Source organism: Arvicola amphibius, chromosome 15 (assembly GCF_903992535.2).
Source record: "Arvicola amphibius chromosome 15, mArvAmp1.2, whole genome shotgun sequence".
Lineage (NCBI taxonomy): Eukaryota > Metazoa > Chordata > Mammalia > Rodentia > Cricetidae > Arvicola > Arvicola amphibius.
In genome coordinates this window covers 33,675,018-33,745,210 of record NC_052061.1, presented here as the reverse complement: position 1 = coordinate 33,745,210, position 70,193 = coordinate 33,675,018, and the positions used below count along the sequence as shown (strand labels likewise).

General features: G+C 45.9%; 4 protein-coding genes across 10 annotated transcripts in view; all 4 read left to right on the top strand.

Moving 5' to 3' along the window:
* The window catches only part of LOC119801816 (acylcarnitine hydrolase-like), a 9,226-nt gene extending 4,678 nt beyond the window's left edge, over positions 1-4,548 (top strand). For both annotated transcript variants that reach the window (XM_038312494.2, XM_038312493.2), the window contains exons 7-12: positions 1-64; positions 173-253; positions 2,109-2,253; positions 2,614-2,751; positions 3,114-3,186; positions 3,607-4,548. The exon at positions 1-64 is cut by the window's left edge and continues 77 nt beyond it. In XM_038312494.2, coding sequence (XP_038168422.1) covers positions 1-64; positions 173-253; positions 2,109-2,253; positions 2,614-2,751; positions 3,114-3,186; positions 3,607-3,793 — 688 coding nt within the window. In that variant the 3' untranslated portion in view covers positions 3,794-4,548. The remainder of the gene's footprint in view (positions 65-172; positions 254-2,108; positions 2,254-2,613; positions 2,752-3,113; positions 3,187-3,606) is intronic.
* Positions 4,549-16,681: 12,133 nt separating this feature from the next.
* Positions 16,682-28,298, top strand: LOC119801821 (pyrethroid hydrolase Ces2e-like). Its single transcript, XM_038312500.1, has 12 exons — positions 16,682-16,801; positions 19,048-19,252; positions 19,897-20,038; positions 23,618-23,751; positions 23,837-24,095; positions 24,830-24,928; positions 25,198-25,338; positions 25,448-25,528; positions 25,764-25,908; positions 26,441-26,578; positions 27,342-27,420; positions 27,844-28,298. The coding sequence occupies exons 1-12, from the start codon at positions 16,729-16,731 to the stop codon at positions 28,022-28,024; spliced, it is 1,677 nt and encodes a 558-aa protein (XP_038168428.1). The 5' UTR covers positions 16,682-16,728; the 3' UTR covers positions 28,025-28,298.
* A 3,514-nt stretch (positions 28,299-31,812) lies between these two features.
* LOC119801820 (pyrethroid hydrolase Ces2e-like) lies at positions 31,813-45,497 on the top strand. Of its 2 annotated transcripts, XM_038312499.1 has the most exons (13): positions 31,837-31,969; positions 36,510-36,763; positions 39,120-39,324; positions 40,589-40,730; positions 41,448-41,581; positions 41,663-41,921; positions 42,360-42,458; positions 42,731-42,871; positions 42,968-43,048; positions 43,270-43,414; positions 43,811-43,948; positions 44,574-44,646; positions 45,094-45,497. In XM_038312499.1, exons 3-13 carry the CDS (start codon positions 39,185-39,187, stop codon positions 45,278-45,280), a joined length of 1,539 nt encoding a protein of 512 aa, XP_038168427.1. In that variant the 5' UTR covers positions 31,837-31,969; positions 36,510-36,763; positions 39,120-39,184; the 3' UTR covers positions 45,281-45,497. The 2 variants fall into 2 exon arrangements, with proteins under 2 accessions (XP_038168426.1, XP_038168427.1); XM_038312498.1 differs by lacking the exon at positions 36,510-36,763 and having other exon boundaries at positions 31,813-31,969.
* A 10,878-nt stretch (positions 45,498-56,375) lies between these two features.
* Ces3 (carboxylesterase 3) lies at positions 56,376-67,078 on the top strand. Of its 5 annotated transcripts, none has more exons than XM_038312489.1 (13): positions 56,376-56,490; positions 57,485-57,689; positions 57,795-57,933; positions 58,093-58,226; positions 58,923-59,076; positions 59,186-59,290; positions 60,405-60,497; positions 60,592-60,732; positions 63,049-63,129; positions 64,264-64,411; positions 65,241-65,390; positions 65,532-65,610; positions 65,706-67,078. In XM_038312489.1, the coding sequence occupies exons 1-13, from the start codon at positions 56,421-56,423 to the stop codon at positions 65,899-65,901; spliced, it is 1,695 nt and encodes a 564-aa protein (XP_038168417.1). In that variant the 5' UTR covers positions 56,376-56,420; the 3' UTR covers positions 65,902-67,078. The 5 variants fall into 5 exon arrangements, with proteins under 5 accessions (XP_038168417.1, XP_038168416.1, XP_038168419.1 ...); XM_038312488.1 differs by having other exon boundaries at positions 60,589-60,732; XM_038312491.1 differs by lacking the exon at positions 65,241-65,390.
* Positions 67,079-70,193: the final 3,115 nt, after the last annotated feature.

The window sequence follows — 70,193 nt, the reverse complement described above, 5'->3', positions numbered from 1 at the left end:
TTTTCACCCTGTCCCCAGCATCATTGGTGTCAACAATGATGAGTATGGTTGGATCATCCCTGTGGTGAGGCTCACTTCCAATATTCTGGGAGCCTAGAGACTCATATGTTAAGCAGTGGGAACTCCATGCATCTTTAATCCAAGTCTTCCAGACTTGTCTTTTGCCTCCCAGGCTATAGAAAATGTCTGGAAAATAAAGGAAATAACCAAAGAGAACCTGGAGACTGTTATGAAGAAAACAACAGCACAATTGGTGAGATACTTCTGACGTTGTCTATATAGAGAAGTCCCTCATATCTCCTTCTCAAACAGTATCCCTATTAATAAAGGTCAGTATATATGTGTGATTCTGTGTGGGGTCACCTTGGAGTGGTTTTTTCTTTTTTGGAAGCCACTGACCAGATCCCAAATCATGACATGAAGACCTCTTATTAGTTATGACTTCTCATGCTTATCTTATGCTTATCCCTGAACATCTAGGAAACCTAACTATCATGACTACAGTTTAACTATTACAGATAACCATCTACTAATCTATAATATTTAATTATACATTACATTTTTAAATGAGATGCACAAATATATAATACCCTAAACAAGAGCAAAACTCACATATACAGTGTAAGAAAGTCAGCCTTAAATTTTTATCAATAGAACAAGATCCATACCAAAACAAAGTATTCCCCTTTAAATATCCCCCCTTAAATGAAAACAAACATTTATAAACAATCATTTTGGGAATTTGGGCATTGTTTTCTCCAAACTGCTTCCTGTGGTTTGTTGGGTGAAGTATTTTTAGGATTCATGGAGACCATTCAGGGGCTCTTGCTCCATCAAACCACTTTAGCCTGGAAGGAATCCACAGGAATCTGTGGAAACAAAAGCAGAACCTCTTTTTCAAAACAACATATCCTTAGACCCAAATTTTGAAGTCAAGATATCTTTATGTTGGTTTAACTTAGCAGCCCCCAGAATTAAATGTCTCTATGCAGTCAAAAGATTCAAAGAAAACACAATAATATACATATTCCAGACTCTGTGTATATTCCATCTTTACATGGCTTGTTTTCATTACTCCTTTCATCTATGACTGTCTATACTCTTTTATGTTACTTTTACTGTTGCTTTAAAGATATTGTTTTATTTTTTAACCATTTACTTTTTATAAGTGTCTACATTCTTTTTTCTCTCCCCCTTAAGCCCATGTATGTTTACCCAACACTTTGACCCATTTAGAGGTCTATTTTGTTTGTGGCCCTGCCTGTTCACTCTGCCCAGTTCAACATGGCAGAGGCATGTTCACTACCTCTGTGAGCAATGCACACCACCCCAGCACCAGGGACACAGTGGGTCTATGTTGCCATTGAGCAACTAGTAACACAATGCTCACAAACTCCATTTAAGTTCAGGACCTCCCGAAAGAGCCAGAGTTCATGCTACCAGCATGAACCAAGAAGCTGCCATTTCTCAAAGGAGCCATGCCTCTGCATGCAATCAGCAAACCAAACCTATTTGAAAAAGAATGTGGCTATCAAGAAACTGCACTTGGCTCTGTTCTTTTGTGTCTAGAATTCCTTCCCAAGCTTTCTCATTTTTTTATGTGGGTATAGTTGTCCCACATTTGTGTGCCATTTTGTAGATGGTGACTGTGCTTTTATTTCCTGGCCACCCTGGCCCAAATAATCACACAGAAACTGTATTAATTACAACACTGCTCAGCCAATAATTCAGGCATATTTCTAACTAGCTCTTAAATCTTGAATCAACCAATTTCTATTATTCTGTGTATAACCATGAGACTGTAGCCTACCCACTAAAGTTCTGGCATCTGTCTCTTTTGGCAGCTACACAGTGTCTCCCTGACTCCACCTACTCTCTTTCTATATCTCTTCCAGCCTGGCTATACTCTGTCCTGCTATAGGCCAAAAGAGCTTCTTTCTTAACCAATGATAATAAAAAATATATTAATAATATACAGAAGAGAGCCCAACATCAAAAAGTTGAGCTTGAACCTTTTTGCCCACACCCTATCTCATCTCAGGGCCCATTTTTCCCAGTCAAAGGATGTTGCCTGCCTAACCTCATTCTTCTGGCTCCCCTTGGTGTAGGTGCTGCCTCCTGAGTGTAGCGACCTGCTAATGAAAGAGTACATGGGGGATACTGAGGATCCCCAAGCTCTCCAAATACAGTTCAGAGAGATGATGGGAGACTTCATATTTGTGATCCCTGCACTCCAAGTAGCACATTTTCAACGTGAGTACATCTGTAACAAGGCTTAGGGGAGCAGTTCAGAGATGTGGCTCATGGGTGAGTACTGTGGAGCAGCGTGGTTCCAGGTCACCCCATGTCTAGTTTAATAGAGTGGCATGTAGGTACAGAAGAGAAAATGGGTCACGTACTTTATTGACTTGACAAAACCACTCAACTGGGAAGGCCACGGACACAGTTTAACCAAGGGTTTTTCCACAGCTAGAACTCCAACCTAAAGCTCCCTCTGCCACTTAACTTTTATGATTCCAGGTAACATTTCATCAAGGTTTCTTGTCACCAATCATGCATCAGAAAAGTTCCAGGTAAGGGACCGACTAAGTCACCATCTGTCTTTACCTCCAGGTTTCCATGCTCCTGTATACTTCTATGAGTTCCAACATCAGCCCACCTTTGTCAAGCAAGTAAGGCCACCCCACGTGAAGGCTGACCATGGAGATGAGGTTCCTTTTGTTTTTGGGACCTTCTTCTGGGGTGTGAAACGTGAGTCTTTCCTTATTTTTCTTGAGCTGAATAAGGTACCAGATGACTCTCTGAGGGACTCTTAAGCTCTCATTCCATGAATAAACCTGTATAGATATAGCTACAGATACAGATTATATAAATGATATAGATATAAAAATATCTGATTTAGAATCTGGACCCATCCCAGTCTAACCTGTAATGGGGTCAAGAATTCAATTAGAGGCTTTCATGGATCTTGGATACTGTATATAGTGAAGAAGGGAGGTAGCAAAACCAATAGTTTGGAGTCAGATGACAATTAGGATTGTAAATCTGAAGCATGAGTTGGCACTTGCATGAGGTAGCAAATACTTGGACCTTTGTCTTTCTAATGACTCCAGTTGACCTCACTGAGGAGGAAGAGCTACTGAACAGGAGGATGATGAAGTACTGGGCCAACTTTGCAAGACATGGGTGAGAACATGCCCCGCCCTCAACCTTCCAGGTGTGGGTCCCTCTCTAGGGCTCCCTTTTGGATGGAGGCCTTAGCATGCATGGACATTTCATCACATGATAGGGTCTGCTTTACTTCATAGCACCTTTATACAGATACTTTGTAGGTGTCAGATACTGGTCATCTCAGTGACATCTCATGAGCCATAGTGCTATGGGACTCTTCTTTAGGTATTACCTCTCAGAGGGAGACATAAAACAGGTCAGGTAGTCTTCCCCCACATGGAGCAGAAACCAGTGGGTGACACTTGTGTCCCTATATCAGGACACCTGTCCCAACAGCCACATTAACCACTGGCCTAATTGTTTTACTGCCTGACCCAAATCAGGGGGTCAGTTATTGGATCACTCACCCTTCCCCCCTGGCTGGCATATCCACAGGAACCCCAACAGCGAGGATCTACCCTACTGGCCCATGATGGACAATGATGAGCAGTACCTGCAGCTGGACCTCCAGCCTGCTGTGGGCCGAGCCCTGAAGGCCAGAAGGCTGCAGTTCTGGACACAGACTCTGCCCCAGAAGATCCAGGAGCTAAAGAAATCTCAGAACATGCACAAAGAGTTATAGTGCCCTGTGTGAGGAATGGTGTGTAGCACTGGCTGCTGATGGGGTCACCTTGAGTTTCCCAAAACATACTGAGTGACCTGGATTGATCCTAACATTCACAAAACATTCACAACCTCTACACTTGTCTGTTCTTCTACATTTATCATGACTCCTCTGTATGTGACTCTCTCCTTCTGGGTCATCTTTTGTTAGACCCACTCAATAAATGTTCCCATAACAGTATGGATTTGTGAGTCCCAAAGTACCCATCTCTTTTCACACCCCACTGGGACTAGGTCTCTTGTTTCTTTCCTTGCCTCCTCTCTCATCCTCACTATCCTCTTCTCTAAGACCAAAACCCTCTTTAAGTGAAGAAGCTTTGGAGAATGTTGTTATGGGTTTTTTAAGGAACCCATATCATACTGTGGGCTGTATCAAAAGCACGTGCCCTCTCTCATCAAGTTCATACTTTTAGAGACCTTGAAGTCCAAGAATAAGATACCAACAGGTGTGCTGTATTTTGTTGACTAGCTCTCTGACCCAAAGACAATACCTTGTGTGTGATGGGATAATTAGTAGTTCTTATGACCCAGGCCTCCAATAGACCTAACTCTTCACATCATCATATTGGAGCCTAAGTTTCAATATAGAAATATGACTCATAGACACTTTCAAAACACAGCACATAAAGGTCTCCAATTCAGTCTTTGAATCTGAAAACATCTAAAAGTGACTCTACAAATTGTGTTTGTAAATAAAATATCACCTACAAATTATTTTAAGATAATTTGTTCATTTGTCAATATCAATTTCTTTTTTTTCTTCCCCTTCCCATCATCCAACCTCATTCACTTATTTCCTTACCAAAGTAGTTAATGGCACAATTTTGTATTAGATGTAGGATTTGGTATCTTTTATCTCCTCAAGCCTGGGAGTGTGTGTATGTATGTATGTGTGTGGCACATGTGTGTGTGTGGGGGGGGAGATATGTCCAGGAGAACTAGGTTGGTTACTGTGTGCCTGCTGATTTCCAGGAGTTCTGTAGACATGGAAACTCCCACACTGGCACAGATCAATCATCTATGAAGATGTTTGTCTATGGGGTGAGTCCTAATAGCAGGGCGGGGGTGCCAGAAGGTCCATACATATTGAATAGAGGTTCTGTCCCCTGTCTCTCTGAGCACATGCCCACATATGGGGTTGTCCTTCTGACTTCCACAGCTCCACTGAAACCTCCTGTTCCCTGTGATAACGCTCTCCCCTTGACTGTCCATAGACATACCTTCCATTCTTACCTCTTTGCTTTACTAAACATTTTGGCCTTTCTAATAAATGCCCTCCCTTTTACTTTATGTCATTATACAAGGGTGCCGAATTCTGCTCAGTCTTCCTAAATTGTCCCAAAACGTTTTCTCTCTGTTGTTAAGAGCCCAGATCCTTTGTGCTAGAGATCCTGACGTATCATATCCCCTTATTTCTGATCAGCTCGCCCAACAAGCCAAGTTTTCTCAGGTTGGCAAACTCCCCCTTTTTAAAAATCCAGTGCAAGGAAGAGCAACCCCAGGACAGCATGACCTTTGGGGGTCACATTGTCCATTCTGGACACCATGGGCAGAGAAGGATACCCTCCCGGAGGGCTGGTGCCAGATTCTCCCACTCTTGCCTGAGCTCAGTACTGGGCTCCTGCTACCAATGATTAAGAACATCAGACTACTGTTCAGATAATACAAAGAATCTAGCTCCATGCCTTTGGTCTTAGAAGAGCTGGGACAGTCATCTGCCATAGGCCAGCTGTTCCTTCAGTCGGGAAATTGAGGAAAGAGAGAGCATCTGCCCGGGGACAGGACTGGGAGCACAGACAATTTGAAGGGAGACACTGCCTTGCTGATGGGAGGAGTCAGGCACAGCCAGGGTTGTACCATTTCAGTGGAAACATTCAGAAAAGCCCTGAGAAGGAAGGCCTTTTTTGCCAGGCTCTGAATACTCCATATTTTTGAAGACTAGAGAGATGGAACCAGATTCTTGGGTAGCATTGCTGGCTGTCTAAAGTAGACATCCATCCAGTTCCATCCATGAAGTCTTTCCTAGCCAAGCGGGATCTCCTGACTCATTGGTCAATCCTGACAGGGTTCTCTGGGATTCTGAAACTCCTGTTCATGGCTCAGTATCTCAGCTTTATCCTAAGCTCTGAAAGTCCAGAGAGTTCTGGTGTTGAAACCAACCAGGCCTAAAAATGTTTGTCAGGTGGATAAATGACTGCAAAATTGTTCTCAGTAGGAGCTGCCACCACACGAGCCACGGTATAAAGTAAAAAATGGACAGGGGAAAAGCACTTTTAAAAGTTCCCCATGAAAACAGAGTAACATCTGCATTAAAGATCTAGTGGAGTTCATAGACACCCACAAAATGCCCCATTAAACACTACAAAGTGTGCATTCTTGGAAGCCTGTGAGAATTTTCTACAAAATAGGTTATGTATTGGGACGCACAAGAAGTTTTAAGAAATACAGGATAATTGAAATACTTACATCCATTTGATCACAATAGAATAAGATCCTAAAATCCACAGTAAGAGAAACTATAGAAGACATACAGTTTAGTAGGGATAAACAACATGCTACTGACTGATGATTACACTTTCCTGAGTGAAATCAAGAGAAAAATATAAAAATTTGTAGAATCAAATGATAAAGAAAAGTCAACAATACCAAACCCCAGAGGACACACTCAAGGCATCCCCAGGTTCTAATGCCTAAATCAAATACTCAAACGCCTGCCCCTTCTCCATCCGAACACTCGACACACACCTCCTTAGAAAATCCAGAATCTCAGTTCCAGCTTTCTGCTCCCTGCTCTCCATTACAAAAGATCTGTACACATTTGATCTGTGACTCTGAGGATCATAAATATGGTGACTCTAGATTGGGTACGGGTTTCTGGTATCTGGAATGGCTCCAGAGGCCATGCTGTGCCTTCCCGGGGAACCAAAGAGTGAGCAAACCCAACAGATATGGCTTCCACCACCTGCTAAATACTGGTTCTCCTCTGTCTAAACAGCCCAGCTCCCCTGCAGCTACCACTTTGTCCTTCTCCCAACCAGCTTCTTCCCTACACCTCTGTGGGTACAAATTCCTGAGTGGACAAGGCCTGAAATAGCTTCCTGATGGGAAACATGGTGTATCCATTGCAACACAGACTCAGACCTAGGGAGTAAAAATGCCACTCTAACCGTTTCCTGAACGTTGTGGCCTGTGGACTCCTCTTCTCCCATTCTGTGCCTGTGCCAAGACTCCATAACAGGGAGGTGAGGTCTGGGGTCTGAGAGTCAGAGACTGAGAACGTTGGTGGTAAGGGACAATGGAGGAGTAAACTAGTAGAGGGGACAGGTGACAGGGAGGGAAAGTGCCTGTCTTAGCTGGGGTTTACACCATGACCACAGCAGCTCTTTAATTGGGGTGGCTTGCTTGCAGTTTCAGAGGTTCAGTCCATTATCATCTGAGTGGCTTCCATTTCTCAGCTTTTTTTTCCAAGATGGATTTCACTATGTAGTCCAAGCTGACCTCAAACTCCATCCTATGCCTCTACCTTCTAACTACTGGAATTAGAGAAAAGCAACACCAAGCCTAGATATTTTTTTTGTAATCTTTGATAAAGCTGTTATGAACATTTTCAGACACGAATCTGTAATCAGGAAGCGCATAGAACACCAGTGCCCTCTGTCAGAGATGCAGACTTGAGTGCAGCTGGGGTAAGTCTGAGTCATCCACACGCCCCACTAGGGCTAAGGCAGCTCCAACACTTACATCGTCTTTCATCTCTCTTCATTCCTCCTTTAGCCAACACTCAATGCACATCCTGCACGGAATTTACTACCAAGTCTTCCAGGAACCTGCTCTTGCCGTACACACCGTAAGTTTCCCTAGGAAGTTGTGAACAGATATGCTCCCAAAGGATGCTTGCCTTACTCCATACTCTCCCTGGTCCAGGTCCCTTCCTCGCCTCTATTTTTCCCACTTTCTCACTCCTTTTTCTGGCTCTTTTGGCCCTCTTTTCCTAGGGCTGTCCTTTTGAGAGCATTCCCCATTTCAGAATGACAGGACCCCTTGCCCATCTCTCACTGTCATCCACGCTTTTATAGCTTCTAGTTGTCCGATAGCAAAACCAGACACAAGACGTCCAGTGTCCTTGCTCATTCCAGCTGCTGCCACACGTGAACCATTCACTGTCTGACTTACACAGAGTTTACTGCTACCTGGTCTGGAGGATAGGAGCCCTGGTCATGGTATAGCAAGCCTCACTTCCAGTGAGGTTGTGGTCTCTGGTTCTGAGGGGTCACCCCTCTCTGTGTCCTCACATAACAGATGAGGAAACAAGATCCCATGGCCTAATCATTAAGGGCTAGAGAGAAGGCTCAGCAGGCAGATGCAAGTACTTGCTGCTGCTCTAGAGGCAGCAGGTTCCAATCTGAGCACCTTAATTAGTGGGCTCACACAACTGCCCGTGATTCCAGCTCCAGGAGATCCATTGCGTGATTCTGCCCTCATGGGCACTCGCGCGCACACACAGAGATATACACACACACAACTAAAAATGAATCTTTTTGTGACACTCTGCTCACTCATTTCTGTTGCTATAAAAATGTGAAGCTGCAACTTTGAAAGAGTTTCTTCTAGCTCACAATTTGGAAGACCAAATTCCAAGGTGGCTTCTACCATTCACATGAATGAATTCAGCATTACTAGGCTGCCTCACAGCATGGTAGAGAAGCAGGAAGAGAAACCAAGTGTTGAAGAGACAAATACATGAAGGGGAACTGTTTATTACAATCCACACCCCTGAGGCCCATGAGAGCTGGGTTATTCCCTGCCAGGAGCAGTGCCCCAACACCTAACTACTGCCCAATAGAACATAAAAGAACTTGAACAGATCAGGCTCTATCACTGAGCCCCAATGTTCCCCAGATATGCAGTAATCTACAGTCAATTAAATTAATCTCTTAGTTAGGTGTAGGGGGACACACCTATAACTGTTGTATTAGTGGGGACAAAGTAGGTGGATGATACATTCAAGGGCAGTCAGAGCTGCATAGCAAGTTCAAGGTCAACCTCAGCTCCAGAGAGACTGTGCTGGTTAATTTTTCTATCACTGTACCAGAACACCAAAAAGAAAAAAAGGGGGGTCATGGTTTGGGGCACATGGTCCATCATGGCACAAAAAGCAGGGCAGCAGCCCCTGTCCCAGTCCCCGTCTGAGGTGGTGGGAGCCTGAGGCCCCTGTGTGCATCATAGCAGCACCCAGGACGCAGTCTTTCTTCTAGAAACCTTCTCAACACAGCACCACCTGCTGGTAATCGAGCGCTCGTACATGCAACTGTGAGGGATGTTTCAGACTCCAGCCCCACGAGACTCTGTCTCAAAAACAAACAAAACAGTTTTTTTTTTCAGGTGGACCACTTAATTAGTCTGAGCAACTTACGGTGTGCAACCACCACATCAAGCTCACAATGTTTCTTTCTCTTCCAAGGCTTTCCGGGTGCCTCTTGCAGTCTCATGGCCCTGAACCCTGCTTCAAAGCAACTGTCTTAGTTAGGGTTTCTATTGCTGTGAAGAGACACCATGACCACAGCAACTCTCATAAAGGAAAACGTTTTATTAGAACTGGTTTACAGTTCAGGGGGTTAGTCCATTATTGTCACTGCGGGAAGCATGAAAGTGAATATAGTGAATACAGTGAATATAGTGAATACAGTGAATGTAGCGAATATAGTGAATACAGCAAATACAGTGAATACAGTGAATACAGTGAATACAGTGAATAGAGTGAATACAGTGAATACAGCGAATACAGCAAATACAGTGAATACAGTGAATATGGCGAATACAGTAAATATAGTGAATATGCTGAATATAGGCAGACATGGTGCTGGAGAGGTAGCTGAGAGTTCTACACCTGGATCCACAGGCAGCAGGAAGACACAGTGAACCTCTAGGCCTGGCCTGAGCTTCTGAAACCTCAAAGCCCGCCCCCAGCTGCACATTTCCTCCAACAAGGCCACACCTACTCCAATAAGGCCACACTTCCTAATAGTGTTACTGCCTATGGGCCTATGGGGACCATTTTTATTCAAACCAACACAGCAACCATGCAGTTACTTTTGCTGCTCTAGGAGACCTGGCCTTGAATCCCGTATGAGAGCGTGCCTGTCACTTCACACAATGTGTTTCGTTTCCTTAAGAAATTCTTGTACTTATGTGGCGCGCGTGCGCGCGCGCGCGTGTGTGTGTGTGTGTGTGTGTGTGTGTGTGTGTGTGTGTGTGGTATGTATGTACAATCGTGTGCAGGCATCTTTTCCTTTATTTATAGGTACATGTGAAGACAAGAGATTGATGCCAGGATGTGATCTCTAATCACTTCCCACCTTATTTTTTTAGATGAACTTTCTGACTGAACCTGGATCTTGCTGTTAAGCCTTTTGGTAGCCAACTAGAGAGCCCCTGGTCCACCTGTGCCTACTCCTCACCACTGGGGTTAGAGATGTAGGCCACGGTGTCTATGGATGTAGGGGATCTACACTCAGGTAGTCATGTGCGTTTTACCCTAGCCATCCAGATTTGGCTGTTTTTAATAAACACTTAACGGATATTTACAAACATGGCTTCACATGATCACATTAGATTTTTGGAGTTCAGATCTAGTGCCAAGTCACTGAGTCGTAAGTCAAATGTGTTTAACCTTTAAAGAAGTTGTAGGGCCGAGGGATGCTCAGGGGTAGAAAACAATACTTTAGAGTAGTGTTTCTCAACATGTGGGTGGCCCCTTTTGGGTCACATAACAGATATTCTGCATATATCCATATTTGCACATATTTACACTGTTGTGGGATATTCACTAAAGAAGATTGCTTGGATATGGATTTAATTCAATAGAAAGTCTTTATTAGTCAGCTGGCAACTACACCAAGTACTCGAAATCCCAGAGTAGCCCCAGGCCTTTCTCAAGTTTTTTTTAAGCACAAAACCATGTCCTGGGCTGACACACTTCAGTTAACAGAAATAGTCAGAAGCAGAAGTACAGAAGCTGAAAAAGCAAGGTAGTACATGTAGAGACTTTCTCGTAACTATGGACTTTGATGGATTAGGCCTTTGATTTAGTTTTGGCAGGTGGTGCTGTTTATGTGCTGAGTTTTATGGTCTGAATAGTATTTTCACCATGGAGTCAGTTGTGCTAAGATTGCGGGGCCTACTAAGGTCTGGCCCTGTTGCAACATTACTATTCATAGCAGTAACAAAATTACAGTTATAAAATAGCACTGAAAATTATTTTATGGTTAGAGGTCACCACAACATGAGGAACTGTATTAAAGGGATACAGATTAGGAATATTGAGAACCATTGGCTTACAGGGATGGGGCAGAGTTTTCTAGAAGGCTGGATATGTTCTGAATCTGCATCCAATGTCTGGTATGTTTTCTCCCATACTCAGGATTCATGGATCTAGGAGTCAAGGACAGAAAAGGGACTGGTACCACTCACAGGCACCTGTAAATGACACACTAGCAAAGGTTTTACTTCCTGTTTCCATGACCTGGAAGTTTTAGTTCCCGAGTTGAGCGTGTTTCTGCCAGGACACACAACAAACATTCTACTAAACTAGACCCTATGACTTTTCCCTTGGTCTATTTGAGTGCCTGATGCCTTCAGTCAACAGTCTATGAATACAATGTTAGTGAGAATGGTTGGCCAGACTATCAAAGGGAAATTAGATGGCTTCTCCATAACCGAGGTAAGAAAGAGCATGACTGGAGTTTGAGAGATACTTTTAGGCATTCCTTGGTGATACCATGTCCTGTTATTAAGGTCATGGGAAACTACAAAGCCCAGTCCAGGCAGAATTGTAAATGGTCCAGCTACTTCATGAGTGAAGGTATGAGTTGCCCTCCATGCAAAGTACCAAGACCTGTTTAGGTGCAAAGTGGAGGAGCTACAAAATGTGGTAGAAAAGAAGAATAAATACAAGATGTGGTGGTTTGAGTAAAAATGCCCTCCCATGGGCACATATGGAGTAGCACTATTAGAAGGTGTGTGACTTTGTTTGAATGGGTGTGGCTTTGTTAGAGGAAGTGTGTCACAGGGGTGGGCTTTGAGTTCTCAAATACTCAAGCCTGGCCAGAGTGTCTTGGTCTCTTTCTGCTGCCTTCAGATCCAGATGCAGGACTCTCAGCTCCTTCTCCAGCACCATATCTGCCTGCACACTGTCATGCTTGCCACCATGCTCCCCACTGTGACAATAATGGACTAGACCTCTGAAACTGTAACCCAGTCCCCATAAATGTTTTCCTTTGTAAGAGTTGCAGTGCCCATGGTGTCTGCCCACAGCATTAGGAACCCTAACTAAGATGGTTGCTTTGAAGTCATTTTCCACCCATCGCCAAGCTCTCGAAGCCACTCTACCTCAAACCCCTGTCATGGCTTTGTTCAGTTAAGCTGCATCACTCTCTCCTTGCTCCCTCAAACCCAGAAAATCCTCCTCTCCCCACTGTCCTGAACAGTAAATCACTCTCTTACTCCTTCCCTAGCAGCTCTGATTATCCCTTGCCCCTTCAGATTTTTATGTGATGTATAGACAGGAGTATAGCTTAAACTCAGGAAGTCACACAAATGGGACAATAGCCACCTCTGACTAAGCTACTGGGTAGGGCCCCTCCTCCCAGGGATCATGTCATAACAAGCTGAACTTACTGTTTTAGCTAGAGCACACTAACCTTGACTAAGGATCTGTTAGCAAATATCTATTCAGGTTCCAAACACATCTTCCATATCATGTATTCCCACATGGAAGGAGCAGAGTCCTAACTGCCAAGGACTCATCTAGAATTAATCACACCTTGATTTCGTTGTTGTTGTTAAGTAAGATCTCATTTTATATCCCTGGCTGTCCTGGAACTTGCTCTGTAGACTAGGCTGGCCTCAAACTCTCAAAGAGCCATCTGCCTCTGCTTCCCAAGTGCCAGGACTAAAGGTGTGTGCTACTACCACCTGGCTTTTGAAGTTGTTGCAGGCTACCTTTTGTTCCCAGTGGGCAGATATCCTCCATTGCTGGGGCACCAAGAATTTAATTCTGTCATTATTAGTCTAGTAAATCCTGAGGTTGACAGGGGAACTAAATTCCCAGTTATAAACCTCTCTTTGGTCCTTTTCGCCTTGCCCATTTACCTCCTCCTTTCTCTTCTGAGAAAAAAAATTATCCAAAGAGGGAGCAACCTCATATCCAGGTTTGTTTGTTAAGAGTGGAAAATAATTTGACCCGGAAAATATTTACCATTTTAACAACCCTCCATAACCAATTCCATAGGGGCTACTGCCCCTAATCTCTTCTCACAATTAATTGAAGATTTGTCCCTCCTCAGAAATCTCCATGAGGTTACCCAGTCCTGCCTGACATGCCCCAGGGACATCAGAACACTGATTTCAACCACAAGCCACCAATAAAAAAGACCAAATATTTACTGGTTATGGTAGAGACATTATTGAGATGGGTAAAGACTTTTTGTTGAATAATGATTTGCTGATGAATTGAAGCTGGGTGCCTATGTCTTCACCAAGCCAACTGTATGTGTCACCGGTCTGTAAGCCTGTCTGCCTGCCTCTTGAGCCCCATATGTGCCACCATTTGCCTGGGTACCTACTAGCATCTGCCTGTGGTTCACGTGCTGATGAACAAAGTATGTCACATCTGCCTAAATAAACGAACTGGGGACAGGGGTAAGAAGGGAAGAAAAGAGAGAGAGAGAGAGAGAGAGAGAGAGAGAGAGAGAGAGCGAGAGAGAGAGAACATGGAGATGAAATCGGGGCTGGAGAGGTGGCTCAGTGATTAACAGCACTGTGGCTCTCACAGAGAACTTGAGTTCCATTCGACCTCATGGCAGCTCATAACCATAACTCTAGGTCCAGGGATCCAACACTTTTTTGGCCTCTGTGGGCACCAGGAACACACAAAGTGCATTAAACATACATGTAGGCAAAACCTTACATATAAAATTTAAAAATTAAAATGAAAACATTTAAAAATGGAAAGCAGACTATTGGGCGGGAAAGGATCATTGATAAGAGTAGGAAGAAGGCAAGAGAAGATATCGAGGGAGAATGTGATTATAAACACTACATGCATGTATAAAATGTCATAATAAAATATTAGTGTGTTATGTGTGTTATATTTCTTTTTAAGAAGAAGGGCACATGTGGCTTTTAATACACAGTGTAATCATGTGTTATTAGATAATATGGCCATGATTTTATAGTACTATTAAAAGTTAATCATTTGATTGACTACTTATCAATATAAGCAACAAGATGCTTAGTGTTATATACTTTTATGATATCTGTTTATGAACAGAAAAGGAATTTGTGAGATCATTAACTTTATAGCATATAAAATCTCATCGATAACCATAAAAAACGGTGTGGGTGTGTAATAAAAAAGAAGTAAGTTGTCAAAGTTGCAATGAATCTCACTGAAACAGCCATGGCTTCACCGAGAGGGGTATGTATAGACTTAAGGTCACCACTGTAACAGATGATAAGTGGGACAAAAAAGAAATCAGAGAAACAACACCCTTCACAACAGCCACAAATAACATAAAATACCTTGGGGTAACACTAACCACACAAGTGAAAGATCTATTGACAAGAACTTTAAAACTTTGAAGAAAGAAATTGAAAAAGACACCAGAAAATGGAAAGATCTCCCATGCACTTATGTAGGTAGAATTAACATAGTAAAAATGGCATTCTTACCAAAAGCAATCTACAGATTCAGTGCAATGCCCAGCAAAAATTCTCCACAGACCTTAAAAGAATAATACTCAACTTCATATGGAAAACAAAAAAATCCAGGAGAGCCAAAACAGTCCTAGACAACAAAAGAACTTCTGGAGGCATCACAATCCTAAACTTCAAACTCTACTATAGAGCTACAGTAATGAAAACGGCCTGGTATTGGAATAAAAACAGACAGGAGGACCAATGGAATCTAATTGAAGACCTGGATATCAATCCACACACCTCTGAACACCTGATTTTTGACAAAGAAACTAAAAATATAAAGTGGAAAAAAAGCATTCAACAAATGGTGCTTGCATAACTGGATATCAACATGCAGAAGAATGCAAATAGATCCATATTTATCATCATGCAAAACTCAAGTCCAAATGGATTAGACCTCAATATAAAAACAACCACACTGAACCTCATAGAAGAGAAAGAAAGTACACTTAAATGCATTGACACAGGAGACCACTTCCTAAATATAATTCCAGTAGCACAGACACTGAGAGCAACAATTAATAAATGGGACCTCCTGAAACTGAGAAGCTTCTATAAAGCTAAGGACACAACCAACAAGACAAAATGACAGCCTACAGTATGGGAAAAGATCTTCACCAACCCCACATCGGACAGATGTCTGATCTCTAAAATATACAAAGAACTCACTCAAGAAACTTGACATCAAAAGAATAAATAATCCTATAGAAAAATGGGGTACAGACCTAAACAGAGAACTCTTTACAGACAAATCTCAAAGGGCTAAAGACACTTAAGAAAATGCTCAACATTCTTAGCCATCAGAGAAATGCAAATCATAACAACTCTGAGATTCCATCTTACACCTGTCAGAATGACCAAGATCAAAAACTCTGATGACAGCTTGTGCTGGAGAGGATGTGAAATATGGTGAACGCTCCTCCATTGTTGTTGGGAGTGCACAATTGTACAGCTGCTTTGAAAATCAGTATGGCAATTTCTCAGAAAATTAGGAAACAACTTTCCTTAAGACCCAGCAATACCACTTTTGGGTATATATCCAAAGGATGCTCAATCATGCCACAAGGACATGTGCTCAACTATGTTCATAGCAGCATCAGTTATAATAACCAGAACCTGGAAACAACCTAAACGTCCCTCAACTGAAGAATGGATAAAGAAAATGTGTTACATTTACACAATGGAGTACTACACAGAGGTTAAAAAGTGATGACATCTTGAAATTTGTAGGCAAATGAATGGATCTGGAAAAAAAACATATTGAGTCATGTAAACCAGACCCAGAAAGGCAAATATAATATGTATTCACTCAAAAGTGGTTTTTAGATATAAAGAAAAGAAAAACAAGCCTACAGGCCACAACCCCAAGAGAAACTAGACAACATAGAGGACCCTCCCTAAGAGAACATACATGGATCTACATAAGAAGGTAAACAAGACAAGATCTCCTGAGTAAATTGGGAGGTGGGGATCTCAGGAGAGGATAGAAGGGTAGAGGGAGTAAGAGAGGAGAGTGGAGAATAATATATAGATCAATAAAAACAATTTTAAAAAGATCACCACTGTAAGGGAGGAGAGACCTGAATGCACACTCTGTGAATTATGACTCAAGAAAGCAAGAAGTTTGGAAGAAAAGGGTGTGCCAAGGGCACCCTGGGCTTGCTCCTGCTCTTCCTTTATCAAGAGGACAATTCCCAAGTATTCATTCCACCCATTTGTGGGAATATCACAGTGCACACCTCCTTAGAAAAGCAGCCATGACTTTCGTAGCTTTCCGTTCTTTGCTCTCTGTCCCACACCTACACTGGGCCTGTGACTCCAAGGACAGTAAACATGTGACCCCAGGATTGAGGTGATAGTTGCTGGTATCAGGATAATTAGGTTCTGAAGCTATGTTGTGCCTTGCAATGAGACCAAAAAAGGAACGCACATCACAGAAGAGCGTTTGCCCCACCTTCTGAACCCTGGTTCCTATCAGTTCTGCTTATCACAGCTCTCCTGCAACTTTGCCCTGCCCACCAAGCTCCCGCCTATAAATATTGGGGTTCAAATAACTGTCTAGACAGAGACCACAAATTCTGCTTCCTGCACACAGTGTATCCCATAGCAGCACAGACTCAGGCCTCAGAGCTGATCATGCCGTTGGACACACTTCCTGGTTGGCTGAACGCTGTAGCCTGTGGGCTTCTGTTTCTTCTCCATGTGCAGGGTGAGACTCCTTATATGGGTGGTGGGGGCCAGAGTTGCCAATTTTGGCAGAGGCAGAGGCTGAGGCTGTGGTAGGGAAGGTAGCAAGGGAGGAGGAGCAGGCAGAGATGACAGAGTGGAAAAGTGGCCCTTGTAGCCCAGAGAGTCAGTGATGTCTGAGGACAGTCAATAGTACAGAGGGCTACTCTGCCAAGCCCTGGGCCTGAAAGTCAGAGGGAAGTGTGTTGGGGACAGAGAGGCAGATGGGCCATGTCCCCTTTCTGTATAGGGTTGTACCTGTGACTGTAGCTCTTACTGACCCACGGGCAATAATAAAATTAATTACACCTTCCTACTATCATTGAACTCTTAATGGGTCACCCTCTTGAACAGAAAAGCATCACGGTATACTCCAAACAATCCTGGGAAATTTTCCTGGTCCTCAGTCATATAGTTCTCCAGCCCTACTCAGTTGCCCAACTGAGAGGCTCATGTTCCCTTTCCCATTTTCTGACCTTTGGAAAAGGTACAACTTGGAGTCCGAGGCAAAGGGCATATGTGCTCTGTGTCTGCCAGAAAGTCTTCAGGCTTATGAAAAGATGAGCCAGGAGGGTACTGTGCCCGGGGTCAGTATGCAGCCCTGAGGCCTCCTACCCAAAAGTGTCCAAGCCTGAGTCATGCTGACCTCCTGCTAGGCCTCTTCAATCAGATTTACCCTAAGGAGGCCATAAGGACTTCACACTGTGACTCTTCCCTGCTGTTGTCCAGGTTCTGAGATATCACCGGGGACTCCTGGATGGGAAGATCTGCCCAACTCACTCTTGGTTTATTTGAACATTCTCTTTGGATCCTGGGTTCAGAATCACTGATAACCATAAGAGGGCACAGAGTTGTGAACCACCCAGGCCAGGCTCATCCATGGGAGAGCAAGATAGGTGTGATCTGGTGTAATGGCACACACCTGTAAATGGTGTTTTAGATGAGGCAGAGAAGGTAGAAGACTTTTCAGATGCAAGCCAGCCTGGGCTACACGACAAGAACCTGTCTGGTGGGGTGGTAAATGTAGAAATGTTAAAACAGAATACCACAGCAATTTCGGCATCGGTAATAATCAGGATGAGGTGGACATCTGGAAGTAAACTTGGTCAGCAATGCTTACCATAGCAAAGTCAGGAATTTAAAGCATCACATAATCGGTCGGATGGCAACCCAATCAATGGTGACTTTTGGTTTTAAATATGACATAGGTGACATTAGCTGATTTAATTACAGGGAATTTTCTACTATTATATTTTTTTACTTTTCATGGGTCCCCTTTTTGCACATACAGCCGTTATAAAGACACAGTAACTCTTGAGAAGGCTACACGTATAATGAGAGATGTATTATCCTTTCCCCACATGCCACTCAAAATCAGACTCTCTACTTAGCTGGGTGGTGGTGGCGCATGCCTATAAGCCCAGCATTTGGGAGGCAGAGGCAGGTGAATCTCTGTGAGCTCAAGGCCAACCTGGTCTACAAAGCAAGTTCCAGGACAGTCAGAGCTTTTACACCAAGAAACCTTGTCTAGAAAAACCAGAAAAAAAAAGAGAGAAAAAGGAATCTCTGCTTAATAAACTTCAATTGTTTCATTTTAAAATGAAAAAGGAAAATGTATGCGTAGTTTTTTATCTTTAACATATTTGTCACATCCCTTTCTGGGATGTTTTCCTGCCTCCTGACTGAAAGTACACTCACTCCAATATGTGGGACTCCATGGAGAGCTTCTCTTGGGGGTGAAGCATCCTAGCTGTAACCTGACTCTTAGCAAACCCATTTCAGCAGGTTTTGCCTGTTGCTGTAGCAGTGACAGATTCTAGTGGCCCAAGGCCTGAGTGATCTATATGGACATATATGGCATGTGGCATAGTATCCTGTAGAGAGCATGTTGCTGGAGATAGGAATGAGTTTTCAGCACTGGAAAGATGGTGGCAAATTGCCCTCTGGTCCCTGAGAGTGGCTGCTGCCCTTGGCTACTTGTTACCCACACCAAGTAGCATTGAACATGCAATCCACATTTATCACGTGTGGAAGATTTTTACTTTTTATGGAAATAGGGCAGGTCTGCCAAGTTCTGCCACACTGGAATATGGTGCTGTGGAGACAAGTTGCCAGGGAGGTGGGTACCTGGAAAAGGCTGAATTGAGGATAGCAAGAAAGAAGTAACATCCATAGTGTGAAGGTAGATGGTTGGGCAAACCCAAACTTGATACCGTATGTCACTTACAGGTGAAGACTCAGCCAGCCCCATCAGGACTACCCACACAGGACAGGTGCGGGGGAGTCTTGTCCACTTGAATGGCACCAAAGAGGGAGTCTACATCTTCCTGGGAATTCCCTTTGCCAAGCCACCTCTAGGAGAGCTGAGATTTGCACCTCCTGAGCCTCCCGAACCATGGACTGGTGTGAGGGATGGCACCACCTACCCAGCCAGGTAAGTCCTCCTGAGACCCAGAAAATGCCAGGTCCTGAAATGGGCAGCAGCTCAGAACTCTGGGCCAGACTGCAGTGCTTTCTCCATCTCCTCCCCCATTGCGTTCTCTCTGTGATGGGATATGCTGCAGATGCCAGAGAAAGGCCAAAGTGATGACGGCTCCTTAGCAAATCACACTGCACAATCACTGGACCAACCTATAGGTGTCCAGGAAGCATTGGCCAAGAGGCAATTCCCTGAGAGTCTGGATATGAGGTGAAGGATGTCCCAGCACCCTGTTTATTAATGCAGCACCTATATGGGTACAGGACCCAATACCCAGGCCTTGGAGAGTACAAAAAGAAATGGTGTTATTACACACACCAATGGTTTTCACAGAAGTTCATGGAGATATCAGTATCCCATCATCAGGAAGAGTAGGATCCAAAGACCCATCTGGCAGCCTCACTAGAATTTTGAGCTCCTTATCAGTTTCCCAAAGTCTGTGACCTTTACCTTAGTTGGAAGAGATTTCGGAGTTGGATCTCATGTTATCAGGACATCATGGGGCCAGAAAGAGGGGTTTTGGTGGCTGAGAGCAAATATGAACTAAGAGTCTGTTTTTAATACTGCACATCTCTTAGAATAACTGTCCTTGTCTCCAGGTGTCTACAAAATTCTGATACAGTGAATGCAGAAAGTCTGGCAATGATGAAACTGAGCGTGCCTTCCATCTCTATGTCTGAGGACTGCCTGTATCTCAATATCTACACACCAGCTCATGCCCGTGAGGGCTCCAAACTGCCTGTGAGTGGCAAGCCATACTTAGTTCTGGGATGGGCATTTCTTTGGGATGATTGGAAGGGGCAAATTCAGTGTGAGACCCTGATGAAAAGCCTTCCCTGTCAGGTGTCCAGGAATCCTTCTCTGCCATGGCATGCAGCTGAACCCTAGGTATAGGACACAGAGACCTAAACACTCTGGGAAGTCAGTGGCTATGGCTCCATGATCAACTCAGGTTTCACACCACCTACCAGAGGCCTGAGAGCTACATCCTGAGCTCTTGCAAATTTACTGGAATGGGCTCTCCATTGTGTCAATGATGTTTTTCTTGTTTTGAGAAACGGTCTCTCTATATAACCCTGGCTGGCCTAGAACTCACCATGTAGACAAGGCTGGCCTCAAACTCATAGAGATCTTTGATCTCTGCCTCCAGAGGTATGGTAATTTTTTAATTGAAAATAGATTCTCTCATATATTAACTCTTCTTTGAAAGTCTGGTAAAATTCTATGATAAAAACCATCTGGCCCTGGGCTTTTTTTTTTAGTTGGGAAACTTTTAATGACTACTTCTATTTCACTGGGGGGTTATAGGAATACTTAAGTTGTTTATCTGATCATGATTTAACTTTGGTAAGTGATAACTATTGAGAAAATTATCCATTTCTTTTAGATTTTCTAATTTAGTGGAGTACAGGTTTTGAAAGTATATCCTTATGAGTCTCAGGATTTCCTTGGTGTCTGTTGTTATGGCCCCCTTTTCACTTTTATTCATTTGGTTATTCTGATTTTATTAATTTGGATATTCTTGCTCTGTCTTTTAGTTAGTTTGGATAAAGTTTGTCCATTTTGTTGATTTTCTCAAAAAAAAACCCAACTATTTATTTCATTGGTTCTTTGTACTGTTCTCTATGTATTTTATTGATTTCTGCAGTTTGATTATCTCCTGCTCTCTCTTCCTCTTAGGTGCGCTTACTTCTTTTTGTTCTAGAACTTTCAGGTGTGCTGTTAAGTTGCTAGTGTGAGCGCTCTCCAATTTCTTTTAATGCTGTGAACTTTAAGCACCATCTTCATTGTGCCCATAAGTTTGAGTGCGCTGTGTATTCATTTTCATGAATTCTAGAAAGCCTTTAATTTCTTTCTTTATTTCTGTCTCAACCCATTTTTCATTCAGTAAGGAGTGGCTCAGTTTCTGTGAGTTTGTAAGCTTTCTGTTGTTTCTGTTCTTGTTGATATCCTGCTTTGGTTTGCAGTTGTCTGATAGGATGCAGGGAATTGCCTCAATTTTCTTGTTTCTGTTGAGATTTGCTTTGTGACCAAATATATGGTTAATTTTGAAAAATTTTCTGTGAGGTGCTGAGAAGAAGGTAGATTCTTTTGCATTTGGGTGGAATGTTCTGTAAACATCTGTTAGATTAATTTGGCTGACAAAGTCAGATAGCTCTAGTACTTCTCTGTTTAGTTTCTGTCTGAATGACCTGTCATTGGTGAGAGTGGGGTATTGAAGTCTCCCACTATCGGTGTGTAAGGGTCAAGATGTGATTTAAGGTCTAATAGTGTTTCTTTTACAAAAATAGGTGCTCTTGTGTTTGGGATAGATGTTAAGAATTGAAATGTCATCTTGGTGTATTTTTTCTTGTGATGAATATGTAGTATCCTTCCACACCTCTTTTCATTAATTTTATTAGATATTAAAATGCCTACACCAGTTTGCATGTTAGGTTTGTTTGATTAGAATATCTTTTTCCGACCCTTTACCCTGAGCTAATGTCTACCCCTGATATTGAGGTGTATTTCTTGTATGCAGCAGGATTAATCCTATGTTTGTAACCATCTGTTAATCTGTGTCTTTTTATTGGGAAATTGAGTCGATTGATATTGAGAGATACCAATGATCAATGGTTGTTAATTCCTGTTATTTTGTTGTTATTGTTGTTGTTGTTGGTGGTGGTGGTGGTGGTGGTGTGTATGTGCTTCCATTATTTGGGTTTTGCTGGTGTGAGATTATTTATTTCCTATGTTTCCATGTGTATAATTAACCTTAGTTTAGAGTTTTCCTTCTAGTACCTTCTTTAGGGCTAATTTGTATACAGATATTGTTCATATTTGATTTTATCATGGAATGTCTTAAGGTGATTGAAAGTTTTGCTGGGTATAGTAATCTTGGCTGGCACCTGTGGTCTCTTAGAGTCTGTAGCACTTCTATCCAAGACCTTCTGTCTTTTAGAGTCTCCAATGAGAAGTCAGGTGTAAGTCTAATAGGTCTACCTTATATGTTACTTGGTGTTTCTCCCTTGAAGCTTTTAATATTCTTCATTTGCTCTGTATATTTAGTGTTTTGATTATTATGTACTGAGGGGACTTTTCTGGTCCAATCTACTTGGTATTCTGTATGCTTCTTGTAACTATATAGGCATTTCCTTCTTTAAGTTAGGAAGATTTTCTTCTATGGTTTAGTTGAAGATATTTTCTAGACCTTTGAACTATTTGGTATTCTCCTTCCTTTATTCCTATTATTCATAGATTTGTTCTTTTCACAGTGTCCCAGATTTCTTGGATGCTTTGTGTCAAAATTTTTCAGATTTACATTTTCTATGGCCAATGTATTCATTTCTTTTATTGTATCTTCAAAGTTGGAGATTCTCTCTTCCATCTCTTGTATTCTGTTGGTGAAGTTTACCTCTGTAGTTCTTGCTCACATTCCTAAACTTTTCACTTCCAGGATTCCCTCAGTTTGTGTTTTCTTTATTGTTTCTATAACCATTTTCAGGTCTTGAACAATTTTATTTGTTTCCTTCAATTGTCTTTATTTTCTTTGCTTTCTTTAAGGGATTTATTCATTTGCTCTTTCAGGACCTCTTTCATCTTCATATTAAGGTCTTTTCTTCAGCTCTGTTGGAATATTTAGAACCTGCTGTGGTAGGATAGCTGGGTTCTGCTGGAGACACATTGCCCTGGCTGTTATTTATTGTGTTCTTATGCTGGCATCTAGGTATCTGGGTTTGGGTTGGTTATAGGTCTAGGTGTTGACTTCTGGGTTTCTCTTTGTTTGGTGGGTGTTTTGATACTTAATTTCTGTTTCCTCTCTGGATTTTTAGAAAGTGTGCTGCCTTCTCAGTAGGTGTGTTCCCTGGAAATGCTGGGGGTAGAGGGTCTGTTGCAGTGCAAGGGATGACCCTGAGAATTGGGTCTGGGGGAACAGAGAGTGGGGAAGGTCCACAGGCAGCCTACCTGGTTCCAGAGCTCTGGTATTAAAGGTATACATCACCATGACCAGCTCTGTGCCAATGATTTTTTGTTAATAATCAGGAGAGTCACTGATGAATATACCCCTTTTCATTTTATTTCACAGGCATCTGAGAGTAGGGGATGTTATTACTCCAGATTTAGAGCCATTGATTCAGGCTTGGGTCCTTAGAGAAGCAGAGAGATTAGCAAGTATCCTGATGGTACTAGAGCCCTGTCTGTGGTCCAGGTGAGGATGTCCTGAGGAGTTTTGTCTGTGTGTCTAAGTACACTGAGACAAAGCATTAGGTAAACTAGAAGACACCCCAGGTGGAGCTTGAGCTGGGTGGGAACCTCTGGCATCTGACTTGATTTCCACAGGTAATGGTGTGGATCCATGGTGGTGCACTGGTTTCGGGTATGGCTTCTGCATACGATGGATCCATGCTGGCAGCCAGGGAGGATGTGGTGGTGGTCACTATCCAGTACCGCCTGGGTGTCCTGGGCTTCTTCAGGTGAGTCTGGAGACAGCCTGCACTGTGCAGTAGGGGATGAAGAGAAATAAGACAGCCCTGTGATTCCTTCTCTGCGTCTTCACAGCACTGGAGACCAGCATGCCAGAGGCAACTGGGGCTACCTGGACCAAGTGGCCGCCCTGCGCTGGGTCAGGAAGAACATCGCCCACTTTGGAGGCAACCCTTACCTTGTCACCATCTTTGGAGAGTCTGCAGGTGGCACAAGTGTGTCTTCACAGGTTGTGTCCCCCATGTCTAAAGGACTCTTCCACAGAGCCATCATGGAGAGTGGGGTGACCCTGCTGCCTGACCTTATCTCTAACACCTCTGAAGTGATCTACACAGTGAGTCACTTCAGCCATTGATGATCCTGCAGCCTCAGACTCCACCCTCTGATACTCTGGGAGTTTTCTTAATTGGGGAAACAAGGAGCATGGGAACTAGCTTCTTTCAGTACTTTCTGAGAGATTTGAGATTTAGAATCCACTTCTCTCTATACAGGCAGGGTGTAAGAACCATGCATAAGTACCTTGTAGTGTCCATCATGTTCAGAAACATATGGGATATAGATATGGCTCAGTAGGTAAAAACATAAGGACCGAGTTCAAATTCCCCCAGAAACCACAAAAAGCTGCATGCGGCAACAGTGTGTGATCCTGGTATTCATAGGATGAGATAGGAGGCAGAGACCAGAAAATCCCTGAAATGTCACAAATAAGATAGACTCTTGTTAGAAGGAATAAATAATAAAAGATCATCTCTCAAACAAGATGGGAAGTGAGGACTAGCAACCAAATGTTGTCTTCGAATCTTTGCACGGAAACCATGGTACAGGCATTCCTGAAGTCACACACGCTCATGGACAAACACAAGTAGCTTATTTTTTAAAGTGTTTAGGCAAAATGACCCCTCTGGCTGTCACATCTGAGCGACAAGAAAATGGGAATTTCATAATGACTCCATTTCACCAGCAAAAAGTGCGATGTGATATTTGGGCACAATGCCAATCAATTGGGATTGGGAAAACTCCTCTACTTGCCTGAAAGGATGGATCAACTCCTGCCTGATCCCTTTACAGAAAGTGGCCAGCTTATCTGGTTGTGAGACTGCGAACTCAGAGACCCTGGTGCACTGTCTGAGAAACAAGAGTGAAGAGGAGATTCTGGCTATTAACAAGGTTGGGAGAGTCGTGTGACTTGGAGGACCTCGTCAGTGAGATGTGGGAGAGTCAGTCCTTACTACTCCAAACAAATTACCTTTGCTCCATGGTTTGGCATCTTCTTAATCACGTGTGTAAAATAAATACCAAATATCCTAATATATATAGAATCTCTGTCAGCGGTGGAAAATCATCCTGAGACAATTAAATGGGGGCAGGGGTAATGGTTAGGGTTTCTCAGTGGACATCAGAATTGACCTTCATCACTGACCTTGCATGTCCCTCAGGTCGTCGCTACTGTCTCTGCTGTGGTAGATGGGAAGTTCCTACCCAGGCATCCCCAAGAGTTGTTGACTGCTGTGGATTTTCACCCTGTCCCCAGCATCATTGGAGTCAACAATGACGAGTATGGCTGGCTTCTCCCTTTGGTGAGGCACAGTTCCAATTCTCTGAAAATCTGGGGACTCATAAGGTGAGCAGAGGAAACTTGATCCATATCATCCCACCTTATACTGAAAACTGTCCTCTCTCTCCCAGGTCATGGGCACTGATCAAACAATAAAGGGCATAACCAGAGAGACCCTGCCGGCTATCCTGAAGAACACAACAACACAGATGGTAAGCCACCTTGAGTACTGCCTCCAATAGACAGAGCCACTATGTATCCTTCTCAGACAACATCTTCTACAAACAAAGATCTCTGTGTGTGTGTGGTTCGTGGATGGCTCACCTCAGAACCTATGCCTTTCCCTCTACACCATGTCTTATCCCTGGCCACATTCTCCACACTGAGGCTGCTGTCTATAAAAACAAGAACCTGCCTAAACTCATTCTTCCTGATTCTCTGCTGTAGATGATACCTCCTGAGTGTAGTGACCTGCTAATGGAAGAGTATATGGGGGACACTGAAGATGCCCAGACCCTCCAAATACAGTACAAGGAAATGATGGCAGACTTCATGTTTGTAATCCCTGCACTCCAAGTAGCAAAGTTTCAACGTGAGTACATCTGTGATGAGGCCTAGTTGGGAGGATCTCAGAGCCATGGGTCCCAGATAAGCTTAATAGTGTCCAGGTCCCCGCTCATATCTGGATCACATCTCTGGTACCAAACTCCCGAGGACCATTACATCGGTATTTCTTCATTCTAGTGTAAGAGAGTGGAGTGACATCCAGATACAGACAAGGAAACAGGTTGCTGATACTCCATTGATTTGCCAAACCTACTCAGCTGGGAAGGCCAGGGTCACTGCTTAGCCAAAGGCTTTCCAGTAACTAGTGCTCCAGCCTGGGGCCACCTACTTGACAATTATTATTTTTTATTGATTTTTATTGAGCTCTACATTTTTCTCTGTTCCCCTCCTCTTTAATCCTCTCCCAAGGTCCCCATGCTCCCAATTTACTCAGAAGATCTTGCAACTTGACAATTATTACACCATAAATCTTTATAGGGACATATCTTATCACTAAGGGTTAGGCAGGAAAGTTACAGGTGTGAGAATACTATGTAACCATGTGTCCATACCTCTAGGCTTCCGTGCCCCTGTCTATTTTTATGAATTCTGTCATGTGCCCAGCTACGTCAAAGATACAAGGCCACCCCATGTGAAAGTTGATCATGGCGATGAGCTTGCCTTTGTTTTTGGGTCCTCGCCCTTGGACATAAAACGTGAGTCTTTCTTGTGTTTCATGAGCTTGATGGGGTCATAGGTGGGTACCTGATGGGTAACTGAGCTCTCTGTCCAGCTGAGAAAATCAAGGCTCTTGGAGAGGACATAATCAAGTAAGCACCTTTTCCATCCTCAAAAAGTTATACTCAGATTAGAATCTGGTCCCTACCAAATATAATATATTGCCTTAGTTACTTTTCAATTGCTGCGATGAGATACTATGATAAAGTCAGCTTATAAAAGAAAGAGTTTATTGGGACTTACAGGTTCAAAGGGTTAGTTAGAGTCTATGACCATCAAGGATGGGAGATTAGCAACATGCAGGCAGGCAAGGCACTGGAAGAGTAGCTAACTAAAGCTTACATTCTGATCTACAAACACAAGGCAGAGAGAGAGCTAACCGGACCTGACTGGACTTTTAAACCTCAAAGCTAACTTCCAGTGATACACCTCCTCCAACAAGGCCATACCTCCTAATTCTTCCCAAACAATTCCACTAACTGGGGACCAAGAATTCAAATATATGAGTTTACAGGATTTGAGCCACCACATCTATGTTAGATGGAATGAGGACACACTAAACTGAACCTGGAGGCATTCAATAAGAGGTGTTCGTGGCTCTTGGATCCTTGGTGGTGAAATGGGGAGGGAAAGAGGCCTAGAGTTCAAGAAAGGTCAGGCTACAGGAAGGATGGTGATTGCAGAGCATAAATAGGCAGCTGCATGGGGTGGCTGGGACCTGAACCTCTGTCTTCCCCATAGCTACAGCTGTCTTCACTGAGGAGGAGAAGCTGCTGAGCAGGAAAATGATGAAGTACTGGACCAACTTTGCACGACATGGGTGAGAGCACACCCCTCCCTCAACCTCCTCAATGGTCAGTCCCTACTTAGGGTTCCATTGGTGGTTGATGACCTCATTAGCATGCATGAATAACTCATCACATGATAGAGTCCTCCTCACCCCAGGGCACACTTAGGTACATCGTACATATTGGTTACTGGTCACACTGCAGTGAACTGACAGGAGCTATGATATTGTTCTTTAGATTTTGCCTCTGAGAGGGAGACCCAAAATTGTCCAGGTAGTCTTGCCCCACATGGAGCAGACACTAGTAGGTGACTCTTGTATCCCTGTATTAGGACACGTGCCCCATCAGCCCTCTCACCTATTGGCCTAACTAATCTACTACCCTGACACAAATTGGGGGGTCACAAATTGTTTGAGCATGACCTTACCATTCCCTGCTGGGTGGCATATCCACAGGAACCCCAACAGCAAGGGTCTACCCTACTGGCCCAAGATGGACAATGAGCAGTACCTGAAGCTGGACATCCACCCTTCTGTGGGCCGAGCCCTGAAGGCCAGAAGGCTAAAGTTCTGGACCCAGACTCTGCCTAAGAAGATCCAGGAGCTAAAGGGGTCTCAGAATAATCACAAGGAGTAGTACCCTGTGAGAGGAATGGTGCGAAAGGCTGAATACACATGGGGTCAGCCTAACCTTCTTAGAGAATCCCGGTTAGAGTCTAACAGTCACATCACCATCCCTTACCTCTCCAATTGTCCATTCGGTCTGCATGTACGACAAACCCTTGGTGTGTCACTCGTTCCTCAACATGCTGGGACACCTTGTATGAGACTCAGTGAATGCTCCCATGACTGTAGATGTGTGACCCCTAGGTGCCCCAATCTTCTTTCACTGTCCCCTGGGACAAGGCCCTTTCCTTCCCTTCCTTTCTTCGTCTGCTCACATCCCCTCTCCTCTTCTCCAAGCCCCAGACAGTCTTCAAATAAAAGAGGAGCTTGGGAAATATTTATTATATGGGAGTGGACTGTGTCAAAATCCTATGTTCTCTCAGCAAGTCTCATGCTTCTTATTTGTAAGTGGCCAATAAAGAAACCTAATAGTCAAAGTCCTACCTATTGTTTTTATGTATTCAGTCAGGTTATTGTTCCAATATTTCACAAATTGCAAGCTGAGCTCTTTAATAGGTATCTGTGGGCCCTGCTATTCAGAGACCTAAACAGAAAGATTACATGATTCCCTCAGAATCAGGTCATCCTGAGCAACATAGTAAGCCCAACATCTCTAAACAAATTATAATCTGCATAACATACAAATACCAAAAAAAAATTTATACATGTTTATAAGCCAAGAAATCCAAGGTCAAATGTCATCAGATTTGCTCTGTGGTGAAAGTTAGGCCTCTGGCTCAAAAGATTTCACATTGCATCCTCGTTGGATAGAACCAGCAAACAATGACACTCTTGGACCTTCCCAGAGTCGTAACTCTTAATAGCATTGGATCAGAAATTAGATTTCAGCAAATAAACTTGGTTTTCAGACCATAGCTCATAAAGGTCTCTGACATCAGCCACAAAGGATGCCAACTGATGAGAAAAAAATCCCTACATATTTTCCCTGTATATGAAATTTTACAAATGCCTGCAGAAGCAGAACTAGGCATGATCATGGGATTTTCCATCTGGGTCGGGAGTAAGGGAGTTGATCAGAACTACATGGGTTTCTCAGTGCCCCATTTTCTGAAGTTTGCTCTTTGGATCAGGAGTTCTGCAGGCAGTGTGAAGCCCACCCTTGCTTGAGTCTGTCACCTCTGTGAAAATGTTTGTCCAATGAGTGTGTCCTGAAAATGTGATGGCATCAGAAGAGACTCTTGCCCCTGGTACCCTGAGCAAGCTTCTCCTTGTATGGAGGTGTCTTCCTGCCCTTTATGGATGCTCTAGAAACCTCTTGACTTCCTGGTCATCTCTAATTTTCTTGATAGTCCATGTTACTGATTTCCTTAAATGTTTCAACCCCAGCAGTACAATGTCTCTTGCAGTTTGACCCTTACAAAGGTGCCAAATTCTGCTCTGTCTGTACTTTTGCTTCCCCAAAACACTTTCTCTGTCATTAAGGAGTGGTGAGTGCCTCATGTCCTGCAGGCCCTAGGACCTCCCCATTCCTCTACCTCTCACCATCTCGCCCTACTTGGGCCATTTCTCCAGAGCTCAGTCCCTCCTTTCCCAGCCACTGCACTGAATACAAATCATAACGCACCATGACCTTTGGGTTGAAAACAAAGATTTCTAGTTGCCTACTCAGGAAATAGATGAGGCTGATGTTGAGCCTTGATTAAGAAACTGAGCAGAGGGATGCTCTCATTGGGGGCTTAATACATTGTTGGGCTCCTGGTGAGACCAGTAATTGGCTGCACCTCACCAGGCAGTCAGGTTGGGGTTTCATTACTGTAAGCTTGGTATATGCTGAAAACCACTTGCCCAGCGCAGCTGAAAAGACTTTCCTGATTCCTGGAAGGAAAATCAGAGGCAGACAACCAACAGTGTGCTGACTGGCAGCCCATGCTGCTGCCCCCGCATTCCCCTCCTCTTTGCAGAGCCCTTTTATCCCCCTAAGCAAAAGCAGGACAATGTAAACAATCTTTGGGTCCCTCTGTCGGGTGGGATCCTGGTGACTGTTGATCTTGTTTGGAATCATCGTGCCTTGCACCCCCCTCGCTCTCAGACGCTCCCCTTTCCCTGAAGATAAACTCTGTAACTTTCATCCTCACTCGGTGTCTGTGGGGCTTCATTTGCCACATTTGTGAGACGTGAACCAGCACTGGCTTCTGGTATCGGGAGCTCGTGTGACTGATTGTTCAGCACCTTTCCCCCAATACCAAGCCTTCAAGTGTTCTGACGAGACTCTGTTGCAGGGAAGGTCAGCACTGAGTCTCACTACTCTGCCATGTGGCTCTCATTTCTCTGAATACACAGGACAGTTCACCAACAGCAATCTCGGGGTACTTTTTAGACTTTCAGTAATTACTATGGGCTAGTGACCCACAAGCTCATGTTTGCCCATAGCTAGAGGACTATTTTGAAGGCTGTGGGTCCTTTAGGAGATAGGGCCTAACTGGAAGAATTACTAGGGGCAGGTGTGCTCCTATATTGTATCACAGATATTTTGAACCTTTATTTTATTCATATTATTGTTGTCATTATTACTACTGCTATGATTCATGCGTTTGTTTCATTTTTCTTTTGTTCTTTTTTTTCTTTTTTTTTAATTTTTTTTTTTTGATTTGTGCATTTGGATGTTGTTGGTTGACACACAGTCTTCCTGTATAATCTATGTTGTAATCAAACTCAGGATCCACCTGCCCCAACCTCCTAAGCTGTGAGATTACTTATGTTAATCAACGAACCTGCTCTCACTAGACTTCTATTTTTTTCCATTTTTATTCTGTGTGTGTGTCTTGTGTCTGTGTGTGTGAGCACACACGCATGCACAAACACACATGCACACTTGTGCTCACATGCCATGGCACACAGGTGGAAGGCAGAGGAAAACTTTTGAGAGTCAGTTCTCCCCGCCTACTGTGTGGATTCCAGGGATCAAGCTCAGCTCATCAGTCCCCGTGGCAGCATCCTTACCCACTGAGCCATCTCTCTGGCCCTTCCCGCAGACTCTTAACGTCTGCTTCCATCTTCCTCTGCATCTCCATCTCAGTCTTTCCATACTCTGACTCTGCGTGCGTGCTTCTGTTTCTCTCTCTATTCCTCCAGGTTCTGTGGATCTAAGTTTGCCATCACCTACCGAATATACTCAAAAATGCTCGAGTTTTTTCTTCATTAATAATGTATTTATATATATATATGTGTGTGCATGCACGTGCATGTGCATGTGTGTAGACACACATACATAAATGTCCCTGAGACCAAGGAAGAATCCATAGGGATTTTCAGACCATGACTATGAGGATTAAGGGACATGGGCAGGGACAAGTCCAGAAACTACAGAGGAGTTTTCAGGATTAAGGGAAGAGTTGCAGTTTCATGTATTTGCTCTCCCAGGTCCCTTCATCCCATAATAGGTGTGTTCACTCTCTAATGAGGGTCATTGAAGGTATGTCACTTCAGAGAAGCCCGTCTGTCATCTCCAGTTACAGCTTCCAGCTCTGCCCTTTCATCCCCAATGTCGTGTTTGGACAAGTGACTGTCATGGCAATGAACTCTGTGACGGCAGATTTCAGGTTCAAGTCACTGTATCGAAGGAGCTACAGATGACACATAGCACCTTCAGAGGAGGCCACAGGAACGCAGAATGTGAGAAAGGGATTGCGTTTCCTATCTCCTGATTATGGCTTTCACAAGCTCAGCTGCTCAGTGCTGGTCTCCTTCAGCACCCACCTCCCAGGCCCCGCCCAGGGCCCCGCCCACACTCTGCTGGGTCCAAACTCCAGCTCTGGTCCTCGGGTGCCTTCTGGTAAAGCCTGACCTGCCTACAGGATTCAGACACACTCCTGGGCACAAACCATGGGACTGGAACAAACTCCTGCTTGGCTGACCACCGTGGCCTGTGGGCTCCTGCTTCTCCTCCAGGTTCAGGGTGAGGCTTTCGTGGGAGTGACGGGGAACTGTGTCAGAGCTGCCAAATTGTGCAGAGGCAGAGTGGAGACTAAGGGAGGAAATGGGCAAGGAAGGGCTGAAATGGTGAAGTTCATTGCTCCCGAACCCTGCGCTTGTGCGATGCTCCCCCTGGGAGTCACAGTGGGCCCCCTAAGTCATAGAGCAGAAAGGCTAACTAAGGATGTCCACCTTCAAGGAAGGAGCTGAGAGTGAAGGGGTTTGGAGGAATTGCAGATGAACAAGGCCAGACAGCAAGCAGCCTCTAAATGGGGAGTCAGGACTTGCCCTCCTGGGCTCGGGGCTGGAGCTGCAGCTGTAAGCAAGTACTAAGCAAGAAGATGGTACCCCCCCATGGCCGTTTGACTTTAATGTGTCATTTCCTTGGCCAGAGGGGAAGCATGGCTTTCTCAGAGGTATTCAAGAAAAGCTGCCCACTCTTGAGGACAGAGGAGCTCAGTCCTGCACCTGAAATTGGCTCTGAAGGGTCCCAGGGTGCTTTTGACATCATACATTTGGCCTGACCTGAGGCAGTGGTGGGACTTGGCTTCCAGGGGAAAGGTGACAGCACTCTGTGTCTGCCAAACAATTTCCACATTATTTGGAGTTAAGTGGGCAGAATTCCTGAACGTGTCCCTCCGTCTTTATCCTCTCCCCTCCAGGGCCCCACCTGAAGGCCCCAATTCTTGCCATCCTTTTGTAGTTTTCCAATTTCCACATGCCTGTTCTTCATGCCTTGCCTCCATTGGCCTTTCTCCCTCACCTGATTTGCATTGCTCTCAAAATTCACCTGGACCTTCCAGGCAAGGGATCTCCCTAGCCTCTCTAATGGCTCCCATTTTAAATAGTGCTTGGCTTGAGCCCATATCAGGAAGTATCTTTAACAAGTCATAGGAGAGCACAAATGTGGATCCCACCCCCTTCTGTCTCATCCACTCCTGTTCCTTCTACAGGAAACATCAGGGTCCCTGGGCCTTACACACAGGGCTCAGGAGTTGTCTAAGAATAGATGGAGGCTTTGGCCCTTGATTTCAACCAAAATATTTACAAATTCACTCCATTCCTGGCACCACAATTTAACTCTTCCTAGCAAGGAGATTGATCGCCTCACATTACGACGTATTAGAGCTCCCTAAGGCCACTCAATGGCTTCACTTCAAGGAGAATCAGTTAATGGGACAAATCTAAAACCATGGACATTCTAGCATATTTTTGTTCATTGCTGTAACAAACAGCACCCTGGAGCTGGTAACTGACGAGAAATTGCATGGACAGTATTCTCGTTCCGCATGAAACCCTGTGTGAGCAGCATGTGACAGAGGAGAGTGAGCCTTTTCACTTGCACATCTTAGTGGATCGGATAGCCGCACCAAAATGTCTGAAGCCACATAATGGTCAAAGGAAGTGCGCTTGTTCAGCTCCCAATTTAGAGTTTGAAAATTCATGTTCAGGTGGCTCACTCTAGCAAGACTGTTTAGGGCCTTCCAGCTTCGTCACAACCTGTCACAGTAGGTGCCCATGCAGAGAGATCACATGGTTCAAGAAGAAGAAATATGCCCTAGGAATGGCCGTAGTCATTCTGAGAGCTCACATTCACTCTCACTGCAAGACCTAACCTGTTTCAAACTCCCTGTATGAAATCATTAATCCCTGTATGAGGACTCCCATGGCTCAGCCACCTCCCCCAGGCCCTACTCCTTAAAGGTTCCACCACCTCAGTAGCCCCCACCTTATGGTATGCATCCAGTATATGAATCTTTGGGGTACAAAACGTATACAAATCCGTGCATTCTATCCCAGTCCCCAGGTTCACGTCCTTCTCACAGCGCAGAATATGATCATGTTGTGCTTTCAGTCCCCAAAACTTAACTCCTTTGGGCATGATTCTAAAGTCCCATATTACAGCTGAAATTCAAGGAAAATGCCTTCTAGCTGGGAGTTTCTAAAGTCAAAAACAAGTGTGGTGGTTTTAAGAATTAAAGTTGAAACAGGCACAGAGTAAACATTCCTTGTGCTAGTTGATTTCTGTCAACCTGACAGAATCCTAGACGCATTTGGGAAAAAAGAATCTCAACCAAGAAATCAGTTCTAGGAGACTGGCCCATAGGCAAGTCTGTGGGAGCATTTTCTTGATTAATTATTAATGTGGGAGGACCCACATTAATGCCTCCCCTGGGCAGGTGATCCTTTGTTATATATAAGAAAGCAGACTAAGCAAGTCATGGAGAGCAAAACCAGTAAACAACATTCTTCCTTGACCTCTGCTCCAATTCCTGCCGTGAGCTCCTGTCTTGCCTTCCCTTCGGGACTGTAATCTGTGAGATGAAATAAATCTTTTCTCCTCCAAGTTCCCTTCACAGCAATAGAAACCTGACGAGGACATTCCCATTGCAAAAAGAATGAACAGACAAATAGAAAAGTGTGCAAGGGCCTCTCAAACCTCTGAAACCTCTCAAACTTCTCAAAGTCCAGCACGCTGTGCCCATGAGAGCAGGCAGCAGACCTCAGGAACTCAGTGTTCCCACCCCTGTCTCGTGACACTGCTTCCCGTCTTAGTTACTTTTTTATTTCTGTGATGAAATACCTTGACCAAGGCAACTTATAAAAGAAAGGGTTTATTTTGGCATATGGTTCCAGAAGGATACAAGTCCAGAACGGTGAGGACAGCAACACAGCACTCAGCAGCAGATACAGCTGAGAGCTCACATCTCAAACTGCAGGAGAGTGAAATGGGAATGGGGTATAGCTTTTGAAAACTCAAACCCCTGTCCCCAGGGACCTCCCTCAGCAAGGCCAAGTCTTCCACAAATATCCAAACAGAACCACCAACTGGGGACCAAATATTCAAATATCTGTGCCTGTGGAGACATTCTCCTTCAAAACAGCACTCTGGCTGCAGCCTACCTAGTTGCTCTCTCATGGTGTAGCTGTGGCCTCTTGGCTTTCATAGCCTGCTGCTGCCAACTGCCTATATTAGTTCAGTTATGAAATCTCAAGAGTCATGGTCCCACTCACAGATCTCAAGGCTTTCTCACTAAAAATCTTAGCACCGTTGCTGGAGTGGAGTCTCCCAAGTTTTTCTTAGAAATTTCAGTGGAACCTGCTATGGCCTAAAGTCCTTGAATTCTGTGTCCAACAAATTAGTGCCAGGTAAATACCCTCAAGATATTCTGCTTGACCCCTTTGGATCAGTGTCAAGAGCCATCTCTAGACTGGTTCAACCATGGGTAGAGCAGATGTACAACATTGTACCAGAATGCTAGAAGCAGAAGCCTAATGCTAGCCTGAACAGTGAGCATGTGGAGCATGCCTGTTCCCTGAACCCTCCAAGCCTCTCAGTTGCGATAGGAGGTTAGAGGAGGAAGATGGTGGCAAAGTGGAAGATTCTATGATGTCTCCAGAGCGCCTTTCCCATGGTTCTGGGGGCATCCTGAGCCCAGGGTTCCTCTATCCAGTGTTTCTTTCTGTCCCACTCTTACCAGAGCGCTTTGCTCTTTACATGGGCATGATGTGAATTTTCAGATTTCTGACTTCCCTCACCAGGGATTATTGTGAATTTCGCTAGATATGGCCCAGAAGACTCACACAGTTCCCTCTATAGTTTACTTAAAAATGTCTTTCTCCAAACCCTTTTGGGCATCACTCCTAAAATTGGCTTTCTGTGAGCTTTAGAGTGTGGGTACAATGCAGCCAGCTTCTTTGTAAATATTGTCACCTTCACATTGTGCCCTTCACCCTAGTTTATAACAGGATGGCTCTCACTCTCTCCTGCTACTTCCTCGGTGTGTCTTTACTGTCAGCGTTGCTACTGGCATTCTGCACATGACCATGTAAACCATCTATGAAGAGCCCTCACCATAACAATTTATAATGTTTAAAATAGGACTCTAGTTATAGATTGTCCCTCCAAACCCTTCCAATATTCGCACACCGTTGTGTTCCAGTCCCATTTCCCTCTCTTCAGGTATTGTTATGAAACAGCCTCATGTTTGTTTTGTATTGTTATGACAAAATAGCCAACACTTGATAATGCATAAAGAAAAATGGCTCCTTTAATTCATAGCACCGAAGTCAGAAAATCCATTATGAGTGATGCTCTCTGGGGAGACTCTGATAGGGGTCTTGGAGCTCTGTCACAACACGTGGCAATGATATTCCGTGGATAGACAATATGGACAGGGATTGACCAATAGACAGGAGATGGGCCAAGTTGACTGTGATTACAACCTGCTGTCTCTCAAAGAAAGCAGTCCACTCTGTGAGATTCAGTTAACTCCAAAAGGCCAGCATAAAGCCTTTTCGAGGGCAGCCATGATCCCGTCACCCTCCACTATCCTGCCTCTCCACAGATCTATGCCTCAGCGCTGCCACTTTTGGCAAACAAACCACAGGGGAGAAACAGAACAAACCCATGAGCGGCTGCCAGTTCTGGCCTTTCCTGTACAGGTGACTTGAAACTGGTTGGTCCATGTGAAGCTATAATGAGTGATGTAGCAATAGCCCCTGAATTCTTTGTTTCCCAGCAAATCCTGGCTTAGAGCAGTCAGCTCTACACTAGTGAAAGAGGAAACTAGACAGAAGGTACAAGAAAAGTGAATGGTCTCGGAGAAACAATAGCAAGGGAAGGAGCCCTGACTGGATACACCCTCCCTCCCGAAGCACATCGTGGGCTGGGGTTGCCTGAGGCCTGCACAGCATGGAGGAAGGAGAGGTCCTGGGATGAGAAGACATGTTTAATGAAGCAACAGGGCTCCAAATCCACCTTCAACATTTCCGGGTCTGGCACAACCTAGAGGTACTAGGATTGCGTCCTGCTCTTTTGCCATTATTTGATGCAAACTCCAGTTATCTCATGTGGTTATATTCCCTGTGACGATAGAGAAGGAGAAGGAAAAACTGACATGTGATAGATAGATAGATAGATAGATAGATAGATAGATAGATAGATAGATAGATAGATAGATATAGACAGATACTTAGATGCATAGACATACATAAATACATGGATGCACAGATAAATACATCAATACTTGAATACATGCATACATACATGCATGCATACATACATACATAGAAATAGGTAGATAGATTCACAGAGTTAGATGCTTCAACAGTTAATTCTCACTATAATCAACTTTCTTTTCAATTTTTCTGTCTTGTGTGCATGCTTATGGTTTATTTAAATTTGTTGTTGTTGATTTGTTTTATGTTTTGAGACAATGTCTATTGTGTAACACAAGCTAATCTTGAACCCATCTATAGCCAGGTATGACCTCAAACTTTTGAATCCTCCTGGTTCAGCTCTCAGAGTGATGAAATTATAAGCAGAGCCATCTCGCCCAGTCAAAGCATGTCTGTTTGGGTTTCTTTGTTTTATTTGTTCTTTCCATGGTCTTAGAGATAAAAACCAAGGCCTCTTGTATTCCTGGCCAGCACTGTAACACTCAAATACATTTCCAGTACTTTGAGGGACTTCAGCGTTGGGGAAGATTGATGCAGTCTTGGGATGTAGTCCAAGTAGCTTCGAACTCTCCTTCCTCTTCCCTCATCTTAGTCAACTGTTGTTAATACAAAGTCTCTTAATTAAGTCTTAAGTAGATCAAGATTTATAAATTAGTATGTAGTTTATAGGGTTTTTTATTCTAATTTGCCCTTTTCAATTTTTTGTTGAAAATAGATTTTTTATGTAATATATTCTGATTATAGCTTCCCTTCCCCCAACTCCTCCCAGATCCTCCCTACCCACCTAAATTCTATCTATCTATCTATCTATCTATCTATCTATCTATCTATCTATCTATCCATCTATCATTTCTATCTCATGCAAAAACAAACAGGCATCTAATAATAATTATTATTTTATTGTTGTTGTTATTAAAACAAGCATGAATAGGACAAAACAAACAGGTAAAATGAGGGCCCAAAAGAAACCCACTCAGCATGTATAGAAACAGAGATACACATATTCAAACAAACTGAAATCCCATAAAAAAACGCAAAACTGGAAACTATAATACATAAGCAAAAGCCCTGTAAGGGGGGGGGGAGAGAGAGAGAGAGAGAGAGAGAGAGAGAGAGAGAGAGAGAGAGAGAGAGAGGGAGAGAGAGAGAGGAAACTACTGAACAATACCATTGCATTCATTTCGTGTTGGGCATCTACAGCTGGGCATGCGGGCTGCACTTAAGTGTGGTTTGTATGAGAAAACCATGTTTTCCTTTGTGAGTGGTTACCAATTGGAGATAGTTTCTGGGTTAGGGATGGGGGCTGGTGTCCACTTCCCCTCTCAGTGCTGGGACCCCATCTGGCTTAGACCTGTGAAGGCCCTCTGCTTGCTGCCACAATCCGTATGAGTCCATATGTGGTCCGTCCTGTTGGCTCTAGAAGGCTTGCTTGTTTCCGTGGTATCCTCCATCCCCACAGGCTCTTGCAGTCCTTTTGCTTCTTCCCTTGCAGTTTCCTGAGTCCTGAGAGGAGACATTTGATGGAGGCGCTATTTAGGGCTGAATGTTCCAAGGTCTCTCAGTCTCTGCACATTGTACAGTTAGGGGTCTCTTTCTTTGTTCCCATACTGCAGAAGGAAGCTTCTCTAATGGTGACTGAGCAAGACACTGATCTATGAGTACAATAGAAGGTCATTAGGAATCATGTTTCCCCCAGGCTATCGGGTTCTAGGCCACCCACCCAGTTTCCGGCATGGGTTCCATCACACATGGAGTGGGCCTTAAATCCAATAAGATAGTGGTTGATGACTCTCATGACTGTTGTGCCTTATTGCACCAGCGTATCTTGCAAGCAGGTCACCATTGTATCACAACCTTTGAGACACAGTTAAAATACCATAACTACCCATTTCAGTGGTTTTTCATTATGTAAAGTTCTCCCAATATATCCCTAAATCTTAGCATTCAGTACTCAAGCACCCCTATTGTGTGTCAGTCAAATCAACGGAGTCCTGGACAGTGGTGATGTTGAGGTCATGTGACAAACAAGAAATGCATTAAAGTAGTGTTTGCTGTCCTTGGTCCTTGGAAGAGACTGAGCTTAGGGTGACAAAGAAGTGGGTGAAAAAACCCTTACTGCAGTGACAGCTGATTGTGTAGGCCCAAACTTGATGTCACCTCTCCATCCACAGGCCAGGACTCATCCAGACCCATCAGGACCACACACACAGGCCAGATACAAGGCAGCCTCGTCCACATGAAGGGCCTTGATGTGGGTATCCACAGCTTCCTGGGAATTCCCTTTGCCAAGCCACCTTTAGGACCACTGCGCTTTGCTCCCCCTGAGCCACCTGAGCCATGGAGGGGTGTGAGAGATGGGACCTCCCATCCGGCCATGTAAGTTCTCCTGAGGCCCTGGGGTTGGTGGGTACAGTGAACTCTGCACCAGATGGCAGTAGTTCCTCATCTCAAGTTCACAGCGTTTTTCTACTGTGCGGGGAAATTTCCCAGAGCATTTTCAGAACTTTCTAATATTAAGTGAGCAAAACAACTCTGCCAGCCTCTTAATTCAGGGCTTGGCATCTGGATGGCACCGATCAGGCTAGTTCTAGTGTTCCCAAACATCCAGGAAAGGGTCTCTGGGAGAGGTTTGGGTTCACTTCCCAAGACCTAAGATCCCCAACTAACAACATCAGAAACTAGGTCCTTAGAGAGGACAATGGTAGCTCCGTGCAAACTCCACCTTCCACTGCCACTGTCCCTACAGGGCTAGATGTCACAAGGTAAGAAATAAGTATATATGTATGTTAGGTGCCTTTCTTATTGCTGGGACAAAATACATGTCCAAAGCAACTTAATGAGGAAGAGTTTGTTTTGATATATAATTCAAGGGTAATGCCCATTTGGTAAGAAAGTCATGGCAGCAGGAATGTAGGGTGACTTTTCACATTACACCCACAGGGAGGGAGGGAAGGAGAGGGAGAGAGAGAGAGAGAGAGAGAGAGAGAGAGAGAGAGAGAGAGAGAGAGAGAGATATGCTCAACTTACTATCTCTTTTCTATTCAGTTCAAGGCACCAGCAAACAGAGTAGTACTGTCCACTTGGAGGTCATGTCTTCCTATCTCAAATAACCTAGAAAGAGCCTCCCAAACAAGCCTATAGGTTTGTTTCCATAGTGACTCTAAATCTCATCAAGTTAACATTCAAGATGTCACAATGTGCTTCTAACAGGATATTATGGAAGAGATGGGGATCCCAAAAGTCTGGATTTGGGATGAGGGAGGTCCCCACTACCCTATGGGAAACTAGCCTCCACTCACTCAGGAATTCCAGTGTAACACAGCTGTCCTGTTCCGGAACTGGTTGACTAGGGTGAAAAATGGTGAATGTCAATATCTTCAATCTAAGATCTTGATTTCCCACCCTAAGGAGGAGGAGTATCCAAGCCCCCCAACAACCTTGAGACATTATACTAGACATCTGGGCTCCATCTCAGCTTCTCCAGAGCCCATAGTCTGACCTTGATGGGCAGGAACTTAGAGACTCATCATCAAGACATCAGGAAGGAAGTGCATAGGATATTTGGAAGCATATTCCCTGCGAATCTGTTTCTGGACACCCTATGTCCCTGGGCTGACTGTCTGTCACGGTTGGTCACCAGGTGTCTGCAGGACATCAGTGCACTGAATATGCAGGCTTTTAAGCTGTTGAAGCTGACCCTGCCTCCCATCCCCATGTCTGAGGACTGCCTCTATCTTAACATCTATACACCAGACCATGCCCACGAGGGTTCCAAGCTGCCTGTGAGTGTAGAGTCCTGCTCATTCTGGGGTAAGAGGGCATTTCTTCTAAACAAAGATTAGATCAGTTCGGGCCATGCTGCAGTGCACCCTGTTATATAATCATGATAATCTAATCTCTTTGTATAATCTAACCAGCTGCCAACTTATGTCTAGATCTAGTGGGTGCTCAGTGGCTGCACTCTGAAGTCACCAATGATGTAGTCATTGATTTTTGTTGAACTGATGAGACTTAAGAACACTTTGGGGGGCTGGAGAGATGGCTCAGTGGTTAAGAGCACTGGCTGCTCTTCCAGAGGACCTAGGTTCAATTCCCAGCACCAACATGGTATCTCATACCTGTCTGTAACTCTTCTTTCAGGGCTTTTGACACCTTCCCACAGACATCCATGCAGGCAAAACACCAATTAAATATAATTCTTAAAAAAAAAAACACTTTGACTAATTTTTGTGGGACATAATGAAGGAAATATCCCTATTGTTCTCCCAGAGTTTCTGAGAATAATCCAGTCAGGCTTTGGTGCTGGGGTGGACTCCAAACAGAGAGTAAGGCTTGTGTTCATGGCTGTGCTTGAACCTCTCACCCATAGAAATGCCAGGATATCCAAACTGGGCATTTGTCTATGTGGGCAACTGCTCACCAAAGAAGTTGTACCAACTCTGAAGGGAAGCCAGCTGGGTTATATGGGAGACACATGGCACCTGTCTTGATTTCTTCAGGTGATGGTGTGGATCCATGGTGGTGCTCTGGTTATAGGCATGGCTTCCTTGTATGATGGATCCATGCTGGCAGCCACTGAGGATGTGGTGGTGGTCACTATCCAGTACCGCCTGGGTGTCCTGGGTTTCTTCAGGTGAGTCTGGGACTGGTTTGGGCAATGGGAGCTGAGAAAAATAAGGGCATCCTTGTGATTCCTGTCCCTGCCACTTCTCAGCACTGGAAACCAGCATGCCAGAGGCAACTGGGGCTACCTGGACCAAGTGGCCGCCCTACGTTGGGTCCAGCAGAACATTGCCCACTTTGGAGGCAACCCTGACTGTGTCACTATTTTTGGCGAGTCTGCAGGTGGCACAAGTGTGTCTTCACATGTTGTGTCCCCCATGTCCCAAGGACTCTTCCACAGAGCCATCATGGAGAGTGGGGTGGCCCTCATGTCAAGCCTCATCTCAGAATCCTCTGAAGCAGTCTATAGAGTGAGTGTCCCCAATCACCCCAACCCTGAGCTGTTGCCTCAGCTTTCACCCTCAGAAACTCTGGTTCTCTGTCTGACCAATGTGGACAAGGACCATGGAGGTAACCAGGCAGTTGCCCCCTGTACAAGAATTTCTAAAGAGCTGAAGGCTAGAATGTGCTCCTCTCTGCTTCCCACTGACTTTGTATTCCATTGAACCGTGCTCGGGCATGGTGATGGTATAAACAAAGCATGTATGTCATCATATGTGACAGTCCCTCTGGCTCTCACCTCTAAACATTCAGGACACAGAAACAATTTTCACACCCACCATAATGTGCATACCTACACACACATGTACTTCATGAGATATGAGGAACACCTGAACCCAAGCGGCACCTTGGTAAAAAACCTTTCCTGCCTGGAAGGCTGAGCCATCCCCGGCCTGATGTCTTTATAGGTGGTTGCCAACCTGTCTGGATGTGAGCAGGTGGACTCAGAGGCCCTGGTGAACTGTCTACGAGACAAGACTGAAGACGAGATTATGGCTATTAACAAGGTTGGACTAAATGGTAGGATAGAGGGGCAACAGGAAATAAGGTATCCTGCCCTAGGTTGCCTTCAACTCCCCTGGACACTGCCTTCATTCCATCCCTCATAACCTAGCACCCAGGAAGAGAGATGAACACCAGGATATGGTAACTCAGCTGTGGGACCTCATAGACTAGGTGTGACAATCCTGAGATGAGACAGAGAAGAGTGGGAGACATAGCCTAAGATCAGAACTGTCAAGGACCTGGCCTTCCTCCTTAACAGCCAATGTTCCTTCAGGCCTTCAAGATCATCCCTGGCATAGTTGATGGTGTCTTCCTGCCCAGGCATCCCAAGGAGTTGCTTGCCTCTGCTGACTTCCAATCTGTCCCCAGCATTATTGGTGTCAATAATGATGAGTATGGCTGGATCATCCCCTCGGTAAGGCCCAGGTACAAGTCCCTTGGTCTCTGGGAAGCCTGTTCTATAGTTCCATGTGCTCTTGACCACAGCACAGACTCTCCTCTTACCACTTAGAGCATTAGCGCCACTGACTCCCAGAAGGAACTGGACAGACAGACCGTGCAAGCTATCCTGCGGAGAAGGGCAGCACAGATGGTGAGATTTCTTGGGCACTATAAGTAGAGTGCATCTCCACCATATCCTGTTCTTTCAACAACCTGCAGGGACAGAGACTGAACCATGGTGGTACCTATGGGTTGAGTTCCCCCAGAGCCTGGACCCTTCTTGATGGCTGGGCCAGACTCTTCATCCTGAGGCTGTGACCTGACTGCCTCAGGGCCTGTCTGACATAACTCTCCCTCATCCCTCTGGGCCAGATGTGGCCTCCTGAATTTAGTGACCTGCTTATGGAGGAGTACATGGGAGACAATGAGGACCCTCAGCTTCTCCAGGTGCAGTTCAAGGAGATGATGGAAGACTTCACCTTTGTGATGCCTGCGCTGCAAGTAGCACATTTTCAGCGTGAGTACATCTGGAGCTGACATCCGAAGCCTACAGGCAGCTCAAAGCCGTGGTGCACAGTTGAACTCTGGGGTGTCCAGACCCCCACCCTGTCTGAGGGCAGGCACTTAATGTCCCTCATCTAATTCTTGGGATTTGTCTAAGACATAGGAAACTTCCAAATTTCACTGGTGAGGAAACTAAGTGATCACAATATCATAAGACTGTATAGCAAAGATTTCCGAGACCGTGATTTAACCGCGTCCCTCCCTAAGGCCTTGCTCCAGCATGGGGTTTTACATTTCACTATTCAAACTCTGCCCAGCTTTGGCCCTACATCCAGCTATCTTGTCATCACAGTTGAGGAAGGGCATCCCCAGGCAAGGGTCCACTTTCTCAGCCTGTCCTTGCCTGCAGGTTCCCGTGCCCCTGTATACTTCTATGAGTTCCAGCATCGACCCAGTTTTTTCAAGGACTCTAAACCATCCCATGTGAAGGCCGACCATGGTGACGAGATTCTCTTTATCTTCAGATCATTTTGGGGAGGCACCCAAGGTGAGTATCTTTATCCCCCAGGCGGCAGGCCCCTCAGGCATATTCAGATGTGTGGGGTGGGGGGGACTGAGGTTCAGAGGAAAGACAGCCTGACTTGTATACCATGATGTATCTCAAAAGGCTGATGTGAGGTTAGAAACCCAACCCCTTCCCACTCCTGCCTCTGTTTCCTCCAGCTGGCCCTACCTGCAAGGGCCATAGAAACAGGCATGATGGTAGAATGGGTTGTCTACTACTTGCTTATTTGCTTGCTTTGACTTTTTAAGGCAAAGTCTTCCTGTGTAGCCCATAGTTCTTGACAGTTCTCCTGTCTCAGTCCTCTGAGTGCTGACATTAGAGGCAAGCACTATGACTCCTAGCATGAGAGGGGTATTCTAAAGGCATGATTATCCCCAACCTCCTTTGGTTGGAAGGAAGGAGGACATTCTGGGGCATGAATGAGCCCAAAAGAGTAGACACTGGAAGCTGGGATGAGTATGACAGGATGCGCAGGTGCAGGAGTGGATTATGGGTGGCAGGAAGGGAAGAGAAGGGACCAGGCTACAGCTGGAATGGCGAGTGTAGAGCTTGAGTGGACGCTGCATGAGAAGCAAGAGTCTGGAGCCTTAATCTCCCTCTTCTGCAGTTGACCTCACTGAGGAGGAGGAGCAGCTGAGCATGGTGATGATGAAGTACTGGACCAACTTTGCACGGCACGGGTGAGAACATGCCTCTCCCTCAACCTCTAAGGAGTTGACTGACATCCAGGGCTACCCTTGTGGTTAGTGATTTCATTAGCCATTGTGGGTCTTTCATTACGTGATAGCCTCATTCCCACCTCAGGATCCACTTAGACAACTGTAGGAACTGGTCTCTGATCATCGCCCAGTGACACAGATGTGGACCTGTAGTATTATAGTACTATTCTTTAGAGCATACCTCGAAAAGGAGGGGGGAAATTATGTCAGGTATCTTTGTCCCTCATGAAACAGACAGTAGTAAGGTCTCCTTGTTTTCCTATATCAGTATACCTGCCCCTGCCTCTAAATTACCATAATTCCCTAACTGCTTAGACCATTGTCCCGACCCAAATCAGGGAATGTGGTCCAAGTGCAGCAGAACCCAAAGTAACCTTTGCTCCCCCTGCTGGGAGGATGTGTCTACAGGAACCCCAACAGTGAGGATCTACCCCACTGGCCCATGTTTGACCATGACGAACAGTACCTGCAGCTGGACATCCAGCCTGCGGTGGGCCGAGCCCTGAAGGCCAGAAGGCTGCAGTTCTGGACCCAGACTCTGCCTCAAAAGATGCAGGAGCTAAAAGAGGCTGGGGGCAGGCATACAGAATTATAGAACCCTGTGTCAAGTCACAGTTTGTCCTAAATGTGAGTGGGATTATTCTGAGGTTTCCAAACACTTTAAGAAGAGATAGAGGGTGTTGACAGAGGTTTTTATCCCAACAGGTCCCACAATCATATAGTCTCAAAGAAACACATAGAGGCCTACATTAATTATAAACTGATTGGCCTATTAGCTCAGGCTTCTTATTAAATAATTCTTACATCTTAAATTAGTCCATAATTCTTGTCTGTGTTAGCCATGTGGCTTGGTACCTTTTATCAAAGAGGCATTCTCATCTTACTTCCTCTTGGTCTGGGTTACAACTATAGACTGAGCCTATCCTCTTCCCAGAATTCTCCTGTTCTGGTCACCCTGCCTATACTTCCTGCCTGGCTACTAGGCAACCAACATTTTATTAAACCAAGACAAGTGACAGATCTTTACAGAATACAAGACCATTGTCCCACAGCAAGAGGGGATCCACACTTTTACACAGTCATTAAACTCATACACCCAACAATTATGGAGGCTCCCATACATGATATATGTTCCTTGCTAAGCCTGATAAGGGTCACTTTCTGTTATACACAGTAAACATACAGGGGGCTATAGATGGGTGAGTCCCAACAGACAACATCTTTCTTTGCGCTACAGTAGGCAAGGGTTCCTCCCTGCCTCCCTCACCTCAGCTTCACCCACCCTCCTTTCCTCTCCTCTCACTTCTCAGGCCTTCCACTACTAGTGATGTACCCTGGGGAGGAGTTCAGTAACCTGGGTGACTGAATTCCTTTCTCACATCTTAGCAAGATCCTGTCCTGGCTCGTGGGTAGCACTTTGCCCTTCCCACCATAAGCCAGCAAACAAGTTCCCATAGACCCCATTTGTATGAACAAGTTCCTACAGACTCCATTCATACAAACAAGTTCCCACAGACTCCATTCATACAAACAAGTTCCCACAGACTCCATTCATACAAACAAGTTCCCACAGACCCCATTCATACAAGCCCCATATAAGCCCATTTTCTATTGTTATAACAAAAGATCTGAATCAGCAACTTATAAAAAGAAGGGTTTCTGAGCTAGCAATACAGCTCAGCCATTAAAGGCACATGCCATCAAGCCTGACAACATAAATTTGAACCCAGAACCCGCACAGTAGAAGAAGAGAATTACTTCCCACATTGTCCTCTGACCTTCACATATGTTCTGTGGTTCATACACACACCACACACACACACACACACACATACACACACAAATGAATAAATGTAAAACTTTTTTTAAAAAAAAAGAAAGTTTTTTCTCTAAACTCAGTTTTAAGACAGAAAACTCTAAAATTGGATACCTTCTCCTAATGGAACACTGGACTGGCTCACAACACAGCAGAGAGCCAAAAGGAAAACAGCCAAGTAAGAGGCAATGATGTGGGATGTCCTCCTGTATATGTGTTGCTTTTATTGGCTAATGAACAAAGCTGCCTTGGTCTACATCAGGGCAGAATATAGCCAGGCTGGAAAAGACATAGAGAAAGAGCAGGCAGAGTCAGGGAGACACAGTGTAGCTGCCGTAGGAGAAGGACACGCCAGAACCTTAACCGGTAGGCCACAGCCTCATGGCAATACACAGATGGATAGAAATGGGTTGATCGAAGATGTAAGAGCTAGCTAGAAATATGCCTGAGTCATTGTCCAAGCAGTGTTTTAATTAATACAGCTTCTGTGTGATTTTTCGGGTCTGGGCGGCCGGGAAACAAGCAGTCTCCGTTTACAAGGCAAATACAAGGGCTGCCGGTGCTGTGTGACAGTCGGGCTCTGGGGTTTATTGGAACTGCGCTAATCCCTGTCAAGAGCAGTGACTCCAGGGCCTAGTTACCCCCCACCAGGCCCCACCTCATAGAGATTCCATCGCTTCTCAGCATCTCCACAACGCACATAAAGCTTCTAGCACATGAACCTTGACAGGATATGCATCACCTAATTATAAGTCACGGCACCACTTCCTCTCCCGAGGATTCTGCCCTTGTGGTGGGGCTCACCTCAACACACTCCTCTGTGCTGGCTAGTTTCACGTCAACTTTACACAAGCTGGGAGTTAAATGAAAGGAAGGAACCTCAATTGAGAAAATGCCTCCATGAGTTCCTGCTGTGGGGAATTTTCTTAATTAGTGATTGTTGGGTGAGGGCCCAGCCCATTGTGGGTGGTGTCATCTCTGTGCTGGTTATCTTGGGTTCTGTAAGAAAGCAGGCTGAGCAAGCCATGAGAAGCAAGCCAGTAAGCAGCACCCCTCCATGGCCTCTGCATCAGCTCCTGCCTCCAGGTTCCTGCCTTGTCTGAGTTCCCGTCCCGACTTCCTTTGATGATGGACAGTGATGTGGGTGTATAAAGCTAAATAAACCCCTTCCTCCTCAAGGTACTTTGGTCATTGTGTTTCATCACAGCAATAGTAACCCTAAGACACCCCCCCTTTTGACAAAAGCAGCAGAGACTGGGTTCGCACAATGAAGTGGAGGCAGGAAACAAACCCTAAGAATGTAGAACTTAGAGCTCCCAGGTCTCAGCCACTGTGGCCATTAATTATGGAAAATGTAATGGCCCCCGGCTTTAGATATTGACCCTGAAGATAGTATTCATCCATCATTGGCATTTAAAACAACCTACCCTCCATTTTCAGTGTGATACAACCCTGTAGCTGTAACCCCTGCACCAAGGAAGCTAGGCAGGAAGATCTCAGCCCCAGGTCAGCCTGATGACATTTTCTAAATAGAAGCGGGGGAAGAAGTGAGACTAAGAGCAAAGGGGTCAAGACCATGATGGGGACACCCACAGAAACACCTGATCTGAGCTAATGGGAGCTCACTGACTCTGGACTGACAGCAGGGAACCTGCATAGGACCAAACTAGGCCCTCTGAATGAATGAACTAGGCCCTTAAGACAAGCCTCTCCGTTGACACAAATAATTCCAGTCAGACCAAATTAGATGCAGGACTAGGTATGTACACAGGATGCTGATCCCTGAACCACCCTGCAATAGGTAGAGAGGACCCAGGTAGGTTCCTTGTGTCCTGTCTTCTGCCATTACTCCAGCGCCATTTGGTCTACAGACACTCGAGGCCGCACTTGACCGCTGCACATCTACTCAAAGGGTCATCTATGAGATCTTCCCTGGTTGTGGAATTGTGATGGGAACAGGAGATCGATCCAGACATGTCAAGGAGCAGGGGTTCCTACCCCCTGGCTCTGTGGGGACCTGATCATGCAGGGAGGTATCTTCCTGCCCTTCACAGTCCCCCTGCAACCTCAGGGTCACCTGACGTCCTCCCACTTGCCAGGGCATCCATGTGGGTAATTGTGTCAACACACTGTTATCCCTAAATATTCCCTTTTCCCCTACCTCCCACGTCTCTCTTGTTTGACTAAACTCCTCCATGTATAACTAATCCCCCTTTGTATGCATAAGCAAGTATACTAGCTTTTGTAAGCATGAGTTAAAACCAAAGATTGATATTAAGATATCTTCCTCAATTATTTTCCCATTAATTTTTTGAGACAGGATCTCTGACTGAGCCTGGGGTTCACAGATTTACCTAGACTGGCTATCAAGTTAGCACCCAGGATCTGTCTGTCCCCACTTCTCAGCACTGAGGTCACAAGTACACACCGCCATGCCTGGCCTATGCCAGGCTTTTGTATGTGTGCAAGGGATCTGAGGCAAGGTACTCATGCTTGTACGGCAAACTTTATACTAGCCCCCAAATCTGGCTACTTTTTAAGACACATACATATATACATACATACATACATACATACACATAAATAAATAAATAAATATAAATAATAAATAAATAAATAAATAAATGCACAGTTATTTTACGTGTATGAATGCTTTGCCTGCACATGTGTTAACAGGTTTGGCTCCTTTTAATAAAGATTTATGGATATTTACACACATGACTTCATATGATCACTTGCTTTCAAACTTTAGAATTCAGACCTAGAGCAGAGTCACTGAGTCATATTGAACCTTTAAGAAACTGTAGGGCTGGAGGCCAGCTGGATGGTAGAGCGCTTACCTAGTATGTACAAAGCCCTGGGATTCAATGCCCAGCACCGCCAAAAAGAAAATAAAGCCAAATTAGGTGACACGGGCCTGTAATCCTACTCAGAGGTCTGAGGCCAAAGATCACATGTTAAGACCTGCCTGAGTTACAGAGCAAATTCCAAGCCATCTGATAAACTTAGTAAGAGCCTGTCTCAACATAAAAAGCCAAAGGGGGGTGGAACTAGAGTTCATGGTGGAGCACTTGTCTCGCACGTGAAAGACCTTAGGCCCAATCCCCAAAATCAGAAACACATTTAAAAAAAGACAAATAAGGAAAAAATAATAATGTTGACTCACCTTCAAAATGATCATCTCACACCAACTGAGCATGAAGACGCCAGTATCTTTGTGTCCCCACCAATACTTAACCTAAGGGGCCTGAAATATTACATTGGATGGGTATGGTTGCAGATGTTTCCCTAAATATTTAGTGTCTGCTTCTGGAGAGAAAGAGAGAGAGGAGAGAGAAGAGAGAGAGGAGAGAGAGAGAGAGAGGAGAGGGAGAGAGAGAGAGAGAGAGAGAGAGCACTTTATTACTCTGTTATCATCTTACTTTGAGAGAAGATCTCTTTTTTTGTCACACTCTGGGCCTAAGACTCTCCACCCAGGCAGCAGGCAGCAGGAGCGTGTGACAGCAAGGGCTCCCTTGGCAGCAGGTTGGAAAGCAGAGAAAACCAGAACTCAAGAAAATTGTCCTCTGATCTCCACACCTACATCTATGCATACCTTCATGCATGTATACATACATGTGCAAGCACACACACACCATACCACACATAATAATAAATAAATAAATTGTTCCTGTGATGCCTTCCTTCTGCGTTTTTAAATTTAGAATTTCACTAAACTAATGGATGAATTTCTAGATATATATGTCCTACAAAAAAAAAGTCTCCAAATGAAAACATAAAAAGACCCAGAATAACACCCGGCTAGCTTTACACCCGAAATAATTACACGGAAACTGTATTCTTTTGTTTTGTTTTGTTTTTCAAGACAGGGTTTCTCTGCAGCTTTAGAACCTGTCCTGGAGCTAGCTCTTGTAGACTAGGCTGGTCTTGAACTCACAGAGATCGGCCTGCCTCTGCCTCCTGAGTGCTGGGATTAAAGGCGTGCGCCACCACTGCCCAGCAGGAAACTGTATTCTTTTAAACACTGCCTGGCCCATTAATTTCAGCCTCTTATTGGCTAATTCTCATATCTTGCTTTAACCCATATTTGGTAATCTGTGTAGCACCACGAGGTGGTGTCTTACCAGGAGAGATCTTAACCTGTGTCTGTCGCGGAGAGGAGAGGCATGGCGACTGCCTGAAGCGTCTGCCTGATTCTGCTTTCTTTTTCCCACAATTCTGTTCTGTCTACTCCGCCTACCTAATTTTCTGTCCTATTAAAGGGCCAAGGCAGTTTCTTTATTAACCAATGAAAGTAACACATAGACAGATGACCCTCCTCCATCACCCATCAACATCTGGGGCAGATGGGAGAGCTGGCCCCTGGTCATAAGAGTGGCAGAGCCAATCCTGTTGGCACAGAGTGGGGGTGAGCCAGCCCCAAAGTTGTGAGCATGGGAGCTGTCCCTGTTTCACATCTGGTGGACCAACCCTAAGCTGCCCAGGCCCAGACCCAAGGATATGAGTTGGCCAGCCCATCATCCACCCCATCCATGATCTGCTGGAGCATGTGAAGGAACCTGAGCTGCAGACCCAAAGCCCAAAGCTTCAGGGTCTCCACAACACAGGACAATTACAGGATATCCAGGAGGAGGCCTAGTGAGGGCCCAGTGTAGTAGAAACCAGAGGCCTCGAACCAGACCAATGACTTTGCAATGAACACTCACAAGTAAAGATATATGGACAAAGGGGTCTACAACCTGACACACTGTGTCATACTGCAACTTCCATGACAAGATTTTTTCATATTTTTATTAATTTTTTTCATTTACTTTACATACCAACCAGTTTCCCCTCCCTCCTCTCTTCCCGTTCTCTCTCCACCTCCCAACCCCTCTTCCTCTGTTCAGAAAGGGGCAGGCCTCCCATGGGAGTCAACAAAGCATGGCATATCAAGTTGAGACAGGACCAAACTCCTCCTGTCAAGGCTGGGCAAGGCATCCTAGCATGGGGAATATGTTCCAAAAAGTCAGCTCATGCACCAGGGACAGGTCCTGATCCCACTGCTTGGGGCCCCACAAACAGATCAAACTACACACCTATCACCCGCATGTGGTGGGCCTAGCTGTTGGCCCAGAGTCCGTGAGCTCCCACTAGCTCAGGTCACCTGCCATGACAAATTTTTTTAAGGTTTTCTGTTTTAATTTATTATTATTGTTATTATTATTCCTTTTTCTCTTAAATTTTGCTTTATTTGGGGGTGTTCAAATAAACCAAAGGGCCAAAGGGCAGTTGCGATGGGATGGAGAAATGAAAGGGATCAAGATACATGATGTAAAAACACACACATAGATAGAATTTTTTAAACAAAGAAAATGAAGTGCCTGCATTGCCCACCCTGACCACCAGGGGACAGGCAAGGACCGCATTCTGCCCTGGCTCAGGTGCTAAGAGCTCTTCCCTCAGTCTGCCTCAGGGCTTGCTGCGAAGGCTTGCAGGGGAGCTTCACGTCTGCTACTGCACAGGGCACTTCACCAAAGGCGGGGTGCACAGGGCACTTCTTAGACCTTTGGTGGCTTTATTTTGTAAGAGCTTTGTTGCGGAGTGTCTACACACATTTGAATTCAACCATTTTAAATTTTGAATAATTGAGGAGTGTAACCACCCCCAAATATGTATCCTGTTTCTTTCTCTTCAAAAAGTTCCCTCCTGCTGGGCAGTGGTGGCACACGCCTTTAAACCAAGCACTCAGGAGGCAGAGGCAGGCGGATCTCTGTGAGTTCGAGACCAGCCTGGTCTACAAGAGCTAGTTCCAGGACAGGCTCTAAAGCTGCAGAGAAACCCTGTCTCGAAAAACCAAAAAAAAAAAAAAGTTCCCTCCTGCCCTGTGTGTTAATCATTTCCCTGAACTCTGCCCCCTGGCAACCACCTCACCCTTTTCCTATGGTTGTAAGTTTGCCTTGTCTATCACAATACAAAAGGAACCGTTTGTGACTGGCTCTGCCTTCACCTCCTGCTTTTGAGGTTTAAGAAGTAGCTCGTTCCTTTTATTAGAGTCCCTGTGTGTTCGCACCACACCCTGCCCTCTCACCGACTGATGAGATAAATACTTCTTAGTGGATAGGGGCAGGAATTATTAATGACTTTGTGTAGGCAAACTGTAATGCTCCATTTCTTTCGGATGAACTGAGAGTAGACCTGCTAAGTTATGGAACAAGTGCGTGCTCATTCAATGTTTTTAAAAAGCTTCCCAACTGCCTTTTCTTCTCCAGCCAGCTGCTCCATGTCCTCTCTCAGCCTACCAAGGGCTACCATTACAAGTGTGTCCCACACCATGTCTCGCGGTTTTGTGGTTTTAAATCTGATTATGACGGATGAGCATGCAGTAGTGTCTCATTGCAGATGCTCTCCGAATCTTCTTCTCTATACCCCACTTCTGTTGGTGCGCACCCACCCACTCACACACACACACACACACACACACACACACATACATACCCCTGAAAATGCCCTGAGAGTTTTCTTTATTCCACTTGTTTGCCACACACCACGCCCCCGTCTGCGCTCTAAGTGCTACAATACAGTTCGCGAGCTTTGAGCAAGGGGCTGGAGGTTGAGGAAATACACACAAAGACAGACAGACACACAGACCTCTTTTTTTTTCTTGTACAAAAGCCCTTTTTAAATAGCACCATGGAGGCTTAAATATCCAGCAGTCAATGGCCAACAGGTGAAAATCCCATCCTCTGATCCTCTAGGGAAGGCACAGCTTTTAGTACCTCCAATTAGAAGGCTCTAGACAGGGAAAAGCAGCGGAAGGCCAGGACTCAATTGGTCCCAACACTCGCTTACTCTGGTCTTGGTCATTGGTGATACAGGGCCTCTGAATGATGGTGCAGTATTTGACAGAGTTGTGGCTCAGGGTTAAGGACAAGTACCGAACTGTTCAGTTAACAGAAAGAAACTAGCCAGGCAGTGGCGGTGCACACCTTTAATCCCAGCACTTGGGAGGCAGAGGCAGGTGGATGTCTGTGAATATGAGGCCAGCCTGGGTCTATGGAGTAAATTCCAAGACAGCCAAGGATACACAGAGAAACTCTGTCTTGAAAAACCAAAAAGAAGAAAGGAAGAAAGCAAGAAATGAAGGAGAGAGAGAGACAGAGAGGAAAGAAGGAAGAGAAAGAAACTAGGAAACTAGTTCCATGACCCTGAGCTGGCAGGGCCGGAATCTCTCAATCCCCACAGCCCAATTGTTCATTAGGTCAGGGACTTCAGAGCAGAGAGTGAATTGGTCAGGCAGGGCTGGAAACTTGGTTTGAACCAGAGTGTGTTAAAGAAGAGACTGTAACTTGACTATGCTGAGCAGTAGAGTCAAGAAGAAGCAGTGATCACTGTGTGCTGATTCCTCAGGTCAGGGTAAGTGCTAAATGCCCCTGTAAAGTCCCTGAGAAGGGACCCGGACAGCACTGCACCCTCCACCTGCAAAGCTAGGATACAGAGGCCATGGCCAGTTTTCAGGGGGTATTAAGGCCCCACATCATTTCTTCAGGGAGTCAGGCTCCTGGGCACGGCCTGGGTTACTTATAATTCTGAAACTAGGAAGTGAAATTTTAAAGATTTGCCAAGTAAGATAAGTGACCTTGAACTGGAGTTCAACTATGGGGTGAGGGGCCTTGGAAAGTTCTAGTTTCCAATGCATTTCAAATGAAAAAGAGCCATGACTAAGTAGGAATGAGCTGTGCAGAACCTTAGACCTGAACAGGAAAGAATGGGGAACCTTTAGCGAGGTCCTAGGCAGCCATGTGTCCTGAAAGCATGGTAATATTTTCCTTAACAAGATGAAAGGCTCACTCAGGGTAAACATACGTGCATGCCTTTGTTCAAATAATTCCCTTCACCCAACCAAAGGTCATTTCCATTTCTCCATCTGTGGTCATACTAGCGGTTCCCCCAGTCTGGACTTTCAGCTTCTGCTTTCCCCATCCTGCCAGCTTCTTCAGTCACAACTCTCTGCTCCCTCATCTTCACCCCCAACCCCTCTATTTTACTCATGACTGTAGGACAGCGCAGGAGCGTGAAGGGTGCCTCACGTCTTGGAGAAGCTTGAGAGGCAGGATCTCTCTGCTCCACACTCCTGCAGGATCCTCCTCCCCTGATCTCATCTGCGCTTGCAGATCAGGTGAAAGGAAACTTCTAGGAGAGACTAGAAGGAGAGAAAAGAGAGACAATCACCGATGATCTTAGTTTTGCCATAAGGAGGAGAGAAAATGGGGCAAAGTGTAGTTTGCATAGTACAATATAGTTTTGTGCGTTTGTGGCTCTGGAGATTAACCGAGGCCTCCTGCGTGCTAGGCAGGCCTCCTACTCCTGAGCTATATCCCCAGATCTGAACAGGGGACCTAGATGGGGGTGCGTTTGCAGCTGGTGAGAGAGATACAGGAGATGATGGGGTTACAGAAGAGATAGCCCAAGGAAGACCGAAGGGAACCTGGGGCTGGTGTCCATGCATGGATTTCAGGTAGAGGCTAGGATGAGGCAAACAAGGACAGTATAAGAAATTCTTTAGTCCCTTGTTTACTGGCAGTGACTCTGCTTATTTGACCTTGAACAAGGATGCCTCTAAACATGGAGGAGCATGCCCGGTACAGCCCTTAGGAGATGAAAGGCAGAAGAACATGGGTCTGAGGCCAACCTGGCTTAATTGTGAGAATGTGTATTAAAAAAAAATACTACAGGGCACTAAAGAGAAAGCCTAGTGGCTAAGAGCGTTGGCCACTTTTCTGAATGCCCTGCACCTGTATGGTAATTCACAACCCTCTTTCACTTCCGCTCCCGGGGATACTTTTGTGACCCCTGAAGACACTGTACACACCCAGAACACAGTTACGCATGCAGGAAAACACCTATGCACATAAAATAAAAATAAATGAATCCTTTTTAAAAAAAATACATGCATGCATGCATACCAACATATTCTGTTTATGACAATAGGAAGGATGCCTGGTGGATATCTCAGAAATTATGAAAGATGTTCCCCCATAATAATAATCAAGAGATTATTAGTTCTTTGTTTTAAAGCCTGGGCTGAGATTCCTTCTACAAGCTCATTGAACAGGGTTATCTCAAGATTCCAATATCCTGGTGACCCACTCAGCAGCTTCTGTAGCCATGGTCCAAGCCAGTTCAGGCCTTACTTACACCCTCAGGAGACCTTCATGGTGGGCATACGGCACCAGGACTATGCATATCCGTAATGCCAGAAGGGGTCTTGGTAGCTTGGTGGACTTAAAACAGAGGGAAGCCAGGCAGAAGTTTGCTGCAGGCTGAGTTCCTTCGGGGTTCTCTCAATAGAGTAATGTCTAAATGGAGCCAAAACGGATACCTAGGGACCTTATAAAAGTAAAGAAAACAGCAACATGCCACATAGGCTTAAAAAATTGTGAACCCCAGCACATAAGCCTATGAAAAGCACCAACATGCACCAGCAAAATCGCGGGCCTTGAAGCCATGCCACTCAACACAGTGAACAGATGCTGGGCTGGGAGCCTTAGAGAGGTCTCCGCGCACCTAGGCTTCGGTCTAGCTTAGAATGATTACTCTTTTCTGCATGCCTAGTCCTCCTTTTGGGAATAGAAATTTGCCTTGAGTCTTACAGGAAGCTCCTAGTCTAGCTAACCTGGAATACAGCAGCTGCAATTCTAAGAGTGGCACCAGGCCAGGCTAGCGCTAGTGTTTGAACACCAGAGGGTGCCATATCATCAGGCCCCTCCAGAAGACACTCTGCTCTGGGAGTGGCCAGAGCCCAGGACACTTAACTTCGGAACTGGTCACCAACCAATTAAGGCAGACCAAGTTAATCTTTACAGGGAAAGGGGTACTATAAAAAGCAAGTCCCCTCCCGTTTTCCAACTGCGTCTTCCACTGTCAGTTATAAAAAAGTATGGGGACAGTGGTACAAGCCGGGTCCAGTGTCCTAGTCTGGGTGGCCTGTCTACTTCTGGCATGTTCTGGTAAGACACACTCCCTGAACCTGCGAAGTGGGGCTTCTGACTCGGTAGGACACCTGAGGAAGGAGGGGACAAGTGTGATGCAGGGACCTGTAAGAGTGAGCAGCCTCTCAGGGAAGGGGTCCAGTACGGAAGAATGCAGCCACTGTGTGTCCTTCCGTATGATCTATAGGGGGTTAGGGATTGAAGAAGGTGATGGTGTTCATTTATTTTCTAGAGGCCGAACCCCAGGGCCTTAACATACTAAACAAGCTCTACCACTGTGCTATTTCCCCGGTCTTATCTTTATGTCTTAAAGGACACACGACTTATTAATCAGTCGTAGTAAGACAAACAAGAGAGTCATAAAGGAAGCTTACTCAGAGTTCCCTGAAAATGGAGGCAAAAATCACCCCATTAACCCATGCACAGAAGCCAACAGATGAAAGAACAAGTGAGGGGAAGTGGGGAGAGACCCAAGGGGGCAAGAATAAGCAATGCAGGCTCAGCGGACCTAAGATCACCAGGCTTGAGATGTCAAGGCATCTGGATACAGAAAGCAACAAGGCTGCCTGTCACGCTATCTTTAGTGTGTGAGTAACTTGAGGTTCAAGTGGGCAGCAGGTCTGGTTCAGCCTTGTGACCCAAGGGAAGGAAGAGGAAGTCAGGGACGATCGTAGAGATGATAGATAGGAGCCGTGTGTGCTAACACCAACTTGCAATCCTAGGACTGAGGAGGCAGAGGCAGGAGATCAGGGTTAGAAGCCAGTCCTCTCTACAGAGCACAATCAAGGCCAGACTGAACTTTCTCAAAAGCAAACAAATAATAGCCGTGAAGGCAACCACTGGCTGGAGAGCTCAACCCTGACACTGTGTGGAGAGGGGGTTCAGAATGGAGCCCCACAAAATAGACCCTGGAGAAACAAATCAATGCTGCTCCACTCTAAAAGTCCATCTTTCACCCAGGTCCTCTCGGAAGCTCTAGACTCACCTAGTGACCCTTCTCTCCCAATCTCAGGAGCCAAAGTCACTCAGCCTGAAGTGGATACCCCCCTGGGTCGCGTGAGAGGCCGGCAGGTGGGTGTGAAGGACACAGAGCAGCTGGTGAACGTCTTCCTGGGCATTCCGTTTGCTCAGGCACCACTAGGCCCCCTGCGGTTCTCAGCCCCACTCCCGCCACAGCCCTGGGAAGGCGTGAGAGATGCCAGCACCAATCCCCCAATGTGAGTACCCCTGCACGGGGTGGACAAGCGGGCAGGGTGGTGGCAGAGGCTGGACACCAGGCTGTGTGAACTGATAGCTGCCTCTGGGGTCCCCCTTGACTGCAGGTGCATGCAGGACGTAGAGAGAACAAGTAACAGCAGATTCACCCTCAACCAAAAGTTTCAGATCTTCTCTATTTCCGAGGATTGCCTGATCCTCAACGTCTACAGCCCCGCTGAGACCACTGCAGGGGCCAGACTGCCGGTATACAGTCCAGAGGCCCCCATCCAGCACTACCATGCCACCTGCCCCTCTATACCCCTATTTCCTAAACACCCCAGAAGTCCTTAGTATACCCTGGACCGCTAGGTGGGGGTTGGAGTCCTAGAAGCTGGAGTCACTGATTCATAGCCGTTTCTACAGGTCATGGTATGGATCCATGGGGGCTCTCTGGTAGTTGGCTCTGCCACCTCTCATGATGGATCAGCCCTGGCTGCCTATGGGAATGTGGTAGTAGTCACTGTCCAGTACCGTCTCGGCATCTTTGGCTTCCTCAGGTAAGATAGCCAGCCTGGAAGAGGACGTTACAGCCCTGAGGAAGGCCTTCTCATGAGAATCTAAGGGTAGAGAGGTTGGGGACGTTGTTCAGCCGGTAAAATTTGCTTGCCACGCAAACATGAGGACATGAATTGGGGTCCCCAACATCCATCTATAAACTGGGTATGGCTGCATATGTCTGTAATCTCAGCACTAAGTACTCAAATAGAGACCCTGTTTCAAAAACTAAGAAACAAAGCAGTGAAGCAAGATGTCTAATGTTGCTGTCTGGCCTCCATGTGTGTATACTTGACAGGAGTTCATGTCGGCATGCAACACACACACACACACAGTCGAGAGAGAGAGAGAAGAATATCCCAGGGCTCCACAATAGGAAGGGGCCCAATGAAAGCCAGAAATGAACTTTGAACTTGGGCAAAGGTCAGGTAGAGTCCTAACAGGGAATGGGGACAAAGAGCAACAAGCCCAGTTATCCATCTGAGACCAGCTCTGATTAACTGCCTTGCTACATCTAGACACACCGTATACTGGGAAAACAGGTGCCAATGGTAACTCATATCCAAGCCAGGACTGGGGAACAGAGGAGAAGTCCAGTGTCCTGGTAACTGACTCAAAGCAATTTTGCAGAGGGCAAGAAAAAATAAATATATCTTGGGAGCCATCTTGTGCTAACCACTGCCTTGCCCTGCCCCTAGCACCGGAGACAAGAACATGCCTGGCAACCAAGGCCTCCTCGATGTGGTAGCCTCTCTACGCTGGGTGCAGGGAAACATAGTCTCCTTTGGGGGTGATCCCAACTGCGTCACTATCTTCGGTAATTCTGCTGGTGGCATGATTGTCTCATCCCTGGTGAGTTACCCACAGAGTGCAATTGTAGCCACGTCTAAGAGGCTTCTGTGGCTCTAGACCTCCCAGTGCTTCTGCCTGCTGACTCATCTGTCCTCCCTGCTGTTCCCAGGTCCTGTCTCCAATGTCTGCGGGGTTATTTCACAGAGCCATATCCCAGAGTGGGATTATCACCAACAAGATATTGAAGGAGATAAACCCTTGGCCTGAAGCACAGGTCTGCCTTTGCTTTACTCTCTTATCTTTATGCCTCAAAACCGGTCCTGTGCTAACCTTTGGGTCAGGCAAGGAGAGGAAGAAGTCACCAACAGGCTCAGAGACAGTGACTAGTGTAGTCCAGGGGTAGGCAGTCAGACCTGGCTTTCTGGAGAAGGCCACCCTGAGCAGATTATCTCTGGTACTTCCCTGGGGCCATTTTTAGGAACCTCCTTTTTCCCCAAGGATCCTTTGGGAGCCTCCCATTCCCAGCCATGCTGTTGCCTAAGAGATTTGTCCCCTTGTGAAAAGTAGCCAGAAAAAGCCACCAAGAACTTCCCTAATAGGAACTGGGCATGCAAAAGCTTCAGGCTTTTGTAAGACAAAGTGATGGCTCTCAGAAGCAGGAAGTCATCAGGTAGGGGCCGAGACAAGAAATGAACACACTGAAGAGGTGAAGGGTCGTGCAGGCTCCACATGAAAGACTATGCCTGAGAGTTTGGGCAGGATGCGAAGGGCTAGAAGCGGCTGGGAAACAAATCCGAGGCACGCGGAGTAAAAGGTGGGATGGAGAGAGCGGTCCTGGAGGCCAACACCAGCAAGATGGGGATGGTAGGCAAGCCTTAGAGACATTGATGGGATAAGCAGCAAAAGGCAGGACCTATCGTCTGGTCCCAGGCCCTGGCTGTGATGGAGGAGTGAGCAATAACGCAGGGTTTGAGGGATAATTCAGGAGCCTCAGCGGGACACATTACTTCTTATCTATCCAAGAGCAGCAGCCTACCCCTCCCCTCACCACAGAGGGAAGAGATCTGTTTACCACAATTGCAGGCCTCCTCTGTCTCTCTGGGCGCCTTCTCTCCAGCCTCCCCACCCTGCTCCAGACTCAGTACCCCTTACATTCCCTGCCAGACAGGTCCATGCATGTCTTAATCGGCACCACAAACTATTACTGAATTAGAAAAGGACATGTTTCTTAGATGGATGAAGGAGACACAGGAAGAGGGATCAGCCTCCCTAGGTTGGTAGCAGGTCTCTTGGGCTAGCCTTATGAAATCACAGCTCAGAACAGAGAGCAGTGCTCGGGAAGCGAAGGGTGTGTATCTGAGAGGCAATATTCTTCTGTCTGTCCTCAGACCTTAGCCAACTCCTTGGGCTGCAGCTCCGTGTCCTCAGCTGAGCTGGTGCAGTGTCTGCTACAGAAGGAAGGAAAGGACCTTAACAATCAGGTATGTCACCTCTAGGGTGATGATGACAGGCAATGACTGAGAGGGGTCCTGTCCAGTTCCTGACAGTGGGCCTCCTGCCTTGCTTTTCCTGCAGAAAAACGTGCAAGTTTCCTACATAAGCAATGATTCCTTCTTCCCACAAAGCCCAGAGAAGCTCCTAACAGAGAAGCAATTCCCCACTGTGCCCTACCTCCTGGGAGTCAACAATCATGAGGTTGGCTGGCTCATGCTCAAGGTGAGTGTCCTCAGGCAACTGTGCCCTTCCAGGCCCTGCCCAGGCAGTCTCCTCCACGAGCTCCAAGCACGCCAGCCACTCCCATTGGGTAGGTGAGGAGAAAGCCAAGGGTCAAGGCCACTTGGCTTCATTTCACCAAACCCATGCTCTGTGTGTTGAAAACCCAGCTTTTGCAAAGTAGTCTTCTGGGAAGGACTAATCGACAGCACATTCTTGACGGTGGTGGTTGATATTTGCTGCTGTGAGCCACGGAGGAGCGTGACTCTGTGCCGGGGAGACTGACTGACTGAGACCCCCATGTTCCAAACGGTATTAAGCTATTGGACATGATGGGTCAGGTGCCTTCTAATCCAGTCTGGTTACACAGTACCTACAAGAGCAGCTCCACCATACTGTACTCCTGGGTTCCCTACTTCATCCTACCATTTCCATTCATCCACCCATCTTCACAGAAACTTTTCTCTCGCCAGTGATGCCGAAGACCAAACACAGGTCTTCCCACATGCCAGCCAAGTACTCTGCCCCAGAGCCTACCCCTTAACCCATTAATCGTTTTCAAATGGATAAAGTCTCTCACAAAGGAAGGACTCATCATGTTTCTTCACTTGGTGGTTTGAGCAGCTGCTAGTAAGGTCAATCCAGATCACAGCACAGTGCTCTGTTTAACCGACACCATACTGTCTAAACAGAAACAAGACTTGTCTTGGAATTCCCCCATTGAAAATCAATCCGCTGCAGAAATCGCCTTCTCTGTGCCAGGGCTTGGAGGCTCATGAACTCGGCCCCATGAGAGTCCTAGGAAGCAGACCATTGATATTTCATTCACACATGAGAAAACTGAGGCATAAGAAGCTCAAGGAACTTCATGAATCTTTAAGTGGTAGGCCTGGCATTTGAACTCAAAAAGTCAGATATCTAGGTGCTATTAAGACTACATCACCTAAGACAGGCACCACAGATGCTTCTGTAATCCACTCAGGTGGCCGAGGTAGGAATGACTCAAGTCTGAGACCAGCCTGGGCTACATTATGAGTTCTTATCTCAAAAACAAAATTACCTGTGAGATAGAAAACCAACATTTGATTTTTTTGCCTGGGGTCTTTGTTTCTTGTTTTGAGACAGGGTCTCATCCTGTAGTTCAGCTACCCTAAAACTCACTATATAACCCAGGCTGACCTCAGACTTGAGGCCCAGTCCTCCTATCTCAGCCTCTTAAGTGCTGAAATTAGACATGAGTCAACAAATACCAGACAACATGTGATGTTTTTAACTAGTGCCCGTGAGGTTTGGAGGTGAACTATGGGTGACCCTCACCCCATCTCCAGCACATCCATAGAAAAGTCAGGGGTGACACTGGATGCCTGCAATCCCAGGGCTAGGGAAGTGAAGGCAGGAGGATCCTGCAGCTCACTGCTCAGCTGGTCTAGCCAAACTGACCAACTCCAAGTTCTGTTAGAGACTGTCTCTCAAAGTGGAAAGAGATTGAGAAAAACAGCCAACATCAACTTCTGACCTACACACACATATATACATGTGCACACAAACACACACAGGTCCACACAAATACACACACATGTTCACACAAACACACATATGGCACATGAACACACACATATATGTATATGCAAGTACATGCATATGCACACAAACACACACGTGCATGCATACACATGCTCACACAAACATATGCACATGCAAACACACACCTGCATGCATACATAAACACATACATGTGCACACAAATACATATTCACACAGGTACAGAAGGAGGAGGAGGAGGAAGAGGAGGAAGAAGAGGAGGAAGAAGAGGAGGAGGAGGAGGAGGAAGAGGAGAGGAGAAGGAGGAGGAGGAGGAGGAGGAGGAGGAGGAGGAGGAAGAGGAGGAAGAAGAGGAGGAGGAGGAGGAAGAGGAGAGGAGGAGGAGGAGGAAGAGGAGGAGGAGGAGGAAGAGGAGAGGAGGAGGAGGAGGAAGAGGAGGAGGAGGAGGAAGAGGAGGAGGAGGAGGAAGAAGAGGAGGAGGAGGAGGAGGAGGAGGAGAAGGAGAAGGAGGAGGAGCAGGAAAGTTTTGAATAAACATTTTCCTCCCAGCTGGCGCTGCCATTAGCCTCTGACAATGGAGTGCAATACCACTATCCTAGGCCCCTCCATTCTTAGCCTTCAGAATTTTCTCGGTTATGTCCAAGCTTGTGTCTTTGACTATCCATGACTCTATCATGAGTTTGTAAACACTAGCCCAGGAATGCCTCCTGCTCAGGCCTGAGGGCAAAGCACAGTGACAGAGGGGCATTGGTAGAACCTCAGTGTCTGTCCCCACAGGTCTGGAATATCCTGGAGAAGTTGGAACACTTGAGCCTGGAGGAACTGCTGGAGATTTCAAGGCCCTTTTTGACCAGTATGGTAAGGCAGGAGGAAGGAGGGAGGGGCTCCCAGGCACCTCACAGCACTCTCGGATCCACTCCCACCCGAAGCTACTTACCAACCACCAAAGCTTTTAGCCCAGTTGATGAGTCTCAGGCCCACTAAGAGTAAAGAGACCAGGAGCGGTAACTCTGGGCTGTCATCCCAGAGTTCAGGAAGTTGAGGTAGGTTACCCTATGGGTTGCATAATGAGTTCTAGGCTAACCTGGTCTACAGAGTGAGACTTTGTCTAAATAAAAATAAAAATAAAGCATTACTCTGAGATAGTATGGTTCTCGAAGGAAAATCGGCGGCAGCAGCATTGTCCCCCAGGGTGGACACCCCTTCATGAGCACTCCCCCCCCAGGACTGTGTCTGGCTCAGCATGCAGATCGGCATTCGTCCTCTGGTTGTCATGGCAGCTCTGTGAAGCAGAAACTGGCCGTATCCCTGCTGCAGATTAGAAAAGTGGCCCGTGAGCGCGAGTGTTAAAATCTCATTGTCAGGTTTGGAGCCAGATGGACCTGGGGGCAGACAGATCCCAGCCCTGGTCACTTGTCCAGTTCTCCCAGTCCCTCCGAGCCCACAGCTTCACTTCAAATTGAGAGGATACCTTCCCTCTCGCCTGAGCTCTCCTAGGGAGACTGGGTGCTGCATGTGAGGAGCTGACCAGAGACCCAGGCAGCACCTATGTGTGCTATCTTCTTTGAAACTCCAGAGTCCTCTCCTTCATACAACCTCGTTGTTGCTTTCTGGACTTACGAGTCACCCCCATTTATTGCTTATTCCCAGTTAACTTCTACCTATCATTGGCTTCCAGGCCACACTCTGTTCTGCAGACATCCGCTTCCAGATAACTTAGCAGACACTGGCTTTCAGAGTGGTCCAAACGCCTGCTCCATGTGGTACTGACAGTGGCCACAGGCATAACACTTAACTCTACACATGTGCTTATCCTGCGCAGACACAATCTATTAATAAAACACCTAGGGAGGCAGGGATAGGCGGCTGTTCCCTGGAGCAGGAGCCCCAGGATGTGAAAGAACCTTTAGTAGAGGATGTGAGAGTCTGTAGGAAGTCCGCCGAAGCTGTGGGGCCTGAACAGGCCTGAGCCCCACCTCTCTCTCACTCCAGGAGGTGCCCCCTGAGATTATGCCCATCGTCATAGACGAATACCTAGACAAGGGCTCAGATGCACCAGCCATGAGATACGCCTTCCAGGAACTGGTAGGTGATATCGTGTTCGTCATTCCTACCTTGATCTTCTCAAAACACCTCCAAGGTAAGCCAGCCCATGCCACCTGCCCTGTCTTCCCTGTACCATCAAGTGATGATGGAGCTGCTGATAGGTACAGAATCCCCTGAAGCCTTGCATCCCACATCTGCTGCCCCTCCCAGCCCTTTCTCTTTGAGACGTAGCATCATAGACAAGGGGCATGCCTGAAAAAGGACCTTGCAGATTAAACAGAGGTTCAGAGAGCTAAAGTGACTTACCAAAGGTCACCTAGCAGGGCCCATCACTAACTCTTTCTGAAGGAATCATTCAGTTGGTGAGAAGTGTGATACTCTTTAAGTGCTTCTCCTGGGAGAAATCTTGCTTCCCCTGAACCTGGCACAGTCCTGTAACAGTCCCAAATTCTTAACCTTCTGATTTTGGGCAAATTTCAGAGGTCTTCTCCAGTCTTCACTTTCATCATATGTAAAGGGGGAGCACAATGAAGGTTAATTAAAACAGTGGTCCTCAGCTTTCCTGATGCTGTAACTCTTTAACACAGTTATCATGTTATGACCCCCAACAATAAAACTGTTTCATCGCTACTTCATAATGTAATTTTGCGACTATTATGAATTGTAGTGCAAATATCCAATATGCAAGATATCTTATATGCGACCCCAAAGGGTTTCGAACCCCGGGTGGAGAACCATTGACCTAAGTAGGATCAGGAGTTCAAGGTCATCTTTGGCTAGGTAGTAAGTCAGAGGAGGGCTCAGGAATGCTTGCTGTTATCTCTGATCTGCACCATTATGGTGATGATGATTGATGTCATCGCAAGGTTGTGCTGCCAGGTGCCCTGATTTAACACCTAACATGAATCCTGCCTTCTCCATAGATGCTGGGTCCCCTGTCTTCTTGTACGAGTTCCAGCATACCCCCAGTTCTTTTGCGAAGTTCAAGCCGTCCTGGGTAAAGGCTGACCATGGGTCTGAGAGTCCCTTTGTCCTTGGAGGTCCTTTCCTCACAGATGAAAGCAACTTCCTGGGTAAGGACAGACAGACAGACATTTCATCCCTAGGCTGCTGTGCTCCAAGGTGGTCTTTTAGGAACAGAGGTTTCGGGTTGTACCAGGAACCTTTAGGCATAGTCCGAGCCTCTCCTGACCCTGATCTGTCCCTCCCACCAGCCTTCCCAGAGGCCACAGAGGAAGAGAAACAGCTGAGTCTGACCATGATGGCCCAATGGACCCAGTTTGCACACACGGGGTGAGTAGGGAGCAGTACATGCCAGACTTCGGACCTCCTATCTGCCCCTACTCAGGGCACAGAATCAACCCTTGCTTCTCAATCTCCTCACCCAGGAACCCCAACGGCAAGGGGTTGCCCTCTTGGCCCCAGTTAAACCAGTTAGAACAATACTTGGAGATTGGCCTACAGCCACGGATTGGGGAGAAGCTAAAGAAGAACCGGCTACAGTTCTGGACAGAGACACTGCCCAGAAAAATCCAAGAGTGGCGCCAACAACAGAAGAGCAGGAAAGCGCCAGAGGAACTCTGAGGCGGGGCCTCTCTGGACCTTCCTCTCAGCGCCAACCCAAAGGGCCTGGAGTCCCAGCAGGACAGCTTCTTTCTGTTTCTACCCGGACACTTTAACCTGGACCAGGCTGATGCGAACACACATTCCTTAAGGCATGAGCCTCTGCAGGACAGGCATGGCGCACTAGTGAATGTCACCACACTGGTTTCTACCTCAGGACCCTTGCACAAGCTCCTGCTTTGTCCTGTGGTGTCTTGAATCCTTGCTCCACGGCAAGGTCCAGCACATTAGTCAAGCTCTTCAGAGGATCTGTTCTCCTGAGTCAAGCTCTTCAGAGGATCTGTTCTCCTGGGAAGCTCCTCTGCCTCCACTAGGCCATGTGTGCCTATTAGAACCCAGCCCACCACAAGCTCACAACAGCCAGTCTGTGTCCTTGTCCCTCCCAGAGGAGGTCTCTGAAAACAGACGTTGATAACCGCACTCTGTCACCATAGCAAGATTAGGCAGGACCTGGAGGCAGGGAGTGTTTCATAAATGGATGACAGACAGAATCTATGATCACGGATTCTAGATTTGAACCCAGACCCTTCTTCAGGCACCAAAATCAATATTTCATCCCCGACAAATGTCCACCCTGGCCAGGAAGGTGACCTCTGAAGGTGGAGGTCTTGGGGCACAGGGGGCCTTAACTTCGAACTGAAAGACCCCGGGTGTGGGGAGACTTTCACTCAAGTCTCGGGATAACACGACCCCCCAAGAACTCATGAGAGACAGTCCTTGCTACAATCACACGAGGTTTATTGACAGGAACAAGCGCTGTGGCCAAGACTCATATCCCACACAGGGGAGGAGTTCGAACCCGAGTAGCTGGGAGAGGGGGTATTTAAGGGAAGAAACCACAACCCAAAAGGGGGTAGGGAGGCCGTCATTAGAAAATTCCGAAAATACTAGTGATCATTGAAAAATTCTGAAAATGCCAGTGATAATCACAAAGGGGTAACTCCCTATTTCTCAAGATTATAATCTAACTTTATGGTCAGCTAATCTCTGGAACAGAATCACTGCACCAGCTAACCTAGATTTTTGGCTCTTCTCTTCCTGCTAGATTTTTGGCTCTATTTTTCCTGCTAGAGGGGTCTGGATTTATCTGGGTCTTTCAGAATAAACCTAGCACCTAGAGGTCTCTAGGCAGGACCTAGTCTCCTCCTCTCTGCTGACTGGTCCTTGCCTCAGCACAAGGCAGAACAGAACCCAGCAAGGTCACCCTCACCAGAAACAATCTTTTTTTTTAAACAAACTTTATTTAACTTTATTTCATAAGCATTGGTATAATGATGTCAGATTCTCTTGAACTGGAGCTACAGACAGCTGCAAGCTGCCATGTGGGTGCTGGGAATTGAACCAGGGTCCTCTGGAGGAGCAGTCAGTGCTCTTAACCACTGAGCCATCTCTCCAGCCCCATACCACCAGAAACAATCTTTACCTTTAGGGCCTGGTCTCCAAGCTTACACACAAAGGGCAGGAACTCCGCCCTCACCTCCCAGCAGCAGAGGACAATCCCAACAATCTGCCTGCACCTCAGGGGAGCTCCAGGGCACAGATGTGAAGGCCAAGACAAAGGGTCTGGCCTGGTACAGCAGGCATGTTTTCAGAGTAGGCTATTTAAGTCCTTTTTAAGAATCAGTGTACCATCCCCTTAAAACATCTGGATTCTGAGACTGGGGAGGAGGATAGCACAGAAATAGAGCCTTGCTCAGTGTGCAAGAGAGACTTTTCGATGCCCAGCACACACTCCAAACAAATCTGGATTTTGATCGACTTCCAAGTATCTTGCCTTGACCCCACTACCCCATCCTATGAGCCCCAGTCATCCATCCATAGCTTCTCAGTCAGACTGTATCGTGGCTGCTGATGGGTCCATGGAAAGCATTTGTACCTGAGGCAGTTATGCTGTGGGGAGTCACTTGGAGCAAGGAGAGATGCAGAGCAGATGGGATCTGAGCCTTGTCACTCCCCCATTCCAGAGTTCTCCATGATTTTCTGGTCTTCTTAGGATGAGTTCGAGGTCTTCCCAATGCATTAAAGGTTTGCTGCTCTCAACCCCTTCTCCCACCAAAGAAGTTTGTCCCCATAAACTGATAGAGAGCCTGGCAGCTATGAAGAGGGACCCAGTGTGTGTTTCTGGTGACACACGAGCTATGAGAAATAGGCCATGCCTGACCTGGGGACAGAGGGCATCTAAGCCAAGACCTGGAAGATGAGCAGAGGTTACTCAAATGGGCAAGCCAAAGTATAAACAGCGAGAAGCAAGGGGCAAAGGGTCCCTTGGCAGAGGACTCAATAGGAGAAAGGCCTTAGAGCAGTGGTTCTCAACCTCCCTAGCCCGGCGACCCTCTAATACAGTTCCTCGCGTTACAGCAACCCCCAACCGCAACGTTATTTTTGTTGATACTTCACAACTATAATTTGCTACTGTTGTGAATCATGATGTAAATATTTGATGTGCAGGATATCTGACATTTGACCCCTGTGAAAGGGTCATTCAACTCCCAAAGAGATCACGATCCCCAGGTTGAGAACAGCTGGCCTCGAGGAAGACGCTGAGGCAATACTGCTCTATTTGGACAGAGTGAGATTAGATTATCAGGGACCTTGACTATGATCAGGTCTTGTACTCAAGAGCAAGAGGACCCAGGAAGACTCTTCTCAAGGCTGACATAAACAGATGTACTGTGCAGAAGAGGGGGCAGGACAGTAGGGTCAGGAAGGGAAGGCAAGGAGGAGCCAGTGCATTTTCCAAGATGGAAACCACTGGTAGGCTCTTTTGTTTTGTTGAGACAAGATCTCACTTTGTAGCCCAGGTTGGCCTGAACCTCACTGTGTAGCCCCCGCAGGCCCCAAACTCACAGCTCCTGCCTCAGCTTCTCATGAGCAAGGATTGCAGGTATGCACCACCCCAGCAGGTTTCTGGTGGGCTCTTGATTGACAGCTGTCAGACATGATGACTAACGGGATGCAGAGGTGAGGGGGAAAGACACTGTGGGATCAGTGTTTGCAAAGGAGCTGCTCAGGGAGCAGAGGGTCTGATGTGTGATGGCTCCGCCCCCTGGCCTAAGGCTATTCCACACCCACTCTGATGCTGCCAACTCCAGAGGCTCCTGGAGAAGGGGAAAGAATCGCTGGTGAGGCCTCAGCCCCTGCCTGGTGAGAGCCTCTCTCTACTCGGGGAGGAATAACATGGCTGGAAGGTTCCCTGGGATTCTGAGCATCTTGTCTTCCCATTTTCTTTTCCTGTGTCACTACCCCTGAGATTCACTGAACATCCCTCCCTTGTTGGCCAAAGTGTCCTAGCAAACAAACATTTTTGTTCCAAGGATGCAGCAGTCATGTAAAACTGAGGCCACATTAGAAGGCACAGCTTCAGACAAGGAGACTGTTGGGTTATGGAGTCTCCCATAGCCAGGTGGCAGAAAGGGTTATGTGCTGGTGTGTTGTGGACACCAGGGGGCGCTGCAGGACAGGGATAACATAACGCTTGTACTGCAAACGTATAGCCCCATACAAACCAAGTCCAAATTTAGCTCCACACACTGAGTCTGATACATGCACTGACTGATAGGCTTTTAGTATGAATCTACCGTTTACTGGATATGTATCTTAGGACAGGTTTCGTCTTGCCTTGTTTTGAGTTGTTTCTTTGGTTTTGGTTTTTGGTTTGTTTGGTTGGTTGGTTTGGTTTGGGTTTGGGTTTTGGGTTTGGGTATTTTGTTTGTTATGTTTTGGAGTTTTTTTTTTTTTTGAGACAGGGTTACTCTGTGTGGCCCTGACTATATTAGAATTGTCTCTATAGACCAGGCTGACCTCAAAATCAGAGCTCCACCTGCCTTTGCTTCCTGAGTGCCGGAAGTCTTGCACACCACCCCTGGCTGGCTGGTTTTTGTTTGAGGCTTTTGCGGCACAGGTAAACAAGTCCCCTGCTTGGTGCTTAGGCGAGATCTTTGTAGTCTTTGCTGCGCAATTGTCCCATTTGTAAGATAGGTGTTGTTATGGTTTTGGTCCCTTGTCCCAAAGAGCCCGCTGTTTATTTCACCCTTTGAACTCATGTATGGATGGCCGGTTCTAACCCCTGGCCTTCCACCTAAAACCTCCCCCCTACCTGATCACCTGCTCACGCCATTACTAACCCACTTACGCTCGCTACTGTGGGATTTCACTGATCACTCATTACCTCGACCATGTACTAATCCATGTCCACCACCAATTAAGATTGGAGAACAGGTACTATTTTCTCCCCCAGGTCAACGTCCCTCACC

Excerpts from the sequence above, each read along its gene's own strand:
- Ces3 (XM_038312488.1), top strand. The coding sequence starts at position 56,421 with ATGGGGACAGTGGTACAAGCCGGGTCCAGTGTCCTAGTCTGGGTGGCC. Across the intron at positions 59,077-59,185 it reads GCATGATTGTCTCATCCCTG|GTCCTGTCTCCAATGTCTGC; the intron begins GTGAGTTACCCA and ends TGCTGTTCCCAG. Across the intron at positions 64,412-65,240 it reads CTTCTCAAAACACCTCCAAG|ATGCTGGGTCCCCTGTCTTC; the intron begins GTAAGCCAGCCC and ends CCTTCTCCATAG.
- LOC119801820 (XM_038312498.1), top strand. The coding sequence starts at position 31,897 with ATGGGACTGGAACAAACTCCTGCTTGGCTGACCACCGTGGCCTGTGGG. Across the intron at positions 43,049-43,269 it reads GGAGAAGGGCAGCACAGATG|ATGTGGCCTCCTGAATTTAG; the intron begins GTGAGATTTCTT and ends CCTCTGGGCCAG. Across the intron at positions 44,647-45,093 it reads ACCAACTTTGCACGGCACGG|GAACCCCAACAGTGAGGATC; the intron begins GTGAGAACATGC and ends ATGTGTCTACAG.
- LOC119801821 (XM_038312500.1), top strand. The coding sequence starts at position 16,729 with ATGCCGTTGGACACACTTCCTGGTTGGCTGAACGCTGTAGCCTGTGGG. Across the intron at positions 19,253-19,896 it reads GGCACCACCTACCCAGCCAG|GTGTCTACAAAATTCTGATA; the intron begins GTAAGTCCTCCT and ends CCTTGTCTCCAG. Across the intron at positions 24,929-25,197 it reads AGATTCTGGCTATTAACAAG|GTCGTCGCTACTGTCTCTGC; the intron begins GTTGGGAGAGTC and ends CATGTCCCTCAG.